The following is a 72,089-nucleotide window of genomic DNA, read 5'->3' as shown; positions in this document are numbered from 1 at the left end:
ATAGTTTTTACACTTTGGTAGAAAAAATGAAAGAGAATGTTGTATTTGGTGAAATGAAACTCAGTTTTAATATGAGTAGTAATAAATTTTGGCGTGCTTTTGCAGTAAGCAAATGGATCAGGGAAGATCTTCTCTTCATTCTATGTCAGTATTGGGATAATTCTTCAAAATGAGGCATAATTTTTACTCTGAAATGATTATAGCTGTGTATAACAGCTAAGTGAACAATTATCTCGATATTTCAAACTTTTCTGAAAAGTTTATCGAAATAGCCTAAAGTTTCCTGGAAATAGAAGACATATCTAGAAAAAATAATTTATTGCGATAACGTTTTCAGAAAAATGTACAGCTTTGCTGGAAAGTTTAAAATATTATCGTGATAATTATTGAGCATCTCGTGGCAGTTCCAAGCATTAACGTGAAATTTTGCGCTAAAACATTTTCAGAAAATAAATAAAAATATCTAGAAAATATTACTTATTGTTTAAATGTTTTCTGAAAAAAATGCACACATTTCCTGGAAAGTTTACAAATTACGCAATAGCTACCGAGCTATCTCGTTTCAGAAATATGCCAGCATAGTTTGACACTCCTTTTGTATCTTTACCAGGTAACCTGTAATTCTTGTAATTAACTATGAATTTTGTACACATGCTTAGAATCACCATAACATGTGAATATGTGTTTTTCCTGCATTGTACAGTCTGACAGCTGTAACAAGTTCCGGTTTAATAAAGGTATCTTCTATGTTCTGTTCTGTGCGTAATTTATTTCACGTCAGCTATATGCTGATACAACTTTCAGACTGGCTGTTTAAAACTGATGATGGGAATATTAAGGAAGACAAATACAAGTTAAAGAAATATCATCATCAGTTTAAAGTGAAATATCACCATCAGTTTAATGTGAAATATCATCATCAGTTTAATGTGAATGAGGAAGACATTTCTAAACTTTCAAAGCAAACGTGTAGAAAGAGATAGACCATCGACCTACTCAAAACAATATGTCGACTTACATGTGTAATGGCTCAAATGATTGAAGACAAAAGACAGGCGACACCTTGAAAAACTTATCTCATGCCAGTTTTATAATGTAGAATGGTAAAGCAGTGCGTGTATCTCAAAATCCCGCTGTACTATCGCTCATGATGAATTGTCTCATGAAGGTATTTATTAACTGGTACAGAATTTCCTATTTGCGTAGTTGTATGTATTATTCTTAAATCCTTAAAATGTTTCATTTTTTTTTTTTTGGCAAATATTCGTTGTCTTACCAGACAATTCGAATAGATTTTTAAAAAAAGTATTTGCAAAATCAGATATCTAGTTTTTCATCAGTAATATTCATTGTAGTTTATGGTGTATGCAAAGCATGTACATTGAATAACATAATTTTGTCATAATGTAGAGGGTATATACCAGGTACAAGATAATAGTACTAGTTGGAGGACACACATTTTTTATTTCTTTGCTCTACAGTACAAAACAGTTACCGTACCGTATTCCTTCGCTCTATGGTACAGTACAGTTACCGTACGGTACGGTACGGTACGATACGATACCATACCATACCATACCATACAATTCAATACAATTCAATACAATACAATACAATACAATACAATTTGAAAATGAACATATGCAGTAATAATTGATAAAGTTTGCATCGTGTCGAAAATGTTATGAATATAACACATATACTAAATCAGTTGGCATGTTGGATAGTTTGACATCAGAACAGATGTACTGTTCTTTTTACAAGTGTCTTTGCTCTGAGTTTTAAATGCAGCTACAGGTATTTATAACAAGTCCCTTGAAAAGCACTTGTCTTCTGCAGATCATAACTATGTTAACTCTTGTGTAATGTTTTAGTTCAATTGAAAGCATAAAGCTAGAAGCAAGTCTCTCGGTGATTACTGTACCGTAACGGATACTTTCAGAAAGTATCATGTTACGAACATGATTTTGTCAGATTAAACATCCCCATCCTGCTCCTGTTAATGAAATAAGAAATGGTTGGTGTTTTCAACATTTTACGGGTGCTCCTTTATATATCTGTATGGTTTTGTTCCATATCTTTATACGGACATGGTTTATCCCTAATATCATAAAGACAATATAGATATTTAAAGACTGTATACTAGAGTTTGTGTTAATAGAGTTTATTAGCTGTCATCAATAATCAAATATTGACATTAGCGACGAAGAGGCCGATAAAAATTTCTGTGTCAATGCTTAGTTGTGGGTAGGCGATCTTCAAATTTATGACAATTTTATCGCGTCAATACCTTCGTCAGTTAAAATAACATATGAGTCAGAATATTCATAACGCAAGATAAGACACTTATCCTGAACCATCTTTACTCAAGAGGGAAAAACCTGTTTATAGGATGTTTAGTGAACACCGTTTGTCAGTCCATTTTATTTCAATGCAATGACAAAGAAATCTTGTCTATGTTACCTGCAATGCAGGATAACACAGTCATGCATCTGAAAATCCTCAAATTTTCTTTTCTCTTCTTTGATTGTCTCATATTTCTAAATGTTTGTCGCATATTTTGACGCATATAGTTTCAGAGACATTTCTCTTTCGGTCCGTACCTTTATCAACATATTTTGTAACATTCTGTGGGCTTTAACTTTTAAAAGAATCATCTGTTTCTTAATAAATTTCACTACAGAAAAAGAAAATGTGACAATACTCCTAGGGCATTTCTTGATTTGATCTTTACATATTATTTTTTCTTTTCAAATCATTTATCAGTGACTAGTTAAGGCTGCACTCAAAATCCATCTTACTTTTGCCATGCTTAGAGGTAAAAAGTGCATAGTGTGTAAGAGATGTACCTAGTAACCTCAACCCACGATAAAAATTCAAATTGATTAAAGTTGCACGAACTTTCACTTCAGTACATATAATATTACAGCAAGAATTTCTGAAACTAAATGAAATTAGTGATATAACTGTCTGAAATCTTAGTTAAGCTTCCAGCTAATCAATGTTGATTTTCTTATTAACAAATATCACTGTATATTCTCATATTACTTGCATGTTATTGCAGGACACCTTTTTTTCATTTTCCGAATAAATGCGTGCTGAACGATGTTTTGTGTTATCCACAGAAAATTCTTGGAAACAATGAAAGTTATAGTACCTTAAAAGTCGCCTCGTTATATATGCAATTGTTTCCGAAGGAACCTTGTGCAATTCACAAAATTTCTGTGTTTAAAGATAAAGAACACAATCTCAGTCAACATTAAGTTAATTGTACATTATTTCAATATTTGATGCATTTTTTTGTAACATCTATCCATAATATGTTTTTGAAGTAGAACATTAACATTTGAAGGACAAATGTGGCACCCTAAAAATACTGTAAATTTTCATCTAACCTTGGTCATGATCAGACACCAGGGAATTGTCCAAATACTGTCTGGATACAAAACTTTGCAGGAGGATGTTCATTTTCCCATACGAGTTCTCCACACCACCAGGTACCTGCATCTCACATGTCTCATGTAATAACTTCTCTGATTCCTCCATCTCCTCATCTCGTACCTACAACATTAAGTATATATGAAATGTTAGACATGTATGTATCTATAGGAAACACAGTCAAGCAGCAGTTCCAGGTGGACAGAAAATTAGACAATTTTTTTTCAAGTTAAAATGGCATTTCAATACTTTATAATTATAGGTCTGTTTCTGTTTCTCACTTCATTGTGGATCTAAATCCGACTCTTTGGTGTAGTTCAGTTTGAGGTCAGATATGTTTCATAAAATGGCATAAGGATGAAAAGAAAATGATTGCAAGGTGATCCTTTATAGTATATACCAACAATTACCCCTATCTTATGTTATTAAATATCTCATTTCTATGGATGACCAGCCAACACACTGACAAAATTTGTTCTTAAAACAGAGTAAAATATTTATACATTTTCTATGAAAACTTGTGCATATGGATGCAGTGGTATTGTTTGTATCTGGAATATATCCATTCAGAGCACATAAATCATTATCTAGTCTTCGTCTTCGTCTTCCAGTAAATGGTCAGGAGTCGGGTTCGACTGTAATGTTGACCAGTGACTAGTACATCACTACAAAATGAACTGAGAAAATTTGTTCTTCAAACAAGGTGATACAACAAGTAAAATGGCTAGTGTTTCTGTAACTTTATAGTTAAATTGTCAGGAGTGTTATAGTTTAAAGATCTGGCTTACAAGGTAATTTGAAAACAAAGATACATTCAGTTGGCTCATGTACGACTGCCAAAGTCTAATACAAAAGACAAATCAAGTTTTATTTTAGTCTTTAACAGTCATCAGTCACAGCTATTTAAATATTTTGTTTCGCTGTTTTGAGCAAACCACTTGTAATTCATCGAAATACATTACATATTTACAAACTTAGTGCTGATTTACTTTTTCCAATTAAATATATGCTTCATTCTAACTAAATCAAGCTTTATATAATAGAAGGTCAGTATTAAAGAACTAAACTTGATAAATGCTGTTCTTAACATTTAGCCTGCTAAATTTCCAAAATGGACTGGTCCATCATTCAATTTGGGTAATATCATTTATTATTCGAAGGGGTGTTCACTGAAGATTTAATGACTGAATATCAAACAGTGCAGACCATGCTAGGCCTTCACATACATGCAGGCTGATCTTGGTCTGCACTAGTCGCAAAGGCAGAATCACTAGATCGTGGTCTGCACTGTTCGTTATTCTGTCAGTAAATTTTCAATGAACATCCCTTTGAATAATAAGTGGTACTGCCCTGTTTGTATGATGGACCAGTCCATTTTAGAAATATAGCAAGGTAATGGTTAAAGGTAGGTAACAACTGGCTATCAAAACCTGATTAAATGGTTGAGTTATCCTCCTGTTCAAACAGAAAGAGGAAGTAAAAAAGGAAAAACCATAACTAGTCATTTCAAACATCCGATCTGAAGAGGTTTTATTATAAAAATCAATTTGCTTATTTCAAACCAAACAAAGGTATGTAATTTCACACATTTAAAGTTATATTCACGGTGAATTAGTTTACAATTTTGTGGTTTCATTCAAAACAGTTATTTCACGTGGATTTGAGTATGTATTATTTCAAATAAATGGGAATCGTTTGAATAGGTACCAGCCACAAACTACATAAACTTTAAATCCGATCAATAGTTTAAAATACAGTTTAGTGATTTGTCTGAAATTATATATATTAGTATTACAATCAAACAACATAAGGGCACTGATCTTCAAGGCCAAATGGTTATTTTTAGCCCATCTGAGCATTAAGTTTTGTGCCTATCATCAGTCTATTGTCCATACTTTTCATCAGACGTCTCCTCCAAAAGTTTCTGTTACACCGTTACCATTGTCCAATTTTGAGATTTCCCTGTTCCCCCATTTTACAAAACAAGAGGGTCATGATGACCCTGGATCGCTCACCTGAGTAATATGAGCTACATGTTTCAAAGATCAAACTGATGATAAAATATTAAGAAAGTCAGTAGGTCACATTCATGGTCAATGAAATTCAGTTTTACGATGTGTGTGCAAAACTGTGTATGTCATCTAAATTTCAAAGCTGTATCTTAAAAATCAAGAAAGTAGGTCAAAGTCACAGTCAAGTGACATCATATTACTTGGGGTCATCAAGAAATTATAATTAAACAGTCTTGGAAATAGGATCAAATGATTTTTAAGTGTTTTTTTTTTCTATATAGCTCACATAGTAACTAAGTGACCCCAGGGCGGGGCCTCTTTTAACCCCAGGGGCATAATTTGAACAATTTTGGTAGAGGACTACTAGACAATGCATCATGCCAAATATCAAAAGCATAGTTCGTATGGTTTCAGACAGGAAGATTTTTAAAGTTTTTTCCTATATAAGTCTATATAAAACTTAGGACCCCCAGGGCAGGGCCTCTTTTCACCCCAGGGGTACAATTTGAATAATTTTGGTTTTGGACCATAAGACAATGCTACAAACCAAATATCAAAGGTATAGGTGTTGTGGTTTCAGACAAGAAGATTTTTAAACTTTTTTTCATAGATGTCTATGTAAAACTTGGGACCCCCGGGGCGGGGCCATATTTGACCCTAGAGCGATAATTTGAATAATTTTGGTAGAGGACCATAAGATGATGCTACATGATTTTATGTAACCAAATATTAAAGCCCTAGGCCGTGTGGTTTTGTACAAGAAGATTTTCAAAGTTTTCCCTATATAGGTCTATATAAACCATGTGGTCCCCGGGGATGGGCCATATTTGACCCTAGGGTGATAATTTGAATAATTTTGGTAGAGGACCACTAGATGATGCTACATACCAAATATCAAAGCCCTAGGCCATGTGGTTTTGTACAAGAAGATTTTCAAAGTTTTCCCTATATAAGTCTATATAAACCATGTGACCCCCCGGGGCGGGGCCATATCTAACCCAAGGGGCATAATTTGAACAATTTGGTAGAGGAACACTAGATGATGCTACACACCAGATATCAAAGCCCTAGGCCCTGTGGTTTTGGATAAGAAGATTTTTAAAGTTTTACATTTCGGTTGCCATGGCAACCAGAGTTCTGCATGGAATTCAATTCTTTGAATAATTTTGAAAGGAGGTCACCCAAGGATCATTCCTGTGAAGTTTGGTGTAATTCTCCCCAGTGGTTTTCAAGAAGAAGATTTTTTAGAAAATGTTGACGGACGCACGACGGACATTGACCGGCCACAATAGCTCACCATGAGCCTTTGGGTCAAGTGAGCTAAAAAAGAGTATAATCCAGTAACTGATCTATAATGGCAAAGAAATGTTTCTTCTGGGTGACAATCTTCAATTTTTCTAACTTGTGAAAAACAATGTAGCTGTGGGAGCTAATAATAGGATAATTAAAGTGCCATCTCCTAAAACACTTCCCGGTTGTTCAGCACCTTCTGACAAAAATTTAGGGCAATTTTAAACTTTAAACAAAATTAAGGGCTGAAATTAGGAGTTTGTTACAATCTTTTAGATACTTTCGGCTAAAATTAAGAATTTTAACTAAAATATTTAATATAGACCTTCAGAATTCAGGTCTCTGTTATCTAGTCATAGCCAATAACACACAGGGATCAGTCGTCTATAAACTGAATAAAACTGCTTGCATTGAGTAAGAAGATCTATAAAACTACATAAAAACATATTTAGCATGAAGTACTTCCCTTTATATTAAAAAAAAACAGCAACAAAAACAGAAATTGAGGGTGAAAAAGTAGAGCATTTTTTTTTTATTTCCCTTTGATTTTTAATTTTTTCCAGGAATTTAGCTAAATTGAAAAAAAAAGGAAAAAAGTAGGAATTTTAAGGACACTGGACAACCTGCCACTTCAGATTTTGAAATAATTCTGTATAAATATTCCCATCATGTTCCTCTTCCAAAAGTGTTTGATTTGTCAAAATACATGTTGCTGTGAGCGAGCTAGTTTTCCCAGTATTTTTCTACAGATAAGTAAGAAAATCTCTGAATCTTCAGCTCAGTTTCACAAGTAATTTGGTAGAAATGTTTCTTTGATCATGCTCTCACAAAATTATTACCTATTTCAGCTGTGAATCTCAGGCGAGAGATCTAGGGCTATCAGGGCCCTCTTGTAAATAAAATTCACATTTAATATCAAATTCTCTCAAAAATTGCACTTTCTTACCCGAAGGAATAACCTTCAAAGGCACATTAAGTATTGTCTAAAAGTTTCTATTAGATAAGCCAATGATTATAATATGTTATTCCAATGTTAAGGTAGTTCTGCAGGTTTTGATTAATCATAAGTGATGGTGTAATGTTATTTATTCTGGAAAAAAAATCGAGAATAATGCCTGGTAGCCTTTACACAGGTTGTATAAATATTACCAGGAATCTATGATATCCCATGTGTTAAGTGTTAAGCAATCAACACTACTTTCTTTTAAAAGTTAATTTTGACAATAGATAGAGAGTAAAATAATTCCAAATATAAACATAACATAACCAGCAATGTAATGACTCCCATTGATATTTGGCAAACTATGAAAAATTAAGTACACCAACCAATGCGTTTTATTTGGCCATAAGATTGAAAATAGGCAAGTCTACAACTTTGAAAAATTTCATCAAAATTAACACAGTGAAAATTTTTCTATGTATAGATGAAAATGTCATCTTATTGGCAATGCGATCTTTTCCCATAGAAGCCCATTGTGAAAGCAGGATAATCGAAGCAATATTTTCAAATCAGTCTAACACAAAATCAAGCACACAACCCTATCTTCCTTGTTGGACGAGTTTTCTTTTGGATACAATGATGCTTTGAAAAAGTATTGTTTAAAAAATCTACATTGTAGAAAAACATTAGTTTAAAAATGTGCATAACTACGTCGAAATTAATAGTACAACATATCAACTGAGTTCCAGTCAACACAACTGCTGTATTTATTTTTCAGAATGTTTCAAGCACCAGATTACATAGAGTCAGTGTCAGTAATACTGTCAGAAGTTCTTTCTGATATAGGAGTAGATGAGAGGATTGTACTTAAGAGAAGAAGAGCAGCTTTACTGGCAGAATCTATGGGCACAATAACATCACAACTACAGGATTTCAACTGTACAGGATACTTCTTCGGCAGCCAGTCAGAGGGCACAACAACACTGGCTCTTAATTCAGACAGTGACCAACTAGTGTGTCTCAATGACTGTAATGTGATACAAGATAGAAGTGACTGGAAACCTAATGTAGAAAATTATCTGATGATCCAGGATGATACTGTATCACCTGGCTATTGTCTTCTGCAACATCTGAAAAACGATATTCCACTTCCATATCATACTGTACATGATAAATATTTCAGTGAAAGAAAAGGAAAAATATTGATCAAGAATAAAGTCATGTCTGAAAGAGCAGCTGCTATCTATGGGAGAGGAATCAGACACGGTCCAGCACAAACATTACAAGAAAACCTGGGATGACTGATACAGACCTTGTTCCTGCTTACCACTGTAAATCCTGGCCTCTACAAGCAAGGCAGTGGCTAGACTGGCAAGGTGTAGGTCAGTGGCCTTCAGCTGACATGAGAAGATACTGTGGCAGTACTGGATGTTTCCTTGTTGCTGTTGGAAGCAAGGGCAGTGAACATGAGGAACTTGAATGGAGAATATCAACATCCCTAGCTGAAAGATGCTTAATGTTCAGTCTCAATATAACACAAATTCGATGTTACGTCTTGATGAAGATGATACTGAAAACCTTTATCAAGCCATACTTTGAAGATACCATTTCAAGTTTCGTGTGTAAAACAGTTATGTTTCACTGTATTGCAAATACACATTCAAACATCTGGAAAGAAAAAAAACGTACTTGGGTGTCTGTCATTGTCTTTATTTGTTCTACACAACTGTATTTTGAATGAATATTGTCCACACTTTATCATACCTGGAAACAATTTGATGAAAGGAAATATACCACACAAAGATAAACCTTACATTCTGCAAAAACTAGGTGATGTTGTAACTGGTAGGTGTATAGCATTACTGGGGATTGAGTGTGACTGTCTTGGTTTAAGGCTTCAGCTTAAAATACATAATATAGGCTCTGTCAAAACGAGTGTTTCAGAATACATATTAAGGTCACTTGCACTCAATTTTGATTTTGTCAAAAGGTCTTGTCTAACTTCTATCAGCACCAGCAACAGTAGTTATGAAGAAGCTGTACAAACACTGCGGAAGTATATTTCCAAATTAGATGATATCTCTAATCAGTGTGAAGGAGTGGACAAATCAGCATGCTGTCTTCTTGCACCACAGTTTTGTATATCCCTGGGAACTGCCCTAGCATCCCGCAGCATTCATTTGTACAATGCAGTATCAGAGGAAGCTCTTACCTGGATCTCCCTCGGCTTGAACTCAGATGTTTCATCTGGTAAACTGAAGCTAGCATCAGTCTATAACTGTACAGGGAATACTTGGAAAACGGAAATTACCCTTAGAAATATTGAAAGAAGCTATGACTTAAACACTGTTGAGCCTATTTGTTGTTGCCATTCTTACATCAAACTAACTCCAAGAAAAGGATTTTGTGCAATATCTAATGATCATAATGAAGAAGCTATTCAGCATATTACTGCATTCTGTGTTAGCTTTCTGCCATATGAAATAAAATGTGTTCCACATGAAATGCAGTATGAAATGTTTAGATCTCCGAAAGACGATCTAACTTTCAGACCCCTACAGGACTACTGGATAAAATGGGCTGTGGTTGATTCTCTGCCTTACCTCTACTTTCTACAATACAAGACCTACAGATGTCTTGGGAGACAAGATGAAAAGAAAAGAGCACTGTCTAACCTTCTCAGGACAACTGACCAAGAACCAAATCTTGGACACAGAGAAACAGCCTTAAATTTACTAGGACAATGCATGGAACAAGAGAACCGGGCTACAGATGCTTTGCGCTGCTATTTAATATCCTTAAATCTAAGGAAGAGATACAATGTTGCTATTTAATATCCTTAAATCTAAGGAAGAGATACAATGTTGCTATTTAATATCCTTAAATCTAAGGGAGAGATACAATGTTGCTATTTAATATCCTTAAATCTAAGGGAGAGATACAATGTTGCTATTTAATATCCTTAAATCTAAGGAAGAGATACAATACTGCAAAGATCCACATCTGTAGACTTTTATCAAGTTTACTAACTAACAAGTAGAGAGCAAGAAAAGCAGACCGGTTGGCGAAAGAAAAAATAGACACTAATTTGAATATTTTGTCAGTATTCTTCTCATCTGTGAAAATATTCTAGTTTTGCACATCAAATCAAATTTCACCTTTCGGGTAAACCACTTATACACTGTATTTAGAAACAGGACCTGTTTTTTCAAGGGGCCTTTAAAGAGGTAATCTGAAGATTGTCTTTTTGCATCAGGACAGTAGATAAAATTAGCAAATGATTTTTTCGTCGCAAAAATCGAAAGCATTGGAAAATATAACTTGCACTATTTTATAGAGATATGCTGTATTAGCAAGTTTACCAGTTTTACAAAGTGTGTTGATTACAGCTTGCAACCTAATACAAATCATGTGCACCAGTAATTTTCAGATATAACTGTAAATATTCCCACAAGTTAGAAAATAGGAGCCTCCATGGCCGAGTGATTAAGGCTGCTGACTTCCACTCATCGATGTGGGTTCGAGCCTCACTCGGGGCGTTGAATTCTTCATGTGAGAAAGCCATCCAGCTGGCATACAGAAGGTTCGTGGTTCTACCTGCGTGCCCGCTCATGATGAAATAATGCATGGAGGGGCACCTGGGGTCTTCCTCCACCATCAAAGCTGGAAAGTCACCATTTGACCTATAATTGTGTGGCTGCAATGTTAAACCCCCAAAAAATAATGAGTTAGAAAATAGGTACTGTGGAACTTCTGAATACAGGACCTTCCAAAAACCGTAAACTTATGAAAATCGGACAACTTTCTTGTCTCGATTTTTCTCCTATTTTCTATACAACACCGTATTTCTAAATACCAAAATTTGAAAATTCTGAACAACAGATGATAAAATTAGACTCATTTCAATACAATTTTACTTCCAACAAGAGCTGTCTGTTGACAGTGCGCTCAACTATTGAAAGAATTAATGCAAGTATGGGGTCAAGATATTACCACAAAATTTCAGACAGAAGAAGAAAAATAGATAAGAGAAACAATGTACCTGTATTTGTGGATCTGGATAAGTATATTGCACTATATGGCAATGTGTGACTATGATGATTAACAAGTGTTCAAAATTTCAAAGCCATACATCAAAGAGTTCAGACAAAATATGGAATGATATGCGATATATTTCTATGTCAAAAAGGGCCATAACTGAGCCAAAGTCCTAGTCCTAGTTATGTAATCTTGCCTACATAAAGTAGACTTTGTGGTCAAAGTTTCAAAGCCGAAAAGTTTAACTGTGATTTCCAAGTCAAAATGAGCCATAATTCAGCCAAAATAGTTGGCAGAGTTATGTACTCTTGCCTACAGTGAGATAGAGATCATGAAGAAACAGTTGTTTAAAGTTTCAAAGCCACATGTCAAATAGTTTTGACAAAACATATAGACCAATTTCCAAGTCCAAAAAGGGCTATAATTCAGCCAACATAGTTGACAGAGTTTTGTACTCTTGCCTACAGATAGAAAATTTTATAACGAACAAGTGATAAAAGTTTCAAAGCCATAATTATGTCGAACAGTACGTTTCCTCAAAATATGAACTGGTATGAAAAACCTAACCAAGATTTGTACGTTAACTCATTCTGCACGCGCGACGCATTAATGCGTCGGCCGATTGTTATCTGTATACCGCGTGCCGCTTCTAGGCGGTGTTGTTATCTACATCTGGAAACCGCACGCCGCATACATGCGTCTTTACAGTAGTAGCTCTGAATTCCGTGTGACGCTTTTAGTCGTCGCATTTCATTTGTCTTAAATAAAATATTTTAGTTCTTTCCAACAAATTGGACCAATCATTTTTTTTTGTTGCGTAACATTTTTAAAACATAAATAAAACCAGTTGTTGTGAAAAAATAAATGCTTTTGTTGAAGAAAGCTGTAAAAGCGAGCGTCGTTCGCGTTATAATTTGTGATTTCTCGAAGCCTGAAAATTACGGATGATTTTTATATGATCGAAACATAAAAAATATGTAAATAAATGAATAAATAAATAGATAGATACCAATGACGATTCTGTGAGAAATGACAGTTGAAATTATGCAACCCAAAAATACATGCGTTTTCCCTCGTCGCTATGCAGCAAATAATGTTATCTGCGGAATCAAAGAATTTTACGGCTAAATGAGTTTACTTTTGATTATTATCGTTCTTTCGTTTTATTACAATAAAATAATCATAAAACATTGTGCCAGAATTTCATTCAAATCCGTCAAAATTTAGCAGAGATTAAAAACCCAGCTATGGAGCTAGGAAAGGCGTTGAGTATATAAATAATGTCTAATAAAAAAACTCATAGAATTATTTTACATTTTCATACAGCGCGAACATTGTCACATCTTTACGCCGTGACATTGAAAAGAAAAGAACTTAAATATCTTCTTTTTCATGTATTCTCTAAGATTAAACTTTCTTCCACTCATGCACAATAGAACTTTCATTTTTACCTATGCGATACGACAATGCTCATGTATGTATGAAAAAGGTAAAATCATCTTGTGGGTATCTATTTATTTATTTATTCTGTTGTTCAACTTCGAAACTGTCTCTTGATCTATAGAATAAAGTATTAATAATACCTCAATTATTCCGACAGCTTGTGCGTGATACTTTGAAACTCTACAAAATTGTTTCAAAATTCAAATTAAAATTCATAAAGTACATGTTTTCTGAAAATTAGTCCAAAACTAGAGATGCTTTTGAGAAAAGCGCATGTCTCCCACAACTGCCCCTATAAAAAATGTCTAGTTTCTCTAGATGGTTTAGACGAGTGGATCCAGTTAGATGGTCTGGATGAGTGGATCCACTCAGTAATTCAAGGGCCATAAATCAAAAGTGCCTGGGCGGATTTGGCTAGTTATCGAACTTGACTAAGGTCTTATGGCCATACACATTTTGTTAAAGTTTAGTGAAGATCGGATGAGAAATGTTTGACTTAGAGAGCGGACAAGAGTAAAAAGGCGGATTTTTCAGTAATTCAAGGCCCGTAACTCCAAAATGCCTGGACCGATTTGGCTAGTTATCGAACTTGGCCGAGGTCTCATGGTCAAACACATTTTATTTAGGTTTGGTGAAGATCGGATGAGAAATGTTTGACTTAGAGTGCGGACAATACTAAAAGGCCAATATTTCGATAATTCAAGGGCTGTAACTCCAAAATGCCTAAACCGATTTGGCTAGTTATTGAACTTGGTCGAGGTCTTATGGTCATACACATTTTATTTAAGTTTGGTGAAGATTGGATAAGAAATGTTTGAATTAGAATGCAGACAAGAGTAAAAAGGCCGATTTTTCGATAATTCAAGGGCCGTAACTCCAAAATGCCTAAACCAATTTGGCTAGTTATCAAACTTAGCTGAGGTCTCTTGGTCAAACACATTTTCTTCAAGTTTGGTGAAGATTGGATGAGAATTGTTTGAATTAGAGCGCGGACAAGAGTAAAAAGGCCGATTTTTGGTAATTCAAGGGCCATAACTCCAAGATGCCTGGACCGATTTGGCTAGTTATCGAACTTGGCCGAGGTCTTATGGTCAAACAAATTTTTTCAAGTTTGGTGAAAATCGGATGAGAAATGTTCGACTTAGAGTGCGGACAAGCTTTGTGACAGACAGACACACACACACACACACACAGACTGGAGTAAATCAATATGTCTCCCACACCACTGTGTGGTGGGAGACATAATAATGTGATTTTCAGCACAATAGTTTCTGTCTACAATAGTTAAAATATTCACTTATTTTCATTTTATTACATCTTCATATTAAATACATACACTATTTTTCATGAAAAAATAACTTTATTCTGATGCGTTTTGATTGCCTAGATGCGTTTAACTGGGAAAAAATTAGAAAATGTTAGAAAATGGCAATAATATTTATCGAAAATCATTTTTAAGAATTGTTCTTCTTTGTTGTTTAAAGCTGTGAATGATAAAATGTAGCATTTTATAAATGTTGTTAGCCAAAACAAGAGAATATTAATATGGTCATTTGTTTTGTGTCTTCAATTCAACGGTTTGTTGAAATGACTGTATTACACAGCTGCATGAAATTAACTTTGTTGCGCAGCTACTTCAATTTACTTACAAAGCGTGCAAATTCCATATAGGACAAAATCAATATAATTTGCAAGTCTGAAGTTGCTCTAAATCACAGAGACGACTTATGGTATTTGTCCAAATCACGACAAATGTGACCAGTTCTAGATTTTAGATTATTTTTATTATGAAAATCATGAAAATAACATTGAGTCATTATTTCATCAAAGTGCCCATACCTTTCTACAGTTTATTACTTATATAGAAATAATTATAGCTGAACATATGTTCATTTGATTTGGTCTACTACTTCAAAAGATATTCTAAACAGAATTTGATGGTAATGATCTAATTAGTAAGTATTAATTAATATCGGAAACTGGTAAGCCAGTGGAGCTGAGAATTATGATAGACAAGTACTGGTCAAGTTTTAATGTATGCATGACTGTGTGATATAATTGTATGAAATAGGAAGTGGGCGTGAATGAATATGTGAGAGAGTTTGGAGGGAAAATTGAAAGAGAAAGTTACAGAGAAAGTCCCTAGATGAAATGTTGACCATGGTTGACCATGGTCTCCACGGTTTTTATGGCTGACCATGAACTAAAGTAGTCAACCATCAAATACCATGGTGAAAACGTGCATGGTGAGATAAGATTGGCCATGGTCAGCCATGGTCAGAAAAGACAATCAACAGTTTGACCATGGTCTACCGTGGTCAACTTTTTTCAACCACGTTTGACCATGGACATGGACATGGTCATGTTAGTAACTTTCACAATTATCAAGTTTTACAATGCATCAAAGATGCCTGACTGCATTTCTGCTCCTAAAGTTTTCCTAGATATAGATTAGTTTTCCTACATTTATTATACGAAGACACTGAATTCAAAGGTAAACTTTCATAGTCTGACTATAATTTGTTGTCATCTTAGCAATTTTATGACAAATAAATGACTGACTTGCAAAAATAGATATAGACTGAAATTGTCATGTATTTTCATGATCCTTTCAAATTTATATTTATACATTTAATTACTTATCTGTGTTGGTGAAATATTTTGATATATTTTAAACAAACCTTATAATTTGTAAAGTGCAAAACAATGTTTCAAATATACTGATTTTAAGATATAATATGGACGGATTACACCAAACCGGAAGTGTCTAGCTACTCAGTGTTACATGTGAAGTAATCCAAAATGTAGTTCCATGCTATGGATGAAATCTGGTATAATGAGTGACATGAGGAGGTGACAGTTATATTTTTGTCTTAGATTAATTACTTATTGTATTGAGAAAAGATCTAGACCATTTTCATTGTGAATTTCTTGGAATAAGTTTTATTCTTTGCGAAAAATGTCTACCTACGCGTAATTGCTAAACAGCTGTGTTCATGAGGGCATTTTTAGAGGGTGATGTTTCTCAGAACAGATTATTTTTCTTATATACAACCTAACATGTCAATATTTTTCTATTTTTGATGAGAAGACATGTCATATTAAATGACCATATATGGTTTTCATATCATTGAAATGCTCTAAAATGCTCAAAATGAGGTCTGAATATTTTATTGTAAATATGAAATAAAGAAGAAACTAACTGAATTGGTAGAATGTAACCTATATCAAAATAGTGTATTTTGATTTCTCGTTACAAAGTAATTTTTTCACATGATTTACCCAAATTTTCAGTATATTTGCCTAAGTAACTACTACCGAAGAAACAGTCTCTCAGAATTTTGAAATTTTCTCCAATATGATTTTATGGAACAGTCAGTTTCTTTTATCAAAATTTAGCCACCGACAATGTTCCATTATAAATTATAATATCATCAAACAAGATATCAACAATCCCTCCATATTGCATACTTCTTTAAAATGTAAAAAAAATTGCAAGTCGATAGATCAATAAATGAAAAAGGAATTAAATTTTAGTAGTCAGATATACACTTGATTTTATTTCTGTCCATTTTTAACCTCATGTGAGGACTGGTTCTCACCATGAGCATTTGAGCTTTTGTGTTTGCTCGTTGTCCGTCAGGTATCTGTCAAGACTGATCCCTGTGTATATGGACTACCATGGTAGTTCATGGTCATGACCATGGTCAACCACATTTTGACCATGGTCGACCATGTTTTGTTAAATGGCACCACAGTTTTTATAGTCAATAATCACCATGTTCGACCATGGTCGTGGACCATGGTTGACTGTGGTCCACAACCATGGTCAACCACGGTCGACCATGGTCCCCAACCACGGTCAACCATGGTGATTATTGACTATCAAAAACCATGGTGCCATTTAACAAAACGTGGTCGACCATGGTCAACCACTGTATTCATCAGAATTGATGAAACCTTGCATGAGTCTTTATCATGATATGAACTTGCGCATCTCCTATTTTTCATTTGGCTCCGCCCCCTATTTTCAGAGTTATGCCATAAACATGTCAAAAAGATCACTCTCTCCAGATGCAGAAGCATCAACACATAAAGCAAAAACAAAGTTACTGGTTCAATCTTTCATGGAATTCTGAATTTCCTTGGATTAATTAAAGTGCTGTAAGTAATAATCATGCATTCTTTACACAACTGTTGGCTCCACTTATCAATTCAATATAGAAAACTTGATGATTTTTTCATGAAAACGGTTATTTAGCGAGTAAAAATGAGCGAATATTAAAGTCTCCCTTATTTTTACCCAAATCTCCCTTAAAGAAAGCCCTGTTGAGGCAAATCTCCCTTACTGACCGTCTGAAAATATGGCATGTATGTTATGGCCCCTGAAATAGTCAACAAGAGGGCCATGATGGCCCTATATCGCTCACCTGTTATCACTGCACTTGAGGACAAGAAGGTCCTCAGAAAAAATATCTAAGTCCAAAGGACAGGAACAGCAAAAGGAAGAAATTTAACCAAAAAGAAAACAAAATTCTTACAAGGTACAGATATGTCAAAATACACCTAAAAATTGGAGGTACCATCCATGTTGTACCACAGAAAAGTGGTCTCGGTTTTTCCGTACAGCCAATAATGAAAAAGGTACTAAAAATAAGCTATTTATAGTAATGTAAAAGGGAAGTAATTAAAAAAAAATATTGTAAGTGAACAAAAGAAGGATCTGCCAAATAAATCTGTTGCCATAAATGAAATTTCAGATCAGTATCTTCATTAGTAATGGAGTTATACCCATTTTAATTTGAAAGAAAGGGAGGTAATTTGACATAAAATCAGTCCATAGTTATCTACCCTGATTGGCTCAGTCCAACTAATGACAATAATGAAATTTCAAATAAGTCCTATAAGTACTTACTGATATAAATCCATTTTGATTACAATCAGGGAAGGTAATCAGATATAAAATAACTCTGGAACCTATGATTGGATCTGATTTGTCATGGAATCCAAGATTTATTGTTGTTGAAGGCATTTTGGAAGTTTGTATCAAATAAAACCATAAATGAAGTCTCTATATGGCTGCAAAAGCCAAAATAGCCAATTTTGGACCTTTAAGGGGCCATAACTCTGGAACCCATGATGGAATCTGGCCAGTTCAAACAAGAGTGCCAGAATGTCACAATATACGCCTGTCAAAGCAAATTTCTTTACTCTAGCTGTATACGTTATACGTTATTTATAGTAACAACTAAGGGAAGTTAATCTTAAAAAAAAAAAAATAAAAAAAAAAAAAAAAAAAAAAAAATTGAAAGTCCACATAAAAATCTTTACCAGGTAGAGATTGGTCAATATACACCTCAAATTTGGATGTAGCATGCATGTTGTACTACAGAAAAGTGGTCTCGATTTTTCCCTTCGACTAGTAATGAAGAAGTTACAATATAAGCTATTTATAGTAACAACAAAGGGAAGTAATTCTAAAGAAAGGAACTGCGCATGACACTTCCTCTCATGATGGTGTATAATTGTGCCAAGTTACATCAAAATCCCTCCATGCATGAAGAAGAAATGCTTCGGACAAAGTCATTCTTGTATCTGACCTTTGGCCTCTACGTGTGACCTTGACCTTAGACCTAGGGACCTGATTCTTGTGCATGACACTTCGTCTCGTGGTGGTGAACATTTGTGCCAAGTTATTTCAAAATCCCTCTATGCATGAAGAAGAAATGCTCCGGACAACGTTTTCATTCTTGTATCCATTGACCTCTAAGTGTGACCTTGACCTTAGACCTAGGGACCTGGTTCTTGCGCATGACACTCCGGCTCATAGTGGTGAATATTTGTGCCATGTTACATCAAAATCCCTCAATGCATGAAGAAGAAATGCTCCGCACAAAGTCATTCATGTATCTGACCTTTTGTCTCTAAGTGTGACCTTGACATTAGACCTTGGGCAAGTTTGGTTAAAATAAAATCATAAATGAAACCACTATCGTACAGACAAGAAATTGTTAACACACAGACAGACGCACACACAGACTGACGACGGATTAAGGGTGATCACAAAAGCTTACCTTGTCACTATGTGTGACAGGTGAGCTAAGAGAACTATTATGGCCCTTAACATGCTCACCTGACCTTGATATTTGACTATATGTCATGACACTCTGCATCTTCAAATGCAATAATTTTATTTAGTCGAGAAATCATTCATCCCGAAATATGAAAGAAGACCATCCATGGATGCTACAGACCAACGTTAGTGAAAATCCATCAAACACCGGTTCATGAGAAGAAGTGCTTTGAAAGATTATCTATTTTTCGAAAAGATGGTTAAAAAGGGGCCAAACAGAACCATCTGAATAAGACTTGAGATAGGTCTGTACAAGGATGCTACAGACCAAATTTGCTGAAGACCATCAAATGGTTCTTGAGAAGCTATTTAAAGTTGCCAAATTTTTATTCTGGCATACATCTATATAAATTTTTATAAAACATTTATCCTTGTAAGAAACAAAAAAAAAATGTCAAAAAGTTATGACAATGTTGTTTCAAGACATTCTGATGACATTTACTGTGACTGAACTGGACTGGACTGGACTGTTAACCCTATTCAAGTAATTAACTTATGGTGAGGGGCAAAATGTTAACAGCCCTGGAAACACGATCATGGCAGAACACAGGAACCTGAAATTCTATCCATAAGCCAACACAAGTCTATATAAAACAAGAGGGCCAAGATGGCCCTAGGTCGCTCACCTGAGAAACACACCATAACAGTGTAAACATTTTTGACCTAGTGATTTCATGGAAAAAAATATTCTGACCAATTATTATTAAAATTGGAGCAAAAACAAGTATTTTCTTTGATTTGACCTAGAGACCTAGTTTTTGACCCCAGATGACCCATATTCAAACTTGGCCTAGATTTCATCAAGGCTATCATTCTGACCAAATTTCATGAAGATCAATTGAAAAATACTGCCTCTATCGCATACACAAAGTTTTCCTTTGATTTGACATAGAAACCTAGTTTTTGAACCCAGATGACCCATATTCGAACCTGACCTAGATTTCATGAAGGCAATCATTCTGACAAATTTCATGAAGATCAATTGAAAAATACTGCCTCTATCGCATACACAAGGTTTTTCTTTGATTTGACCTAGTGACCTAGTTTTGGACCCCAGATGACCCATATTCAAACTTGACCTAGATTTCATAAAGGCATTCATTCTGACTAAATTTCATGAAGATCAATTGAAAAATACAGCCTCTATTGCATACACAAAGTTTTTCTTTGATTTAACCTAGTGACCTACTTTTTGACCCCAGATGACCAATAATCAAACTCAACCTAGATTTTATCAAGGCAATCATTCAGACTTACTTTCAGGAAGATCAATTGAAAAAAAAACAGTCTTTATCGCATACACAAGGTTTTCCTTTGATTTGACCTAGAGACCTACTTTTTGATCGCAGATGACCCATATTCAAACTTGACCTAGATTTTATCAAGGCAATCATTCTGACCAAATTTCATGAAGATCAATAGAAAAATACAGCCTCTATTGCATACACAGGGTTTTTCTTTGATTTGACCTAGTGACCTACTTTTTGACCCCAGATGACCAATAATCAAACTCAACCTAGATTTTATCAAGGCAATCATTCTAACCAAATTTCATAAAGATCAATTGAAAAATACAGCCTCTATCGCATAACAAGGCTTTTCTTTGATTTGCCTAGTGACTTAATTTTTGACCCAAGATGACCCATATTCGAACTTGACCTAGATTTCATCAAAGCAATCATTCTGACCAAATTTCATGAAGATCAATTGAAAAATATAGCCTCTATTGATACACAAGGTTTTTCTTTGATTTGACCTAATGACCTACTTTTTGACCCCAGATGACCCATATTCGAGCTTGACATAGATTTCATCAAGGCAATCAATCTGACCAAAATTCATGAAAATTAATTGAAAAGTACTGCCTCTATCGCATACACAAGGTTTTTCTTTGATTTGACCTAGTGGCCTAGTTTTTGACCCCAGATGACCCATTTTCGAACTCGGCCTAGATTTCATCAAGGTTATCATTCTGACCAAAATTCATGAAGATTATTGAAAAATACAGCCTCTATCGCATACACAAGCTAAATGTTGACGGACAGACAGACAGACAGACGACAGAGATCGAGTGATCTTAAAAAAAATAACCTGTGAGCTAAAAACACTCCCCTCTATATATGTAGTGATAGTAAATTAATAATTGATAGGCCACTTCCAACAGCCTTGCTGTTGGGTTAACCCTTTAGCAACATGGTTAGTGTCCACCTACAGATCACTAGGTCTGGGTTCAAGCCCTTAGGGACCTTAGTATTTTCCCTCTCAGGGTTTACCTTTATGGCGACGAGGATGTGTGACCGAATCATGCAGTGAGCATAGAGGGTTATTCATGAGAGCTAATGAGCTCTGAAAAGTAAAGGAGGAGAAGTGTAGTGATAATAGGTTTATAGCCTTGCTGTTGGGTTAACCCTTTAGCGACGTGGTTAGTGTCCACCTTCGGATCACAAGGCCTGGGGTTTGAGCCCCAGTAATGACCTTGGTATTTTCTCTCCAAGGCTTTACATAATGGTGTCAGAAGAGTTTGACGGACTCATGCGGGCATGGAGAGTTATTTTGGAGAGCTGGTGAGCTCTGAAAAGTAAAAAGTGAGAAGGTTGATAGGCCACTTCAGCTGTTGGGTTAACCCTTTAACAACGTTGTTAGAGTGTCCACCTACGGATCTAGAGGTCCGGGGTTCAAGCCCCAGCCAGTGGTGACCTTGGTATTTTCTCTCTTGGAGTTTACTTTATATATACAGGGAGTTGTTTTTTTTATAAAGACTTGTAAAGGGTGTTTTTTTATATAGACTTGTGTTGGCTTATGGTTCCTGTGGTCAAATTCATAATGTGGTATTACAATTTAAAATGTCATTAATCGAAATATCTACTGGTTGCCGACCCAGATTCGGACAATTTCACAACCTTTTCATCTGTCATATTTTAATTTTTAATTCAAGATTCATGAAATGATACCTGAATCAAGTTCAGTTCTTTGTTGTTGCTAAACACAAATTTGTTTGTATATAAAAATAAACTGAACACGTCACTGAGGCCCGAAAGAGGGTACGTAAATTTTAACGTTTTCAGCGTGTTGCAGGACCCAGAAATCGGACAGTAGGAAAATACTAATTATCATCACTTCCGTTTGGCAGAATCACGTTTAGGTCGGTTTTAATGATAAAAAGACATTTTAAGTATTATTAACCTTGTTTACATTCAACTGTAAATGTTTGATGCTGCCGAGAGTTTGAAAAGTCCAGCTGGCCTACATACGACACAAAATTTTAGGTAAAACAATTTGGTTTAAACGAATTTAACTCATGGTATTAATGGGAACACACTGATACTATTTTATAACACGCAATTTTCTCGTCGGCATTTAGCAAATTGTAGATGAGTTACCCTTGAATAATGTTGGGGCATCTAAACATGTATGCGCATGCGCACTGAAAGCACATGCAGCTTCCCCCTGTGAGAGCTGTCACAACATTTCGTGAACAAATGTAAATATTCCATTTTTGAAAGTTTAACTTACTGATTGGCAATTATTGCAGATGATGTTGCACATAATGCAAACGTCTACGTACTTGTCAAGAAATGATCAAAATTACGCCAAAATAAGCGTTTACGCGACTGTTCGATTTTCTGGGTCGTCCGAAATTCTGGGTCGCCAACCAGTACTGGTTTCGAAGCAGTTTCCGTCATAAAATGAAGGTTTTTAAAATATCTTTTTTCTTGAACGTTTCAGTTCCGTAAAATGCTCCCAAAGAGAACACCTTAGCTCTTCTGCTTTACGAAAACATAAATATCAATAGTGTCTAGCGGACGTGATAACACACAGAGGGGCTCCAAAAGGGGTGAATAAATAGAGCTGAATCGGTTGACTACAGAAGCAGTTTCCGTCATCAATTTTTGTTTTAATAATTATGTACATTTTTACAGTGAATACGACTAGAAAAGCACCATCCGTGTTTTTTAAATCTTTCTGGTGAAATTACTTAATACAATTTTAAGAAGTTTGAAGGTTCAGGTGTTGAAATAGGCTTGTTGAAAATAGGAGGTAAATTAAGAAGAAGCAAAACCTGAGACACGAACTCGCGATCTCATGCTTGTGAAGCCGATGTTCTACCGATTGAGCTAATCGGCCAGTTGAAATCATAGCGACAATTTATATATCTTATATACACATATACTACGTAAGGGATACAACCGTCACTTTGTATAGCACATAGTATGTGACCAGTTACCCCCCCCCCTTGGATAAGAAAATCTGGCAGGGGTAACCTAATCATCTATATTTCATATTGGTTTTTGCTTTCTTAATTGTGAAAAAAAAATATTGCCGATGCACAAAGATGACTCATTTTTATCTTTATTATGTATTTTTGGTAAATCATCTGGTTTCGACTGCCAAAAGGAGTAACTTTTCAACTTAATTGGGGATTACGGAGTTATTCTTTGCGCATGCGCATTGGTTGCAGGTGAAATCCCCCATGTGCTGAATGTAAACAAAACAATTATGGAATGAACAATTCGAGTTTTCTTGCCAAGTTGGAAAGTTTTTACCCTTTGTTGCTGAAATTTCACAGAGCTCTGGATTGCAGGGTAGCGTTATGGAAACAATCTCGACTTCATTGTGAAGAACGTCACGAAACGTAAAATAACCCGTTGACGGATACTACTAGCCGACGGAAACTGTTCCGAAACCAGCACCAAATCTATCCAAATTATTTCCGGAAATTATTTTGACTAGCTGATAATGGGATCTTTTCAAATTTTCAAAATATCTTGAGTAGCTTTGAGTTCATAGTTAAAAACAATTTTTACGGGGTATTTTCTACTTATTTTCTATTGTAAAGGATTTCAGCCATTTTCGAAGGAAGTGTCTAGCCGTCCCGTAACCGGACGCCTAGCCTGCGTTTTAGCCGCCCGGTAATTAATTTCTTAATGAATAAGTGATGATTTTATATAGTTTTAACTGTTATTTACTTAAGATATCAATACTCATCTGTAAACAAAATATTGTGTGAATACATATCAAAGTATATCTTTTATCGAATTATGAACACTTGACTACTGTTTTTCTAAAAGTTTTGTACATCACACTGCCGCTATTGAAATTAAATGTCATTTAAAACAGTTATTCATTTAAAAAAAAATATTTGAATACTAAAATACGATATGTTAGTATTTCAAAACTGTTTTTATTTTGAAAATCCAGTGAAAAAGTTGTTAAAATTTAAAAATTCCGATCCCACAAAGACATTGTTTTGCCCGCCACCAGATGAACAGATTTTAATGAGTGACGTCACGGCGATCTCGCAATTTTTTATTTCGGCATCGCATGAATAATGCAGTGATTTATTCGAGATGATTAAAAGTAAATCTTTAGTATGTATTCATACAAAATTTTGTTTGCAGGTAAGTATCGATATCTTTAGTAAATAGCAGGTATCCATTAGAAAATCCATTAGGAAATCTATTAACGGACGGCTAGAAAATCCCGGTAACCGGACGGCTAGAACGCAGGCTAGGCATCCGGTTACCGGACGGCTAGACACTTTCATTTTTGAATCTACATTGTACTAAAATTTCAATTTTTACTTTATTTAGCAATGGATTGTTTTTCTTGCACTATTTGTGTCCATATGTACAATGGGAAAATACATTTTTGGTCATAAAATTGTATTTCAAAAAGATCCTACTACCAGCCCCGGCTTATCGTTTATATCTGGATCCGCAATTCATGGACAACCATAACTATTACAGAATAGGCGGATAAAGTAGTAAATAAACTAAATATTAATTAAATACATATCCGTGGCAAGATCGTCGCTCTTTTCGATCAAAATTTAAGTACAGAAACGAAACTTTCACAACTTGAATACTAGTACAACTTTGTTAGATAAATTTTGGTAATACAAAGTTTCTAAACTGTTTTTTTTTTTTTTTTTTTTTTTGTTTTTTTTTTTTTTTTTTTGTAGTCCTCTCTTTTAAATTACGGAATAAGAAATACAGAGGTTAAAAGTTACAACACAACTAAATCAAATTCTTCTTTGCTCAATACAATTTCAGATCTGGTTATCTTATCTTTTACAGAACATTACGTTTCGCATAATTTGTCTATCTGATAATTATCAAACTGCCAATGATAATGTCCTCCGCAAGTCATTGAATACCCATCTCTACCTACGTTATGACTATTGACCGGCACACCATTTAGTAAGTGTTTTACTACATGATTTGCTGTGTTATTTTTAAAATTTTGACTTATTAGCCCAGTAAATACAAGAATCTAGTAAAAAAACTAAAGCCTTCTCAAAAGGTTAGAAAAGACGCTTTACATCAAATCAAAGAGCTATAAAAATAAATATTTTATACTCTTTTGATCAAATTATTGAAATGTTCCTGCAACCAGATCAGTGACTGGCCCTTTCATATAGAGAAGCAAACGGGGGTATAAATGAAAGTATCATTAGGTTGTATTTGATACTGTTTGATATTAAAATTCATTATGTACAGATTTATTGGACGGTGTAATATTTAAAAAAAACCTGCAGTGATTTGATTGAGGCAATCATGGGCAATACACAGTGGAAGACCTTAGCACTGGAAGGCTTGTATGCCTTCAAACTAGAACTTGGTTCCTCACTTAATGATACGAAGGTAACTGGTTTATAACAAAACAGTTAGTAGCACCAACAACATTTTCTTTTTATATTCATGTATTTTTTTAAGTAGAGCCGAGAAAAGTGATGAATATCCAGTTATATTTTTTCTTTTGCTCACAGAAACTACATGGTCTTAGTTCCAGGGACGGCCATGGGAGTACAACACATAGGACTTCGTATGAGAACTCCGATTGAATTACGAATAGTATTTTAGTGGAGAAGCGGTGGATCTGAATCTGCGGCCCTGAGATTGACAGTCAGATGTGGTAATTACTTAAAGTTGGGCTACGTTTATTTATACCACGGTAAAAATACGCGTTAATTAAAATCGCTTTAATTCGAGAAACGGATTCCATTTTATCCAGTCAGTTGATTTAGGTAAAGCAGTGGTTCTAAATAAGAAATAGATATCATCGTTTTGACCTCAGTAGTTATCTTTGGTCAATAGACTGTGCTGTACAACACGAAGATCAACTTACAGGGCATTCTTGCAAGTAAATGAAAAATGGTAGATGTTAAAACGAGGACTTTGCAACTTTATGTGCTTATATTTCTCCATGAATCCGCATCGTCAGATGTGCACATCTATGTCAGTCCTCACGGATCAGATCAAAGTCATGGGTAAGAAAATTAGATTTAGCTTTTTTGTCTGTGTGATGAAAATATTAATCTGTGGAGAAATGATAACTTATGAACTTACTTCTATGGTATATCTTCACATTTGCACAAAAATACAATTTAAAATTAATTTTGACATATACAGTTTATCATTTTATTAATATTCCCTTATATTTTAATACAAGAACGAAGTTAAGCTGTTATCTCTTGAGTCAAAGTTGCTTCCCATGGAAGTACACTCTGTGTATCATTTAATTAAGGTTCGTGTGAATACACCTCATTTCTGTACTTGTGTCATGTGTAAATGTTGAGTTCTGCTCAACCCGGGGCTAGAGGGCGTGGACAGTAGTTTGCATTTTTACTACCGTCCGTGAACAGGCTCAATCAAACCGAATCAGCAACATTTTGATGTATGCCGTGTTCGGCGACCTGTGGTTTTCCGCTCTTTTTTCGATTGCAAGCCCATACCCTACGAGAGGTTAACAATACACAAGAAAATACAATTTCTATTAACTGATCAATATTTCATTGTAACACATGTTCGATTTGAGATTCCATACAGCTATAAATTATTCTGCAATGCTTAGACCAAGCTATGTTATTACTTAATTGGTCTAGTTTTTCCATTCATCCTTAAGATGAATTTTAATTCCTTTTATGGACTTTATAGTGCTCTCTTGTAATCATCAATTTAAGACTCCCCATATAACACAATCCACTGGACCTGCGTCTGGAATCTGTTATGAAATTAGCTTTTAGATAGTCCGATTCCATGCCTAGATGTATGTCAATATGCACTGTATTGACCGACCACCTTATTTGTAATTAAATGTTTTGGAAACATTATAGGCACATCTTTTGTCCAAAGGGTTAAAATCATTTAGAGTTCACTTTAGTTCCTTTATAGACTATTCGAATCTCAGTTTTGTCCCCATACGAGAGACCAGCCCATTCGAAAAAATACTGCAGCAAATAAATTACGATCATTGCCACCTTTCCTAATGTAGCATACTTGCCTACACCCACAAGTTCAACCTAATAGAACATTTCCTCAGTTTGCACAGTATTTTACTGAGTCTCCAGGATGTGCCCTTCATTTGTTTACTTGTGCAATGCTCAGCAGATGGACCTTGCATTATTTCCGTAAAACCATTAACAAATCCAAGAGAAACACCCAACTTGGCTGCTATAGATCTGTATAGTGGAGGATTCACTTTCGAGATAATAATTAAGAGCGGTGGACTAAGTAACAAGAGATGTTGCCGCTGTAGAAAGTTTTCAGAACGTTTCATGTATGCACCAACACTATTTTCATTGCATTGCCACCCATTTTGTATGACAAATATTTTGATTATAGCCAAAGGAAATGTTATATATGATGTCATTTACCACTTTTTATACTACAGTAACTTATAATGAATGATTAGTCTTCAAAAGCCCACTCACCTGTGACATTTGATTTAAGACATATTTTCGCCCGTACAGTTTTAAAATTTTCAATGTAAAGTGCATGTCTCGATAAGATATTGTAATAAAGAAAACAATGCAATGCACACATTTTGAAAATTACGTGCACGCCTCTCGGAAATTTAAAGTGTATACTGTCCATCATAAGTTCAACACCTCCTCTAGAAACTGATTCCTGCTGAAATTTTCAACTGCAATAATTATGATTGTTTACAAAATTTATTCATTTCGAATTATCATTCCTGCATAACTGCGGGCATGGTTTGGAATACGTCACCTGCTGCATTGTTCTACGCTTTACACAGATTAGTAATTCCGAAATAATATGAAATAAATCTGTTTAGAATTCCCTGTTTCATGATGTTTCAGTTGTTTAAGTGTCTTGCCTATTTCAAGATTTAAGATTTATTAAGACTGTACTTATTACGTATGAAAGTTACTTATGCCCCACTTACAACAGTTTGAAGCAATACCGTTTTCATAAATTCTTTAAGAATATTTGTAGAAGACGAAAGCGTGCTGAGCATCGCAGCGACTGGCAACCCAATCACTAACCTGCCTGAATAGTAACTTTTGCTCAATAAAATGTTAGGTTTTAGAAATATGTTCATTTTTTACTCAGACAGTCGACAAGTACTGCAATTAAAACTCTCAAGCGTGCTATGGACCTAGCAAATCAAACATCAAATCGCAGTTCAGGTAAGTCGAGTTAATTACAATTCAGGTAAGGCCGGTAATTTTTTTATTTTTTATTTTATTTTATTAGGTGGGACTTTTCGGAAATTATTTTTGTGTAAAAAATGAATACAAGTAAGGGTGTTATGCCTTTCGAGCATCAAATAAGTTGAATTCTAACACCACTGACCATGTTTAATGCATACAAAGTGCAGTTTTGCAACCTAAGTCACGTTTATCACATTTTAGGTTAGTAAAGCCTATCGCAGCATTCCAACTATTTAAAACAAAATTTATGGCTAAAACCGCCGAATAAGTAGTATAGATTAAAAATTATATTTTGTACTGCATTTGTACATAGTAGGTACATTAAAAGCGTGTTTTATTTCATATCTAGTCGTTTATATCGAGTTGATGCAAGGATACCACGATCTTGACCATACGCTGGTTGTTTCGAGGGACAAACTTGTGATCAGAGCATACAATGACCAGGAAGTGCATGTGGTAAAACTAATAAATTAATCAACAAAGATGCACCAGTGCTCCAAAAATAGCTTTATCATCAGGAACATTAACAATTTTAGACATCATTGTCCATAACTGATACATAAGCAAAACAAGGGATAAATACTTGTAAAAGATTACCTACTACTAGTCCAGACATATTCAAAGCGGGAACATTTTAATTTAGGTGTGTCGTATACATTGTATTGCTTTTCAAATAAATTTCTGAGAAGCGACAATTAACAAATCAGACGAAATATGTGACACTTCTCATATATTAAATAATTATCACTATAAATATTTTCTCTTTAGTAACTCTGTATTTCAGACTGGAGGTCAACGGGTCCCAAATGCTTTATTCAAAACAGTAACAGATCATGCCGTTCTGTCAAGACTTCCGGTAAAATCGCATGCTAACGTAAGTTCTGTTTAAATATTCAATATAGCTAAATATGTGTATATAAAATACTGTTAGGAAATCATCCGAAATCTATGTGAAAATATTATCATTTACATACGTCAAGTAAATCTTTATGACAGCACTTTTATCACTGCTATTCTACACCATATTGAAAATGTTTCTAATTGTGTACACTAGGTTCGTGTCGCACATCTTCCGGATATTGGTATATCTGACTATGGGAAAATGAGTACAAGAGGTGGATGGTCACGTGCTGCAATGCCCATGGAAGTTTCCTACAATGGAGAAATTCTACATATTGCTCAATGGCCTGACGAGGTAAAGACGATTGCTAATTGAAATGTCAATATTAGCACTGCATTGACGTGCCGAATCCTTTTGTAATATTTCAATACAATGCAAATAGGAGAGCAAACAGTTGTTCATATATTAATTATTTGTCCTGCATGTTCTTATGCTAGATGCACAATATACTTACTTACAATGTCCTTAGAAATAACAGATTATACTTTTAACCAGTTAATAATGTGATTAATACCGAACTGCTTTTTTTCATTTGGCATTGTATTCAACGTTAGTTTATAATACAATTCACTGCACCAATTGTGTATTTTAGGGATTTATCAATATTGTGAATGTTCCTGACGGTAAAGATGGGCTGCGATTTCGATACAATTCATCAATACCACAATCCTGGCACAATGAAACCGATCCTTGGGTTTATGGATACTGGAAAGTTTAATCTTTGGAAACAATTATATTCGTTGACTTAAACCTGATGAAGCAAGCAACATTTATTGTTGAATTTAAAAGGGGATCATGATATGCTAATATGGATTATTTAGTTCATTTCTAAGATCTTGTTCGACATAAATATTCATCAGAGGAAGCAAATTTTACAAGTTATGTTTCGAAATCAATATGAAGACAATTGGTCAATGACTTACATATGACTATCATAACAAGATAATTAACTTTTTTTTCAAACCAAAAAGACGATATGACCTCCCGTTGGTTGATAGTATGCATAGTATGGTTGACAATATATACCACAGTGATACACGGTCCCACACACTACATTATGTATACTCATATACAGCCTTCAAATGTAATGCTTTTCTTTCGAAAATTATGTAGGTTTTGGAGTTGGTCGGACAGTTTAGCAAAAGTTAAGTCTTTGAATACTACAAGTCAAACAGTTACACTGGCTGAAAGGATTAGTTATGGTCTCAAAATAGGTTAGTTTACAAGTTTTTGGTATTTACTTCTCTTCTTTAACGAATGACCTGAAATAATTATGGTGACATGTACAGACGTAATCAAACTGCTCACTGATAAACAAGACAGTTTTGTTAGCCCGTTTACCATCTATTTTGATTTCAGATTGCATCATAACCGTATTTCCCTTTTCTTTGTTTGTATTTATCAAAAGCGTCTGCGACTGAGCTGCTTTTTATAATTGTTTTCTGTTCTATTTCGTCTATCACTTAATGGTATATCTCTTGGTGCCTTGTCCTCTGGCATTGTGTGTATGTGTATACGTTTCGTCAGCTTTTCTTTCTATATACATTTACATAAGCATTTCTTCGTTTTAGATATCATCTCTTTAGTAACAATTTCGAGTGTAAAGGATTCGCTTGGCAGAGATAACTTTAACTCACACTGTCCTCCAACTTTGTAACAGGACGCAGTTTAAGAGCGAGATTATGTATGCAGTCGTCAGTTTAAACTTCCAAGTGGTGTTTTCCCACTGACCGTTCCAGGCGGTACCTCAGAGTTTATTTGTTTGATCTCAGTTCTCTGTGCCGTCTGTGCCTTACTTTATCTGTCTTTCAGGCATGTACACATCCGAACGTACACTGATTCCAAGTCAAGTTTTGGGGCGAAGGCGGGGACTACGTTCTTGGAAAGTGACTGCTGCTATTAGTCATAGTTTATTAATACCCTAAGTATCAAATGACTTCGGAACATGTGCTTGTGTAATTAAATGTAGTACTAACAACAACAACTTCAGTACATTGGATGATTTTGCATTTTAAACTTACAGGTCACTGGAATGATTTGCATGCAGACCAAGGTGGTTACTTTAGGTTCCTCAACATATTTTCTGCTTTGGATCAGCCGGTTAGTACAGGCATAAGTTTTGGCTAGTCCATTCGCCAAAAATGTTTCAAACAAATAATATATCTTGACATCATGCTATTTGTAGAAAAAAAATTACAGCTGATTTTATAGAAAGGCAAAACTTACAACTACCTATAGTGTTTCCTTCATTTTCTGGAATATGTCACCGTGTTAATTATAAAAACTAGAAACAGAAATGAACAACTGATATTCAGTTTTTCACAGAAATGAAATTTGCTTTCTTCAGTGATTGTTCTGACAAGTTTATAATGTATGGAAAAATAAGCAAGATAATGTCTTAAATAATTTCAAGGATACGAAATGCTTCCTTTTTACAGTGTGTGTGTTAAAAGTAACTATATATCGCGAACTTGCCATAATTTTAGGTTTTGCAAGATCAACGAAAAGAAAATCTTTTATATTATAGCTTTCCTATACGTATTTTGTAAGCATTCATATTGACAAAACTTTTTTTCTGCGTATGGTTTTAATATGAAATAAGGCACTGCCTCAATCGGGAATCGATCAGACTTCAACTCATCCCTTTAACATTTAAAAAAAACTGTCTACTAGGGTGTTTAATAACAGGCAAATTGTTGAGAAGCACAATGACAGACTTAAGGTGATCACAACAGCTCACACTGTGCTCAGGTGAGCTAAAAATCATACAAACTTAAAAGTTACTAGATTGCAACTCACTGTTTACAAGACTTAACAGACACACATTAACAATCTATTTGCACCACGGCAGGTTAAGAGCTCAGTCTAGGGATTAGCCTTCTTGTGCAGGCTTGGTTTTTTCTATTTGTGTTAATTGTAATTCTGAAATTACTCGTAAAACAAATCCTAATTTTGCTTTTATATAAACATCACAAAGACTTGCATTACACTTTATTTATTGATAAACTGTTCACATGTTTAAGTTTTATCTGTATACACATTTATAATGACTCACAGATCACATAATTTGTTTTATCCATACATGAAATATAGCTGAACTGTGAATAACAACTTTAATAACAGTACTGGATGCTTTTGTCAGGCTTTGAAATAAGTATTGTCAAAATAAGAAATGTGACTTGCTGTAATCTGTATTCTAAAATGTACAATTTCTCTTACAACAAGAACAAATAAACAAGAGGGCCATGATGGCCCTGTATCGTCTCACCTGGCATATTGACATAAAGATCATCAAGATCAACATTCTGACCAAGTTACATTAAGATATGATCATAAATGTAGCCTCTAAAGAGTTAACTAGCTTTTCCTTTGATCTGACTTGGTGACCTAGTTTTTGACCCCACATGACCCAGATTCAAACTTGACTGAAAGATCATCAAGATTAACATTCTGATTAAGTTTCATGAAGATGCAGTCATAAATGTGGCCTCTGGAGTGTTAACAAGCTGTTCCTTTGATTTGACCTAGCGACCTAGTCTTTAATCCCACCTGACCTAGATTTAACTTGGCCTATAGATCATCAAGATTAAAATTCTGACAAAGTTTCATTAAGATATGGTCATAAATGTGGCCACTACAGTGTTAACAAGCTTTTCCTTTGATTTGACCTTGTTACATGTACCTAGTTTTTGACCCTAGACGCCCCAATATCAAACTTGTCCAATATTTTATTGAGGGTAACATTTTGACCAAGTTTCATTAAGATTGGGCCAAAATTGTGACCTCTAGAGTGTTAACAAGCTTTTCCCCTGATTTGACCTGGTGACCTAGTTTTTGACCCCACTTGACCCAGATTTGAATCTGATCTATGGATCATTAATATTAACATTCTGACCAAGTTTCATGAAGATATAGTCTTAAATATGACCTCTACAGTGTTAACAAGCTTTTCCTTTGATCTGACTTGGTGACCTAGTTTTTGATTCAAGATGACCCAACATCAATTGTGTCCAAGATTTTATTGAGGGTAACATTCTGACCAAGTTTCATATAGATTAAGTCAAAATTGTGACCTATAGAGTGTTAACAGTCAAATTGTTGACGACAGACGGACACAGGGCGATCACAAAAGCTCACCTTGAGCACTTTGTGCTCAGATGAGCTTAATGCTAGAGTTGTCACAGGAGTGACGAATTATACCCCCACAATATGGCCTTATCAAAGAACTAAGCCAATAACAAAGCAGCATTTTCTTGAGCTATTACCTAATGACTTCAAATTCAATCTCCATAGTTTCATGATCCTCCGCCCAAGTGTTCTCAAGTTGTTGTATGGAAAAGGTTTTAAATGTTCTGGGTCATCCTGACCTTTGGAACTCTAATCAATACAGGTAATCTGCTGGTCAAGACCAACCTTGTACTAAATTTTGTGTTTTCTCATACCAAGCATCCTGAAGTTATTGTCCAAAAACCGTTTTAAAGAACCGTTATTTATTTTGTTGAATTTAACATCACAGCGACACAGGATAGGTCATATGGCGACTTTCCAGTTTTAATGGTGGAGGAAGACCCCAGGTGCCCCTCCGTGCATCATTTTAAAGAACCGGGTCAGTGTGACCTTGACCAGTGACCTAAACATCATTAGGGGTCACCTGCTGGTCATAATCAACCTCCCTAACAATTTTCATGATCCTAGGCTCAAGCATTCTCAAGTTATAATCTGAAAAACATTTCACTGTTTTGCCTTATTGTGACCTTGACCTACTGACCTCAAAGTAAAACTTGACCTGTTCTTCATGATGTGACACCTGTGTACCAAACTTTATCATCCTAGGCTCAAGGTCTCAAGTTATCGTTCGGAAACGGTTCAACTGTTCAAAATCACTGTGACCTTGACCTTTGATCTATTGACCTCAAATTCAAACAACCTGTATTTTATCATGTTACACCTGTGTTACAAAAGCTATGATCCCAGGCCAAAGCGTTTGCAAGTTATCTTGACCTTTGACCTACTGACCCCAAAGTCGAACTTGACCTGTAACTATGTACCAAAAAATATTTAAATCGGTCAAGCTTTTCATGAGTTATCATCTGGAAGCCATGAAAACCTACTGACTGAAAGACAGACAAGCTTACTACATGGGGGTATAACAGAACATTCTCTTTAAAATCTCATGAAAAATATGAGAACTAGATGCCCACCGGCAATATGTCAAGCCCACCAGCTGTCAAAAGGACTGGGAGTTGTGCATGAAACTCCTTGTCTCATTGAGGCAAACATTTATGCCAAATAAAAGAGATTGCAAAAAGTTACAATATAAGTTATTTACAGTAACAACAAAGGAACGTAAAATTATAAAAAAAAAATTTAAAAAAAATTCACACAAAAATCCGCACCATCAGAGATAGGTCAAAATACACCTGAAAACTGGATGTAACATGCATGTTGTACTACAGAAAAGTGGTCTTGATTTTTCCCTACGACCAGTAATAAACAAGTTACAAATGTAAGCTATTTATAGTAACAACAAAGGGAAGTAATTCTAGGATCTTATGCATAACACTCCGTCGCATGATGATGAACAATTGTGCCAAGTTACATCAAAATCCCTCTATGCATCAAAAAGAAATGCTCCAGACAAAGTCATTCTTGTATCTGACTTTTGACCTCTAAGTGTGACCTTGACCTTAGACCTGGTTCTTCCGCATGACACTCCGTCTCATGGTGGTGAACATTTGTGCCAAGTTACATCAAAGTCCCTCCATGCGTGAAGAAGAAATGCTCCAGACAAAGTTGTCATTCTTGTATCCTTTGACCTCTAAGTGTGACCTTGACCTTAGACCTAGGGACCTCGTTCTTGCGCATGACACTCCACCTCATGATGGTGAACAATTGTGCCAAGTTGCATCAAAATCCCTCCATGCATGAAGAAGAAATGCTCCGGACAAAGTCATTTTTGAATTTGACCTTTGACCTGTAAGTGCGATCTTGACCTTTGAGATAGGAACCTGGGGCTTGTGCATGACACTCTGTCTCACTGAGGTTAGCATTCATACCATATATAAACAAGATTGCTACATGCATGTCCAAATTATGGTCCGGACAAACAAATCCGGACGCACGCACGCACGCACATAACACCGAATAGACATTTGGACAACTATGTCTTCGCTTCCGCAAGCGGGCTCGACAATAACAAAACCAATGTGATAATCACATTATCTCTTAAAGTAACAGAGCTTAGTCAAACACTGCTGTTCTCAAAATATATTTAGTTTCTAAATAAATCCTGAATTCCTATCCTTAAAAGTTTTTTTTTTATTAAAGTTCCCTTGTTCTTCTGTCTTTTTATATTTTCTGGTGTTTCTTTCTTGCTTTCCAAGTATACTGGATTTGTTGACCTTCCATTTTGTAGCTGCCTTCTCTCAAGAAGTGAACCTGTAAAACAGAAATCAAATATTGTAAATTGATAAAAAGATCCCATGAAAAATGTGACCTGTAGAGTGGTCACAAGCAAAAGTTTACTGACGCACGAACGGACGACGGATGCCGCGCTATCACAAAAGCTCACCTTGTCACTTTGTGACAGGTGAGCTAAAAAATCAATATCTGAGAACCGCTTCCTGCGGTAACACTAAAATGTAAATAAAATTAAACCATTTGTTTATGTGATTTTTGGGAAATGTTACCTTGCATTTTGGGATGTTGGGAAAAAAATGCAGTATTTTTGGATTGGGAAGTGGCCGAATATAGGTCTCTGTCATATAAGGATGAAAAGCCATGCCGGCTAACAATTTCTGACAAGAAATCATTTTCAAAGTTTTTCTTTTCGGTGAGTTCTATATGGAATTAAATTCTTTGGGTAATTTTGAAAGAGGACCACCCCATGATCATTCTGTGAAGTTTGGTGTAAATCTGCCCAGTGGTTCTGGAGAAGATTTTTACAAATTGTTGGCACATGACGGACATCAACTCATGTTGTCACCATGTGACAGGTGATCGAGCTAATAATTGTTTAAATTTGCATACATGTATTAAATTTTATGGATTTGTCCAGAAATGCTTTATCATCAAGAAAATGAAATGGAGTCTTACTAAGGTCTAAAAAAAATTTTGTTTCTGGTAACATGCTAAAAAAAATTAGGGTTAGGTAGGTCGGAAAAACTTTTTCTTTTGGATTTTTTAAAATTATTTTTAGGGAGACTTTTTGGAAATTACTTTTGTGTCAAAAAATGAATACAAATAGGGGGGTTATGCCTCTAGAGCATCAGTAAGTTGATTTATAACATCACTGTCCATGTTTAAAGCATAAAAAGTGCAGTTTTGCAACTTTTTGTCAAAAAAGTTGAAAAAAATGTTCTCAAAGACAAAGGCAGACGGACCATCCATTTAGGGCCGGGCCAAAAATTTATGGTAGGTCAGGATACAGGAAACAGACAATTTTTTTTACGCCTAATGTTCCTTGGTATTTGGTTCTATGCACTGACTCAATCGCAAAAATCTGTTTACACAAATACTAATTTGTATACAGTATATCATGCCTTTTGAATGATTGAAACTGCTTCCCATGGTGCACAGCTGCAACTATATAATAAAGAAACTGAAAGATAGAAATACCTTATGAGCCTCAAGCAAGTGGTTTCAGTCTGTCAACAAGCACTTTGGAGCAGTACAACAATACTCTGTATAATAGACCAATATGCCTGAAAATAGTGAAAGGTGAGCAAATTAAGAAAACATGGACAACCAGCTGTTTTGAAATTTCAAAGGTCTAAGAGCTAACATTATTTTTGCAGTTTATCAATTTTCATGCCAATAAGATGACCCCAATTATATCATTGGCATGGCGGGAGAAATTTGTTAAATAAAACTTTTTTTAATGAAAATAAAACAGTAGCAAATTTTGTCAAAATGTATAATGAAACGAAGTAAATGCGGTTAAAAATTTCAGTTTTGAAAAAAGAAAAGTCACTGTATGAGTAGGTTTGTTTACACGACTGACCAGCCAGAACAGCCAAACATTCATAGCTGTCAAGGCTCCACAAAGTCCACGAGTGTGATCGGAGTTCGAAGGGAAGGTTTCCCTCGTGAGGGTCTGGAGGGCGATGATCCTTAAAAGCCGGAAACGCCCTCACATAGAAAATTTAGACTTTTAACACACAATAGATCTGGTTTTGAATAGTCTCCCTCCATGTTTACTTTTTGTGATGTTTAATCATGCGGTAGAAATAACATGTTGCACCGGTGAATGTAAAAGCTGTATTATACGGTATAAAAACACTGTGTCAACGTCACCTTGCATGTTTGATTCAATAATTTTCTACGAAAAAAACAATTGATTGCTTTATTTCTTTAACATGCGTGTGACCTTGAATAGTAGGCGTGTGAGCGTGATCTAAGGCCGAAATGCGTGTGGCACACGCACAATGCCTGTGGCACACGCACAATGCCTGTGTCTTGACAGGTATGAACATTACTTTAACCCAGTGAATTCCAGGTACCTTTTTGACTTGGTGGCCTATGACCTTCACTTTGCTCGGTATCATGAAAAGGCAAAAACAGACTGGTAAAGCAGCTAGAAGAATCTGTTCTGCCTTCCTCAGTTTAGTATGAACACAGGAGCCGACAAAATGCTACAATTGTTTATTGGTATCTGACGGTCATGATTCATAAACGTATAAATTTAAATGTATTTGAGTATGTGTGCAGTGTACAAAATTCTGATTTCAACTAACCATGCTGGCAACCAGATAGAAAATTTTCCAAGCCTGACACCAATTTCACATGCCCGAACTTAAAGCTGAATTTTGAACCATAAAACAACTGGTCTAGCTCATACCCTCAAAATACTTCATCATATTGTTTGGGACATGCTCGACTGGGGATTCCTAGGAGAACAGGAACTGAATGCATCGGACCAAAAAGTAATGTGAGCGGCTTCAGTTTGCATTTGCAGAGCTCAAATTTAACTTTTTTGACCAACGTACTGCAAATTTTAGCATGTAGCTTTTTTTTCTTGTTGCTTAATCTGAAATCTACTTGCAAATTTAGACTTTCAATTAAGAATGTTAGAATATCCTAAAAAATCATGCTAGAACATCAATATATTGTTTGCACGGTTTTCCTTGGTGTACAATTTTGTGCGTTATAACTCAAAATGACCTTCAAAGTAATTCGGAACGCATCATTGACTACTGGCTGAAACTACGGCAAGGCAAATTTTCGTACCTAATATTATAAATAGCGATTCAACTGTATACATGTACGAATATGTAAGATAGCCTGTGTTCTTGATATTATATAGATAGACCTCTACATTTCTTTATAATCAGTAATCCATTCAACAAAAAATGGCTAACCAAGAAAGATGTTGTGTTTTCTGTTATCCTCAAATGAAAGCAAATCTACAAACATTAACAAAAACCGCAACAATTTTGACTATTATTTGTATTTACAAAATAAATTGTGTGAAATTTTTATCTTAACTTGCATTCCATGAAATTGACTTGCATTTAGCGAGTCCAAAATTTGATTTGTGAAAGTAATTACATCTTCTGCATGAGTGTGGTTCTGACTAACTCTTAAACTCTTGCATTTATGGAACAGTTTGAATTCAATTCCTTCATAATTCTGACCAACTAATCGAGCATGCTTCAGAACTCCAGATAAGGGCTGTATTTTTGTAATTACGAACTTGTTAGGATCAGATATGACTTTATTTTAAAATATGGATGTATCAATACGAATTTATTTTAAAATGTGGTTGTATCAGTACGACATGTAAACAGTATTACATATTCCAAAGAAAGATCAAGCCGAATTGCATGTCTGCGCCAAGTTGCGCTTATCAACGCTATCTCGACTGTTGACAATTTGCATGGTGTCAAATGAGTGTGGAATATACGAAACAAACAAATAATGTAATGCATTAACACATAATTTTTTGGACTTCAAAAATTATGCGTCATAAAAATCTGAAAAGGGGAAATAATTCTACCAAAACTGAAGGCAACCAAGTTATTTTTTATTTTAATTTGTGTCATAACTCATATGAACAGATGAACCAAGTTTGAAAGAAATATCTTTACTATTTTTCAAAAAATGTTAGTTTTTATGTCGAAAGCCTGATCGGGCAATGTTACTGGGTCAGCCTGTTTAAAATCTATATTTTTTTCTATAAGCCGATCCGATTCCCTATAATGCTATATTTAGGTCGAGCACAGATTATCAGCAGAATCATAAGCTCAGCTTAATTCCTGTGTATACATGCAGTGGGGTGTCAGACGTTTCACCCCCAAGACTGTTCCTCCCAAGACTTTTCACCCCCAATTTGACGAAATGTCTAGGGGAGGAAAAGTCTTGGGGGTGAAACGTCTGGAATTCCATGCAGTGAGCCTTAGGAAATAATAATCTAAAAGGCCCATTTCAAATTGATGAATAAATAAAAACGTAAAAAATAAGGAATTTCTATGTTTTTTATGGGTGGGGTGTTTGTTTACATTATTATTATACAATGGAAAGTTAGTTACTCACGTTTCTAAAAATGTCAACAGGTCCAACCATGCACATGCTGTAATGGAGTGCCGTCCATATTCTATATAAAAGTAAAATAATTCCATTAATCAGTCATGCCTGCAAGTAAAATCACGGATTTCTTAATTTTAAAAATTCAATATAGGCTTAGTAACAAAGAAGTTCAAAGAAACTAAAGTACCGGAAAGGAATTAAATACGATCTGAAAAGCGACACAAAGGTGAATCTATTCTCTCATTCCCCGAGCTGAAAAACTCGTTGGAGAATGTTTTTGTTTCCTCAAATTTTCAAAATGTCGCCGCCAGTGTAACGTGTATCCACTCTCACTCTAAATATGAAAATGTTCAAAATGTCGCCGTTTAAAAATGCTACTCAGTATTGAATAAAGCATGTTTGTATCACAATCTATATCAGTGTAGTCACGTTACCGGCTGATTAGCTTCTGACGCAACAAAATTAACAGCTTACTTTGAATATTCTTTCGAGTCGCAGACATCTTATTGTGCGGATATTGCGTTTCGCCTACTGATCTGACGGACGCTTATTAACATTAACGAAGACCGTGATATCCCGAATTTCATCGGGGTCGTCGCACGCCCATGGTCTAAACCGGAACTCCATATTTTTTTATTTAGATAGTATGTGTTGTTTGGATACCCTCGTATGTTACCGTAGTGGGATTCGATCCCGATTTTCGTCGCTTCGCGACGAAAATCGGTAAGATCGATTCCCTATTAAACATGTTTCTTATGTGTACACTCCCATTTATACCTAATGTCATGTATAATTCAGGGAGAATATTACATAGACAGAGATCATGGAAACCTCTATGTTTGGTTGCCAAACGATGATGGGAACGCCAAAGTGTCAGATGTTATATATGTGTCAATGATTGACACTTGTATACAGTAGGGAGTTCTAACTATAGTTTATGTTTACTTCATTTATGAATACCAATGGTAAATTGTGTGTAAAAAGGCTGCTATTATATGATTTACTATAATTAGCAACAAATTTAAGTTGAAAATACACAAATATCACATAATTTGCTCAATGATATTGGCACAGTGTGGTAAATAACATATTACTGGAACACTTCCCGTCTCTCGTGTAAGACGTCGAAGTCGCATAGCAATATATATAATAGGTACGGCAATATATGGCTCGGTGTACCTTCTTTAGGATAATGACCATTATTGTGTCATTATGGCAGGACGACACACCAAAGCCGCACATTAACCTCTAATTAATGTGTTTTAACACTACTACTTTATCATAAGATCACCTTACTACACTTCCAATGAGGCTGTCCACAAAGGCAGATAATTTTATTCTATTTATATAAAATTCTTAGTGCTTCAACATGTCCAGAACAACCTCTGTACAGCAAACACATTCCAGTTTTCCTAGAGGTCATTTAAGCACTCAATATAGTCCCTATATGTTGATAAAACAAAGAAATTTAGAACGAAAGTTTGAAGGATATTATTTTAATATCCATTATTGCTGACTAGCATGGTTTTGGTGATGGGAGTAGTAATTTCAACACTAGATATTTGTAACACGCAATGTTACGTAAGATTGACTGGCAAATATTAACATTAAAAGGGTCACGAGAGTCCGAGATTGGTAAATTTGATGATGTCGTTGAATAACTATGAAAATGTTGTTCATTCATAATAAAACTAATCTTTCGCTGATTCTAATAAATCAGTTGATTGATTGATATACAACTTTATTTTGTAATCGGCAAGTCTGTACCTACTTTGATATTACATTAAAATGAATATTTAGGATAAATCGAGGCGTACGACAAGTAATCTTTGAAGGTTTCACGTTGGAAGCATGTAGAGGCTATGGAATCTTTGGAACAAACGTACACAATATCCAGTTAACAAAATTGGAAATAAGGAATACTGGTAAACGAACGTTTACTTTTTTAATTTTCAACAATTGTAGTAAAACTACTCGCAAGTTCAACTAAATTTCCACATTTTTAACTCCTCTAGTAAGTACACGCTATGCAGGTAGGGATTAAGGAGACCGCAAGTAAACCTTTCACAAGTACTGCTAATTCCTAAGGTGGGATCGCAAAAGGTCTACAACTGTTTCGTTCCATATAATTTAAATAATCGATCTAATTAGTTTTTCATGCGTAAAGATAGTTATATTCATGTTTATTTCGATGCGCATTAAAAGGTTATACACACTTGGTTTATTAAAGAAACATTAAGAATTGAGATATCAAGGATTTAACTTCAGAAGTCTTAACTAATGTCAACAGCACTGAAGTAACATACCATACTTTCTTCCATACGCTAGGCTCCGCAACTGTGACGTTATCTGGTGACTCCCGTGACTGCTCTGTTAGTCGGTGCCTCATACATGATACCAATGGTGGAGTGTTTATAAGCGGTTTGTAAACGTTAACCTTTAAAAATATTAACAATATCTTCCAGGAGATGGCAAGTGGGGGCAGGGGTATTCCGTAATTTGTAAACACACCCAGATACTCACATATTTCTATTTCTATGTAAGTTTCGGCACGTTATTACGGCACATGCCATACTCTTACATGAAAATAAGTTATGCATGTTTTCATGAAGTCAATCTTGACGAAGCAAAACCTGCAAAGCATAGTGTCTGTCATCCATAATGGTTTAGGAGAAAAGGCGGCATGAAATATACAAGCTACCCTTAAATGGCATTGACGGAAAAGTTTATAATGCAATGAAAAGTATGTACGAGCATACCACCTTATGTATCAGAATAAAACAATTAGTTAACAACTTGGTTCGATTGTAAGTCCGGCGTTGTTCAAGGAAATACTCTTTCGCCGACGCTCTTTGTCATATTTATTAACGATTTAGTGGGTGAAATAAACGATCTTGGTATTGGGATTGACATGAACGGTGCTTCTATTTCGATGTTGCTTTATGCGGATGACATTGTTTTAATAGCGAATTCAGAAAATGACTTACCACAAATGCTAGATAGGTTATAATGCAGTAATTCGGTCAAAAATGTGCTTCCGTGGTGTATCGAAAGAAGTCCGTAATAAATAGATCCTAATTTTTCCATTTTTCACGCATTTGCGCGTAAATCGGGGGTCAAATGGGCATTATTTCACTCGTGGAATGAATTTTACAAATAAAAAATTGGACACTTTTCATGCTAATATTCGCATGCTTTCGAGTTGTGTACTTGAAAACGAAAGTAGGGTGTTTATTCTGCGGACCGCTTTCTGAAATGCGGCAGTATGAGGGTACCTGACTTCAGTTGACTTGCATTTCACTGCATACTATTCAACACCCCTTTTTCTTTTCGTTTTCTTGAAGCAAATGTATGGAATCCTTGTGGAAAATAGGTCTACGACGGAGTGAAAATCTAGAAACTGTAACAAAATTGTTCTGAAGTAGCTGAATTTTATATGAAACAAAGAACAATTTCTTTTATTGGTATATAGCCATAAGCTGCACGAGTGGTGTAAGAAATGGCGCGTGTTAATCAATACAGACAAGACAAAGTGTATGCACTTCCGAAAAGGGCGCCAAATACACGTACAGAGTTTAACTATAGAATCGGTAACAATACGCTAGAAACTGTTTCTGAATATAAGTATTTGGGTGTGATCTTTCTATCATTTAACAGTCACTGTGAAACCTTTGGTAAAGGTGCTGGTAGAGCGCTAGGAGGCTTGATAAACAAAGTTCGAGGATTAACTGATTTCGGTTTTAAATCCTACGAGAAACTAGTATATAACTGTGTTGTTCCTGTAATGGATTACTGTTCTACGGTTTGGGGGTATAAACAATTTCAACAGACTGATAACGTTCAAAACAGGTCAATGAAATTCTTTTCAGGTGTACATAGATTTGCTCCAATAGCTGCATTAACAGGTGATCTAGGCTGGCTTCCAAGTCGATATAGACGATGGCTTAACATATTAAGGCATTGGAACAGCTAATTTCTTTTGATAATGATAGAATCACTAAACGTGCGCTCAAATATGACTATGAAAGGTGCAACAATAATTGCTGTGCAGTGAGATTAAGGCTATAATGACCTCTCTCGATCTCTCGAATGTTTGCAATAGCAAAGAAATAATTGACCTTCGAGTGGCAGAACAGAGACTGATTGATCTATATAGTCGTTAGTGGAAAAACACCGTCGAAAATACCCCCAAGTTGAGAACTTATAAACAGTTAAAAGATGTATTCAAAACTGAAGACTATGTTATGTTAAACCTGTCAAAATATGAACGATCAATTGTCGCACAATTCAGATGTGGAATACTCCCACTTCGTATTGAGACAGGAAGGACTTTGAAAATTTTGTTCAAGCAATAGTGTTGAAAATGAGATGCACTTTTTATTACACTGTTCAAAATACAATGACTTACGAACTCAACTATTTGGTGATGTACTACATGATTATGCTCTTAGAGACTTGTTAGACATTGAAAAGATGAATTTTCTGATAAAACACCACATGAGAAAGTTTACAAAATATCTTGTTCAAGCATACTTGCATAGACGTAAGTCTATTTATTTAAATGCATAAATGATCTCGTAGGGTTTTAATGTATGACTTTCCACTATATAATCTTAGATAAGTTTTTCAGATATCTATATTTGCTTACGTTATAGTTCATTTAAATTTACACTGTATTATTACTATTATATTTTGATAGTGACTTATAGGTCCATGAGGCCGGGTGATTCTTGTTTTGTTACTTATATGTTTTGCTATATATTGTATATATCACATGTCACTTTAACAAACATTTTTTTCTTCTTCTTCTTCTATACTATCGATCTGTAAAACACCGCTTATTCGTTCAAATCTACCTCCAGAATAATGACACCAAATTTATGCTACCATGCAGCCAAATATTCGCATCTGCCCTTTTAAGCTAAATGCACATATAAGTTTATTTCTTTTGAAACTTACTTTTCAATAGTCAAAATGATAATTGTAATGCACTTTGAATAAGGATATGCTAAATATTTAAAACAAACCGACCTTTGCAAGATATTTAAAACTGCGCCCATTTGTAGCGCCACACGCCTCTTCGAAGGTAGCATGGGTTAAAAAGTCAGCAGTCCTTTTTAACACACACACAGAGGTTTATTTACTAAATGAACTATACTAAAAAGATACATCAGCTTCTTAAACAGAATTTGTCCGACGATAATTTTTTTAACTAATTTATTCTCAGCCGAAAGTTTTATCTTACATTAACCTAATCACTCCAAACCATCCCAAATCTCCCATACTCCTTAACCTTCTAACATCAGTCTCTATTGTTCATTTATCCATCTCCCTTTCTGAAAAACATGTTCCTTTCCTCTGATTCGATCTCCTTGATTCGGTCTTTTCAAGCATCTCTTCTTGAGTATTTATATCACATCGCAATAACATGTTTACAAGTTATTTCAGAACATTCATGGCAATTTCAAAAACATGACAATCATATCGTCCACCATGTTCTCATATAACCGTAAACAACGAATGCAAAATCAATCACTATTTGGTATTTTCGTTAATAAATGACTGGAACTGAAAAAAAAAACACCAAAATGATTAAGGCTAAATCTAATTAACAAAACATCGTTAACAGCATCAATATGCTAATAAGGTAAACAAAGTATTTAACATTTCAGAACAATTAAAAAAAGTTCCATCGAAAACAATAACAAAAATATAAGAAAAACAAAAAAATAAGGTCAAGCAAATAAATTTCTGTTGAGAACTTGGCAAGATTTGACCGGTTATATTGGTAAATACAGTCATTTAGGCAAATCCTTGATGAATAAAACATTCCGCCGTTACGTAATTTGCTGGAGTAGTAAATGTCAACAATGACATAAACATGTAAACAAAATGATTAAGTGTCTTTAAGAAGTATTTAATTTTTCTACCTTGAACAATATCAGAAAAATAAACAAAATTATAAATTATCTGAAAGCTGATCTGCGCTATGACATTGTGTGATACCTGCAACGTTATGTGTTTATACGATCATTTTTAATCTTCATGCTATTTTATTTTAGAAAAAGATGTAATAAAAGACAGAAAACTTACAAAAATGTCTAGCACATTGCTTCCAAAGAGTCTACACATACCCTTTGTTTTTGTCTCCAGTTAAACCCTTATCATGCTGGACACGATTCATTCTGCCTTTGCGACCTGTGTAGATTATGATCAGCCTGCACATCCATGCAGTCTGATCATGATCTGCACTGTTCACCATTCAGTCAGTATATAAACAACCCTTTTTAACAGTTAATAGTACTGTACAAAATGAAAGATGAACAAGTTCATTATAGAAATTTAGCAGGATAAAGGTTAATATACAGTTTAGAATGGTGACCCATAATCTGATTTGAGTGTATTACAGTTTGTAGTGTATAACGCAATTACACAAACTACAAATTCTAATTAACAGCGGATCTTTGCTTAAAGCTAAATTATTATATTTTTAAATTTCCTTTACAGGCGGAAGTCGAAAGACCCTACAGTCTTCAGGAAACACCATAGAAAACAATGAAATATTCCGGTATGCCCGTGTTGGGGCCCAGGGCAATCACGGCGTTAGTGTTAATGGCGTTGGTCATGTGGTTCGGTATAACCACATTTACTTTGGGCAGTATACTGCAGTGATGTACCACGTAAAGTTTTATGTTGTTGTTGTTGTTGTTTGGATTTAAGTCAAACCTATACAATTTATGCTTTATGGCGAGTATTCTGTCCAGAATTTAATGATCGAGGACGACCGGCAGATGACCCACGTGGCATAATTTCACAAACGGTTGGGAAACTTGGTGTACTGTAGAAACACCAATTTTCCACTAGTTGGATACCTTCCTCGCATGAAAGAAAAGTACCTCTAATAAAGGATTCCAAACCAACACTGAGTTGGTCAAGTGACTAAGTCAGCACACTTAACCTTGACGGTCACGGAGACACCGTGCACGGGCACAGAGATCCTTAACACAGGCACTGAGACCACTGTTTCTCGAATGGTACATTTTACCTAAACAAAACAATACAGTTATTGGATGATATAATATGGAAGTAGATAATGAGAAATGACAAAATCTATGAAAGAAATACTCAAATTAACTCGTGCTGTACGAACCAGAAACCATATAAGTAGCGGGACATAAAAACAACATGAGTATAATAGATGCATTTATATTTCATTTGGTTTCAAACTTAAAAATTTAAGATGAATAAACTTGCAAGAAAACAATGTGTGTTGGTTAAATTTCATGTCATGTCCACACTCACATTTAAAACATCTTTTTTGACTAGGGCAATGATATCGTGATGGAGTATAACCTGTTACACCATAACTGTGCCAACGCTTCTGATTGTGGAGCTTTCCATACCGGCCGCGACTGGACTACTGTAAGTTTATAAGTGTATCTGTCCAATGGTCTTTTCTGTGTTTTGAATAAATTTGGCACTGATTGTATTTATTTAAGAAAGGGATTTGTCCTAATTTATCACTCACAAACAATACTTAAGTAGTCTCAGTTCCTTCACCGTCGTGGCATTTATAGTAAACACGATCCATTTGAGTTTTAATTTTTGTCTCTCGTGTAAAAATATGAACTGGTCAATTACTTTCCACCTTAGCAACTAACCTTTATGTTTCCCAAAGCGAGGCAACATTATACGTTATAACATTGTCCACCATACTTTGAGGCTGGTTCCTGGAGCAGATGCGCGCGGAGTAATGTTGGATGACCAGTCTTCAAGCACCAGTATAACAAACAATGTGTTTTATGACGTAAGTATTAATGACGTTTAAATGTAATAAATGTAAAACAAGCAGCAGTTATTCGTTCGACATTTTGTCATCGATGTTTTAAATCACTGAGCTAAGGAAACATATAAAACACAAATAACACAAGAAAGTCGTGATACTCTGTATCACAATGGCCCATGAATAGAGCCTGCATGGAAATGCTTTGAAAGAACTGGTGCAAATGAAGGAAAAAGTTTTTTAGACTTTAGCTTTTATACAAATAGACAGGTCCTGATGGAGGGAAATTTGTTCTCCAGTCATTTAACTTTCGATAGCAAGTATTAAACCTCAGAGCCCAATACCAATAATTAAACCATTAGACCTCGGGTTACGACATTTGTATCTTTGAAGGGACAAAACTCACAGCCTCCCGCCTTTGTTATAATAGCGGTCTACCAAGGCCCCAGTATTGTTATATTTTCTGGAGTTAAATCAATATGTATGTAATAGAATTCCACTTAAGCCGGTGCTAGTGAGCGTGAGTGGATCAGACTCAATCAAACTCAGTCTGCTGTTACTTTGCAAGATTGCATTCTTTTCTTCCAAAGGATCTTCTCATAGATGTTATTAACCATAAATATAATTGCAGAGCAACCGCATAAACCAAGTTGTTGCTAAAATCAACAAACAAATCTGAGTCAAAAATGTGATCCTTTATTTTTTTATTGAAAAATAAAAGAAATAATGTGTTGTTGCTGTTGTTTTTGCTTGATATATCTCATAGAATAACGTACACGCTAACATCGGAGGCGGACGTTATAACGTGATAGCCAACAATGTGATGTACAACGCAACAAGATACAGTATACAAGTAGATAGCAGAGGGACATCCCATCACAATGACAAAACACTCATCGCGAGGCTTCATGTACGTATATTTCTTTTTATCATCATTGTAAAGTTTCATGCAATGCTTTTTGGTCAAAAGAAAAACCATCACTTAACATATTAAATACATCAATGTCACATGTGCAATCTGATGACACCGGCCCCGACATTATTATTTTAAATATGCAGCCTGAAAGTAAGCATGTGTACGAAATTAGAAAAAACACTCGCGAAAGCTGTTTGTTTCGTAAGTATTTTAAGCAGCCGATTTTGATAATGTTGGTTGCTAGGGGGTTCGTTTTGAGGAGGCTGCGCTTTTGGTGCGTGGCACTCCCTGTTTGATATTTTTCTTTGGTTTTAAGATTTTGGGCGGACGATTCGGGGCATTTTCTTTATTTTGTTCCTTACTTTCAGAAATTCTACTCTTACCTTTAATTATTAGTATTTTGTATAAAAATGCTAATTTGTATTTTGAGATTGTTTTACATATTTGGAGGAATAGAAATATTTATGACGGACATTGGTACATGAAATACCTTTTAGATGGAACTGTTTATACTGGACTGAATGTAAACAATGTTCTAACGAATGAGTCTGCCATAACTGACATTTAAAAAAAAATCCACCTTCAAAGGCTTAATGCATCCTCTCATCAGTTACAGATTATTCACTAACAGTCTATAGTTTCTTTGAAAGTAGAAACACAAGCTGTGAAATTTTATATTTGTCATATGACACAAAAGGAAATGTCATATATATGTTCTTATTTCAAAGGCTGTGCCTTACAATAGCTCTTTGTGGACGTTACGCTATCCAGAACTGAAATATCTTACACTACCAAATGCCAGTCTGCCAGAAGGTAAGAATACGAAATGCGAACCTGTAAATTCAGAAAGCTTAATGCCTCATTTAAGAACAAACGATTCTTTCATTGTCAGAACCTCAGTCTGTGCCCGAACGAAACAAAATTTGTTTCATGAAAAAGTGTACTAGTATGTGTACTGACATCCAAATTACTGTAAATGCGAAACAGTTTTCATTTTGTTTGTCATGTCTATTAACTATTACGCCTAAGCAAATATTCCTGTATTTTTTTCGTTTACAATCTTTTGCTGCAGTTTCAAACTATTTATGACATTTTAACCCTCTTAGAGTCATTAAAGTTTCATTTCTTTTGTTACAGGAAATCAAATCGTAAAGAATTTGGTGTTCAACACTCCACACAAAGAATACATACATATAAGCCAGAATTTCAACAAGCCCAGGTTCTTTAATATCTCGGAAACAGGATATGTAAGTGGCCGTAATAGAGCATGGACAAAGAACTAACGCTAGCTTGTGCTCTCCGATAGTAATCATTACTGCCGATAAATATCTTCTTTAACCTTTAGCTGCTGGCTGCAAGTGATTCTGTCTTTGTGACCAGTTTAGACCAAGATTAATCTGCACATCCGTGCAGACACTGTTCGCTATTCAGACAGTATCTTTTTCATAAGCACCCCAACAGTTAATGGTACTGTCCTAATTGAAAGACGGACAAGTCCATTTCAGAAATTTAGCAGGAATACCACAAAAGCAGATATGTTTTGTTACGTGTGCCGTGGGCAACATTACAAATCTAGTTATAAAAAATAATGTATTTCAATCACTTTTTATGTAAGCCAATGGTAGTTACTCTAAAATCAATAGTTATAAACAAGGACCACTGTGACTGCACTTCACCATTTGGGATATTAGCAACAACATTACTGTCGAGAAGTAACTCTGACAGACACCACCTTAGGGGTCATGGACGCAACTGTCTTAAGTCTTTTGCTGTATAGTCGTGTTTTAACATTTATTTTCACTTCTTATTGATATTACCTCAATGCTCATAAGAATGGACTCTATAATAAATTAAAGCGACGAGCTCCTACTACTGGAAGATGACATGGTTGAGCAATAATCACATGGGAGAAGAAAATAGTGATCGCATTTTAATGTCATATAAATTGACAATTCTGCAATATTAATAGTTTTAATGATCTGGATGTAAGCAGATTTAAATAGGTCATCCTCGGAATACAAATTATGCTACCGGAAATACTTAAAATTTCAAGACGTTGAGACCAAAAATAACTTGCTCTTTAATATATCAAACTTTGGAAGATAGTAAGTTTGCTGAAAATATTTATTACGACAGAAGTTTTGATGGTACACTATTCTTCCACTCAAATCAACTTTCCAATCAGAATCAAAGAGCCTGGCCGTCTGACAGACATCAGAAAACTTTTCCTTGGTACAGGGACTTTTCCTGCTAAAATCAATGCAGCAGCAACGGCAAATGCAGTGATTAGAAAAATGTAGAACTATTAATTGTCTTTTTTTCTCTAGATAAGAATCAAGTGTTAGTTATGCCCGCGACCTTTTAAGGAAAAATCAAACCACATTACTACAACACAGTCGAAATAATTAAGAAAATAAATTATCTAACCAACTCTAAAGTAATCCATAGCTCTTTAATAGAATTAAATGTTGTACACAGATTTCCAGACAATTATGTCGTTAGCGTTTTGCAAAATTCGCAAATGTACGTCTTTATAAAAATTACATAAAAATGTAAATATAACTACTAACTAAGTATTCAATACGACGGAAAAACGCATAAGAAAGAAAAAGATGATTATTTACTTGTTTATTTACTGAAGTCGTTTATAATTCTTTCAACAGTCTCTAGGCATGACTGATCACTATAATATTGCGAATGGTGACTACAGGCTGAAGTGTTATGCAGCCGAGTGGGCTAATAATGTCAATTTCAAACAAGTTCCTTCGCCGAACGATGTCGGTCCAAGAGCTGCAGTCGGACCAATTTACCTCCATAGAGGTAAGTATACAATGAATCTCTTGCCGTTTCAGTGTTAGGTATCTTCAGGTAACAACACATAAATCTGAGACTACCGTTTAATTGGAATACTAAATCATAAGAGTTTGTAGTTTTAATAAACGTTTTCCAGGGTTCTATACTAATAAAAGTGTCATTTAAATTGCGTCAGGAAATCAAATACTATCAAAAAATATTGAGGATCTTCTGGAATCAAAGAACGCCAACTACTTTTTCTCTTCTTGCTGTTTTTAGGTCCGTCACACTTAGTTAACCTTAAAGATTCGTCTGCTGCATGTACTACACATGCTCCAGTAACAGATACACCAGTTTCAGCTTATCTGCCAGATGGTTCACGTAAAAACGATATTTATAATGTATCAAACGAAGGTAATGTCAAATCTTGTTTTCTTTTTCGGTTGCACGTCTGTAAGAATTAGTAGGTTTTTTTTTCAATCTTACTTTGGTTTTAAGTTATAATTCGAGCAGTCGTGCATTGTAGTTCAATACAAAAATTATAAACCTTTTTTTTTTTGAAAAGAAAACAGAACGGCGAGATAGAATATCAACCAAATATGTTAGGCATACATCAAAGCAGGATTTAGTGGTGACTGATAATTGTATTTTAAACCACTACGCATAATAATATTTGAAAGTTTTGAAGTGCGTCATGTCACTATTTTTCTTAATATATATATATGTATATTGTATTTTGCATGCAAAGCGAATTTTCGACTTGTAGTCGGTTCATCATTTATACTTCCTTTTAAGGCTGTTGGTTAAGTGTATCTGGCTGCAAGGATCATCCAAATACTGGAACATACAGAGATACATATGGTGAACAACATGAACATGCTGCCGACAACGAAACAATGTGCTTTCGTCGAGCTGTAGCGCAGTGGCATTATTGTGGATCCCATAAAGATGAACAAGTAGCAGCAATATATGGACCTTCAGGTAACGAAGCATTCTATAATACGATAACCAGTTTGATAAAAACGGTTGTTTGTGCAATATGATGCATTGCCACTAAATAAACAAACGACTGGAGAGAATTAGGCACCTCGTAACGAAAACTTCCAATGGATAAAGGTATTTTAAGAAACTTTTATGAATCACATAATACAAGAAATGAGACCTACATACGACGTGTATTATGTGAGTAAGCACGTGTTTTCACAAAGACCCTTTAATGAATCGGAGTGAGTCAGTGAGTGGGTTGGGTTTTACGGCGAATCGACACAAAATGGTCACACATCGCCGAGTTAATGGATCGAAGGTCTTTTGGTATTAGACCGAGGCCGAAGGCAGATCAACCATCTATTACCGGATCATTATTGACAATTTTATAACACGATCACTTTTGATTGTCTAAATCTAAAGAGTAAACGTCAATAAAATAATTTCACAAATATCAGACTTTGCTTTTTATCATATAAGGGTAACACTGTATAATTACACGATATGCTATATGGACTCGTCGTTACAAGGTTTGTAATGCCTTGACATATCAAATTTGTCAAGTAATGTCCATCCTGGTATAATAATGCACGGGTTTAAAGTGCCTGTATTATTGCCTTGTCTTTGTAATCACGTAATAGCTATTAATAAACTTTGATAATGTGGCAGTTGACCTCAATACAATCGACACTGTTTATTTTCCAATACAGGTAAATCCAATATTTGCTTTACAATTGAGATTATGACGGATTATCTTTGAGCACCCCTGGACTTATTGGACTCAGCTGCCACATTATCAAAGTTTATTAGTACATTTTGTAGACATAACCATTGTAAACAATTCAAGACAACGCATAAATTGAAATTGTCTTAAATCAGGTGAGGTTAATACAACTTGTTCTAAACAGTATATTTGATGTAAAGGGGAGTGGGTGGGTTAGGGTTTGAGTTGAAGGACGTGCCCTTTTTCCGCTGATAGGGGCAACAAGACTTGCGGGAGATGGCTGTTTTATGGCATTATATGGTTGTCCAAAACATGGTGGACCAGCAGATGGATATGTACTTCACACTGGGAAAATAACCAGGGATTCTTGGGCGGAAGAGCATCAGAATGCAGCACATGATGAGGAGAAATGTTTATCCCGAGCAGTCGCCCAGTGGAGGTATTGTGGATCTCACAGGAACCATCCAATCACTTCTATATACAGACCTACAGGTACCAGATTATCTCAAAAATTAATACTCATTCAATTTAAAAAAATGAAGAGTAGCTGAATGTCTTTTTCAATACATACGACATAATATAAGAAAAGTGAACGTAGCTTGACAGCAAGTGTGCACTTTTTTTGTAAGGTACAAATGAGTTTTTTCGTCTCATAAATACAGTGGAGTGTTTAGTAAGACATTTTATTTTGCACAAATTGGTACGGTCAAATTGAACGCACTTTAGTATGTAATAATATATGAGGCAAAACACCCCTGAAGCTGTTATACAATTTTACCTGTTTTAACCTTAGGATTGTTTTTAAACTAATCAATTCTTTCCCGTTACCATGTTATGCTTTGTTGGTATAAGATAGTGTAAAATAAATTTAACAATGGTTCTCAAAGGTGCAATTCGTACAGCTGGTGCCGGATGTTGGATTCATGTTCAGTATTGTCCTAAAGTGCCAGACACAAAATCAATGTTTTACGATGCCTGGGGTGCTGCAAATTACCGTACAGGTAATATTAATCAACAATACCATAAGTACCATAGATACCGCGGTTAGAAAAACACTAAAATACTACATTTTCGCGTTTTAAAATGTTTGTGCGTGGTGCTGTAACGTCATTTGTAGACACATGTCAATTAAGGGGTACAGTTAATAACCAGTTATTTTTTGTTTGACACTCTCTTTTAAAGTAAACAAGAGCCATGTCAGACATGGCTAATCCCCCCACCGGGCATATCATAATTGAAGGATGTGGTCCGCATCAGGGGTTTTAAGATGTGGAAGAAAGAATAAGTCAGTAGTGAGGTGGTTTACTGCTAAATTTTACTAATTTTCATGAAGAGTATAACTATGATGTTTTTCTATATGGCTACTGTAAAAAGAAGGAATGGAAAGCTAACAGGGAACAAGAGTGCCAGAATGTCACAATATATGCCCGTCAAAGCAAATTTCTTTACTCCAGCAGCTGTATTTGCAAATGGAATGTTAATTTTGTGGTTGTTTAGTAATCATTGTAAGTCTTTTGTTTTTTAAAGTCCACAAAAAAACTCCTTACTAGGTAGAGATACCTTATATATAATAAAATTAATAAAATACACCTAAAACTGGAGAGTAACATCTATGCTGTACCACAGAAAAGTGGTCTTGTTTTTTCCCTAGGGTCAATTATAAAAATGTTACAATATAAGTTATTTATAGTAACAACTAAGGGAAGTTAATCTTTAAAAAAAAAAAAAAAAAAAAAAAAAAAAATTGCAAGTCCACACAAAAATCTTTATCAGGAAGAGACTGGTCAAAATACACCTCAAAATTGGATTTAGCATGTTTGTTGTATTACAGAAAAGTGGTCTCGATTTTTCCCTACGACTAGTAATGAAAAAGTTACAATAAAAGCTATTTAAAGCAACAACAAAGGGAAGTAATTCTAAAGAAGGGAACTGCGCATGACACTTCGTCTCATGATGGTGTATAATTGTGCCAAGTTACATCAAAATCCCTCCATGCATGAAGAAGAAATGCTTCGGACAAAGTCATTCTTGTATCTGACCTTTGGCCTCTAAGTGTGACCTTGACCTTAGGCCTAGTGACCTGGATCTTGCGCATGACACTCCGTCTCGTGGTGGTAAACATTTGTGCCAAGTTATATCAAAATCCCTCAATGCATGAAGAAGAAATGCTCCGGACAAGGTTTTTATTCTTGTATCCTTTGACCTCTAAGTGTGACATTGACCTTAGACCTAGGGACCTAGTTCTTGCGTATGACACTCCGCATCGTGGTGGTAAACATTTGTGCCAAGATATATCAAAATCCCTCCATGCATGAAGAAGATATGCTCCGGACAAATTTCTTTAAGAAAATATGATAAAGGGGAATAACTCAAAAATAGGCAAGGTAGAGTTATTGTTCTTGCACACTGCACTTCCTCCCAATGTGTTCTATCAGTGTATGAAGTTTGAAGAAAATCCCTCCAGTACTTTTGGGGTTATGCTCCGGACAAAATGTTTTAAGAAAATATGATAAAGGGGAATAACTCAAAAATAGGCAAGGTAGAGTTATTGTTCTTGCACACTGCACTTCCTACCAATGTGTTCTATCAGTGTATGAAGTTTGAAGAAAATCCCTCCAGTACTTTTGGAGTTATGCTCCGGACAAATTTTTTAAGAAAATAAGATAAAGGGGAATAACTCAAAAAATAGGCAAGGTAGAGTTATTGTTCTTGTACACTGCACTTCCTCCCAATGTGTTCTATCAGTGTATGAAGTTTGAAGAAAATCCCTCAAGGACTTTTGGAGTTATGCTCCGGACAAATATCGTTGCGGACGCACGGACGGACGGACGGACAGACGGACGCACGGACGGAGAGCATTTCTAATATCCCCTTCACCTTTGGTGGGGGGATGCACTTCCTCCCAATGTGTTCTATCAGTGTATGAAGTTTGAAGAAAATCCCTCCAGTACTTTTGGGGTTATGCTCCGGACAAAATGTTTTAAGAAAATATGATAAAGGGGAATAACTCAAAAAATAGGCAAGGTAGAGTTATTGTTCTTGTACACTGCACTTCCTCCCAATGTGTTCTATCAGTGTATGAAGTTTGAAGAAAATCCCTCAAGGACTTTTGGAGTTATGCTCCGGACAAATATCGTTGCGGACGCACGGACGGACGGACGGACGGACGGACAGACGGACGCACGGACGGAGAGCATTTCTAATATCCCCTTCACCTTTGGTGGGGGGATGCACTTCCTCCCAATGTGTTCTATCAGTGTATGAAGTTTGAAGAAAATCCCTCCAGTACTTTTGGGGTTATGCTCCGGACAAAATGTTTTAAGAAAATATGATAAAGGGGAATAACTCAAAAAATAGGCAAGGTAGAGTTATTGTTCTTGCACACTGCACTTCCTACCAATGTGTTCTATCAGTGTATGAAGTTTGAAGAAAATCCCTCCAGTACTTTTGGAGTTATGCTCCGGACAAATTTTTTTAAGAAAATAAGATAAAGGGGAATAACTCAAAAAATAGGCAAGGTAGAGTTATTGTTCTTGCACACTGCACTTCCTCCCAACGTGTTCTATCAGTGTATGAAGTTTGAAGAAAATCCCTCAAGTACTTTTGGAGTTATGCTCCGGACAAATATCGTTGCGGACGCACGGACGGACGGACGGACGGACGGACAGACGGACGCACGGACGGAGAGCATTTCTAATATCCCCTTCACCTTTGGTGGGGGGATAAATGAATTATGTACTGATGCTAGTTAACCTTCTAAAGAATTTCTTGCCAGTTCATATCTGATCTCTATATCTGACAATTTTCCAACATGTAAGGGAGGTGTAGAATGAATAATCTCAGACAGACTGTCATAACGTTGATAACTGCGGAGAACTAGGGCCGCTCCAGGAATTCGAACTTATGACATCCTAATCAGAAAAATTTGTGCTCTACATATTTTACAAAAGAAGATTTATTTTTCATAAACGCATTCCTATGGTATATAGGTATATAGTTATCAATTGAGGTATGTTTAAATGTTCTTACCATGCCATAATGATATAACAAATAAAGGTTATTAGATATGTATCGAGAAATATGGACGAGTTCTGTAGCGGAAATATTGCGCTACCTCTAGGAGCATAGTACGAGTGCATATTTGCTAATAAGGACTTCTTTTTATATTTACATTCGTATTTACACTTACTCTTCTAGCTTAGTATCGCCATTAATGTGCTTCCTAATGTGGCGATACCCATATTATGTTATAACGTTCTTACTTAATGGAGTTTAAAAATGAGTATGTGAAAAAGGAACATTACAACAAACTTCGCTGAAAGTTTTCATTCCTTTATATTTATACAGACGATGTGGAATACACTTGCTTCCACCAAGCAGAATATTATTGGACAAAATGTGGATCTGATGTCAGATATCCAGTAACTGCCTTTTATCGACCTTCAGCAGCAAGCAAAACCTTCCCATAAAATTCTGTGTAATGTTTGTTAATTGAAAGTAATACAAACGTAAACGCTGAGTCTGTATTAGTTATAAGCAAACAGTGTTGACTCGAGCCTATAAATCGGAAAGTTTCAAAAGTAGGAGACATTAGCTTAAACTAACCATGGCTGGGCCAGGCTCGTATAGGGTTTAAAATGATTCAAAACAGTGACATGAATTAAGTAGCAATGTTAGGGCTCAAGCTGATGTTTGTTGAATTGTGAAAAAATAAGCACACGTATCAGTGCATTTTATTTGACCATATGACATATGATTGGCCATATGATTCAAACAAAGGTAAATCAACAGCTATGAGAAATTTAACTAAAATCTTCATTACTGAACTTTTAATATACGCGAAAATATAATTGAAAGAGTTTTTTTTTTCAAATAGAAGCCCGTTGTGAAAATTGACCGGAAGACCGGTCTGACCCAAAATTAAGCACATGACCCTATCTTTTTATTGGCTGAATTTTCTTCTGATATGATGCTTCTTGAAAAAATAATAGTTTAAAACATTCTACATTGTAGAACGATATTTGTTCCTCCATTTATAAAGAACCACCTTAATATAATTTTGACTTTATTTAAGACTTACAGATAAAATAGAAGTTACATAATAAAGCAATACTCAATTTGTAATAAATTGTACAAATGTAAAAAGAATGGCACATTGTGTTATAAATTCATATAAATAATGAACAGGTAATAATATGAATTACATTGGGTAATGATAATTAAAACAATTGTGAAACTGCATGTGAATATATCATCTGAAATCACTGATGAACACTGGTTGTTATGACAACATTCTTGAACAAAAATAAAATATAAAGGGATAACGAAACTTTCGAATTGCTTTTAAGGTCATGCATCCGATGTCTTAAAGTTTGGACTGTTTCTTGGAAGGTTTGTGACTTGTATATTTCGTGGAGAACTTTGTCTGGATGAATCGCTTTCACTGTCTTTGGTTTCAAATATTTGGGCCATCTTTAGCACGCCTTTTACTCCATCAACTTTTTGGTAGTCTTTGGTATCAACATTATCACTTTTCACTGCATTACTATCATCACCGACCTTTTGTGAGTGTGTTGCTATAGAATTAAGTCCCTTAGCGTTACTTTTGCTCACATCGTCGTGTGTGTTCTTGGTTTGTTTTTTCTGTTGCGTTTTGTCTTTCAACTCCTTATTCAACATGCTTGTAGTGGATATCGGTGTATTTGACTTATTTTTGTGTTCCGTCAGGTCAGAGCTTACACCTGGTGAAGATATTGCACGTGTTCGGCTTGTGACTGGCTCGAGGTATCCATTGGTATCTAGTGGAACTTCTGTTGCACTTTTGTGTTTTCGTACACTTGCTGATCTAGGATCTTTATCAACATCTTCATATATTGATCCAGACGTGTATGTATGCGCTTCATCTGCTAGTTCATCATCACTGACGTCAGCATAGTCATACAACTCCTGTTTTTCTAAAATTTTGTACGAATGTTCAGATGATACGTCAGAAACGTCCGAAGTATGTGGACTTACACTTCGTGGTCTTACGTGTGTCCCAGCAGCATAATCGTAGTTTGATGCGTCATCGGGACTTGTATGACCTGGTGAAAGGAAATTTGGGGATTTTGATCGTGTATCGTTTTTTACATTCAGTACTGGACGAGCTTGTTTCGGACTTGACTTTGGAGTTGGTGTTTTGTCACTCTTAGCGGCTGTTCTAGGCGAAGGGGGAGGTCGGTTTGGTGGAGCAGGTCTTGCGTTTTCATTGTCTTTTGGACTCTTAACGAGGTCTGGGTGGTTTTCATCTACGGTGCCGAATTGAAACTCTATATAAGAGTCCCCAACGTGGAAAGCATTTATTTCTTCTGTAGGAACTTTCGGATGCTTTTCTATTTTAGGAGACGCTTTAGTTTTCTTGGTGTGTATATCCTTGTCATTTTGTTTAATAGCTACTTGTCGTTTAACTGACTCGTCATTTGTGTGGGAATATATGTGCATGGGCTCCTCGCAAGGCGGTGTAACTTCAACATGAACTTCCGAATTTGCCGACGCTGGTCTCAAATGATCATACGTTCCAGCGGAGTTTTCTCTTCCTCGTTTCTGCACTTGTGGAATATCATTTTCAGTCTGATTTTTAAAGAACGAAATCAATCTATCCGTATGAGATTTCAGTTTTCCTAGTGGCCATTTCGATGTTTTTGATTGTTTCCCTTCTTCTTTACTTGTTTCCCCAACGTTCTGATACGTGTGTCCATTTAATTCTTGAGTTGTCTTTTTATTCTTTGGCTCGTACACAGGATCGTAATTTGGTTCTGTGCTAGGTACATCAGGCACAAAACCAATCTCTGCATACTCACTGTTCTCGACTGAATTCTCGATTTCTGGCCTTTCTGTATACTTGTTTGGTGTTGCATGTTTCTGCTTCTTCCTACATAAATATCCACGTCTGGAACGAGAGGAAAGATAATGTGCATTGAAAATGTTGCATCGTCAGTACTTTTTAAAACAATTAAAAACGATGATTTGATTTGATTTTACTGGTCATTACGGCGAATTATTTTTGGTTGATTTTGCTTTGCGTGAAAAGAAGAATTCCAGTAGACTTAAAACGTGTAAAATTCTCTGTCGAATCAATCCAATCATGTGTCAATTTATAATGAACATTAGTATGAGGTAATTTTACTGTGGTTGAAGGTACAACACGTATATAAATTTAATACTTTATCAGGTCTAATTACCTTTTCCGTACAAGGAAAGCAACGACAACTCCAACAACTGCAAGCAGGATGACTGGTACAAGTATTCCTGCAACAATAGCTCCGATGTTTGAATCTTCATCACCAGTCAGCGATGCTGAAAGAGTTTACGAGAATTTTTTTAAATACGGATGTATGTACAATGTAAAAACACCTTTGTGTATGCGGTGTATTATACTTTAGATTTCATGTTTATTTTTCAAAATGATTTGCTTCCCCTTATTCAGATATGAAACACTTTTTCTAAAAACTGAAATAATATGATGTTGAAAGAAATTTTATCCTCAAAGAATGGTCAAAACAAGATTAAAGACTTTCTATGAATGAAAAGATGTGGAATAGAATGGTCTTACTTTGTGGATCTGTTGTGTTGGTTGGCTCGCTTGTGTCACCTTTTGATGTAGTGTCACCTTTTGATGTAGTATGAGGAGGAAGAAGTGTTGTGTAATCTGCATGCTTGAAACACTGTACGTTCACATTGTTTTGATCATCAGCTGAAAGGGGAAATGTAGGGGCTAAGAAAGGGTTTCATATGTAGTAACACCTCCATATCTACCACTATGGTTCAGCGCAAAAAAGAAGGTAGCTTAAAGAATTTGGTTAATTATACTATTATTAATTTATTATTATTATTATTATTATTATCATTATGTCAGATTTAACATTCGCTAGCACTGTTAGAGTCCATGCAAGTTATCTTATTACATTTTGGTATATAACAATAGCGAATATTTATTTGTTGTTCATCATACAAAATGTCAAGCATAACAATTAGCTCGTAGTTTATAATAATAAAACGTACCATATACACTAAGCCAGATGAATTTAGGCGCATCAGCATTTCCACTTCTATACAAATTAAGAAGTTTAACCTCTATCAATGTATTAGCTTCAGCAAGAATGTTATAGACAAAGTTTTCTTCTTCGTTCCAGCCGTTGCTACACTGAGTGTTTATATTATCATCAGGTACGGTTGTTAGCGTCGCCATAGAGCAGTCACTTCCTTGACCGTCGGTCTCCGTTTTTATCATTCTGACATCTACGTAGTCTAAATAAATGGTACTATTTGACGTAATGAAGCACGAGCAATTTGTAGGGCTGGAAAACATATCTACCGAGCTGCTGAACATCACGTTGATGTGTGTATCCTGTAAGTTGTCGTAATTATCAACTCGGCAAAGACTCACTATACTTTCATCTGAAATTTCCAAAACACTAAACACATTAGTAAGCATTAGTAAAATGAATAAAAGGCACTGGTACAAATGTTCCGAGTGTTTCAAGATTGTCACCGTAAGCTTAAGAATACGATCTAAATGCGACCTTCAGTAGGGTTGTTCATGACAATTACAGAAACTAGATCTATCACCAAATGTTATTCATACCCCCACTAAAAGCCCTGTTAGTAAAAATCATATTAGTAACAAATATTACCCACTTCCTCACACTGCATATTTTATGTTCATTCTGTAAAATTTTATCTATGTTCAAGAAAGACTTAAGTTATTGTGCTTTTCGGTTTATTGCCTTACAATTATTGAAAAAAAAGTACAAAAGAGCAGATAACGTTATCATTATCCAGGACAGATTTATGGTAAATGTGTCTTTTAATTCCTCTTAATGACATGTATTGCTGTATTAAAGTGTATCTAAATCCATTCAGTAGAAGTAATGCCATTTTCTTCAATAGTGAAAATGAGATAAATTAGATACAATTGTAAAAAGGAATGCGAATTGTTATGTTGATTTATCTTACTCAGTGTTAAGTCATATTAAAATTCCTTCAGAAAAATCAAAAATATTTCTTATCTTTTTTTAAAGTTTCAAAAGGGGAGATGACTTTTTCATTGTTCAGGGCACAGTTATCGTTATTGTGTCAACAATGTTTCATTTAAAGGGACATGTAGCACTTTCAGGACATTTTCAAAGAGTAAAAAGGGAAGTAACTTTTCAAAATTAAAATCAGAATTATGAAACCTTGTACATGAACTTGCCGAAAATTTCTTACAACCTGTTTTGTAGTTCAATGCAATACTCTCGTCAGCTTCAGAGAATTTTTCAAGAAATCAACAGTTTTGCTATATTTTTTAAGCATACAGGGGGAATGATTTTGCCGAAATAAAAGACAGAATTGTAAAAGTTGATATGTAAATAAAGAATATGTTCTTAAAAATTTGTTCGAAGTTTCCATCAAATGCATGGATATGTATGAGGAATAATTCTGTCATAACATAAGTAAAGAGTCCTGGGACCTGATATGTGAACTTGAGTTTTCAAATTCCAATGCAATACTTCCATCTGTTTCAGAGATGTTCAGAGAAAACATCATTTTTTGTCAAATTTTCTTTGTCAGTAGTTATCTTAGTGTGTAAACTTACATTATGATCTCAAATGTTTGTGTGAAATTTCAATCAAATGTGTGAAGAGGTTTCAGAAATATTGAAAGAAATGTCAATTTTTGGGGATTTTTCTAAGTAAATAGGGCAGACAATTTTGTCAGAACAGAAGTCCGAGTTTTTGGACCTGACATGTGAACTTGTCTTGTGATCCTACAAATATACTGTACAGCTTCTCTAGGGACGGACGGGACAAAGTGATACCTATATACCCCCTTCCCGTCCCAAACAATGGGATATAAAATTATAAAATAGCAACACCTCTCATGCTTAATAGTGCAATGGAACTTTGTTATAAATATACTTTGAATGGACGCCATTACTAGTATCCCAAATGCCGAGACATAATGACAATACTGAGTCAACAGAGAAACATTTTTTAGAAGTCAATGTGTGTTTCTGCTGTTACAAAAAAGTGACAACCATTTCCTTAATTAAACATCGCCTCTGAATAAGCCGACAAGATATTTTGAAACATACCTGGTATACATTCATATGTCACATATGCGTAAGTAGACGTCCTGCCATCACATGAACTAAGGATATTGACTGGAACAGGCATTGGGCCACATTTCTGTTTGCCGGAGCATTCCTTGTGGAGATTGTAGGCATGGAGGTCATTATAGTAGTCCATACAATCCTCCGTGCTGTAGGCACAGCAACCGTTTCTGTTGGATCTGAAATTTGAATAGTCCAGATTCGTCACGTGGCCGCATACGAATGCATGATACTATATATATTTTTGTGAGCGTCAGAATTTTTATTTCAAAAGACCACAAAGAAACATGTTCCTTGGGATCTATTTCTTGAAGGTTTAGTATTTTATATGTCTGTGTGTAAGGAGACAGTTCTTATTTCAGCAGGCGCTTATCATAACGAATAGTGTTTTTTTTTCGAATCGTGCGTATTGGAACTGTAACTCTCTTGGTAGGTAAGAAAAAACACTTATATATAAATAATATATAATTGTCTCTTTTTAGCTGTTGCATTAAAGCATACATAAAAGTAAGCAAGCAAACATGGAGAATCGTACTTCAAACATCGGTTTTCTCTGCTATTACAGTTGTTGTCTTTGACGCCATACTTCATTGACAAGAGGCGTATTCTGGATCCTGGCTCGCACTCTAGGGTTATGAAATTACATGTTGTACTACTGGTACCATGGCACGCGCTGACTGACTTCACTTCGGCTTTCGTGAAATGGGTGCAGTACAAAAATACTGAAAAGAAATGAAACATGTGTTTATATCAATTAAGATCGGCTTACACAGTCAGACTACCAGTACATTCCGTTGTTCGTGACTTTAGTAAAATAAAATTATCTGTATTTAGGTTTATCAGTACTAAAAGAACCAGTGCGGTGCCATCTGGTCTAATTGTGTAATGGCGGACACGTTATTGAACACTAATTTTTCACTTGTAGTGGCCTAAGAGATCTAAATTGAAGCTAACTTTTGTTTAATTTCATTGTGGTTTGGTTTTTAAAATTTCATATTTTGGTAGAAAAAAAGGAAATGACAATGAATAAAACTCAGTTTTAGTATGAGTAGTAATAACTGGTCAAAGCAGTGTAATATTTGGCTTGCTTTTGCAGTAAGCAAAATTAATGTAACTGGGAAAAAAAATCTCTTAGAAGATAGTTGACCCCTAAATTTCTCTTCCTTTTATGTCAGTATTGGGATAATTCTTCAAGATGAGGTATTCTGAAATGATTCTAGCTATGTTTGCCAGCACTGTGAACACTGAAATTTTGTAAAAGCGGTTACGAATCTTTTGACACAGATATAGCCTTTTTATAACGCTTTTTAATTTCTCTTTTCATTTAGAATTCATGTTTCAAAAAACAAATATTTCCACAATTTATAATCAACATTCTACATGTGCATTATTTAAAGATATTATATATTTGAATTAAATACTGTTTGTCCCTCCTTTTGTATCTTTACTAATTAACTTGTAATTACTATGTATTTTGTACATATGAGTGTATGCTTACAATCACCATGACATGTGAATACGTATTTTTTCCTGCATTGTACAGTCTGACAACTGTAACAAGTTCCGGTTTAATAAAGTATATTTTATGTTCTGTTCTGTGCGTATCTTATTGGTATGTATTTATTAAATTTGCGAATGCGTACAACTATCAGACTAGCTGTTTAAAACTGATGATGTTAATGTGAATGAGGAAGACATTTCTAAACGTTCAAAAGAGATAGACCATCGACCACCTCAAAACGGTATGTCAGCTGACATGTGTGATTGCTCAAAGGACTGAAGTGTTATTTGGACACATGGACAAACCAACAGGTGACAGCTTAAAACACTTGAGTCATGCCAGTTTTATAATATAGTTTAGCTATAAGAGAATGGTAAAGCAGTACGTGTTAAAATCCCACTGAACTATCGCTCATAATGAATTGTGGTTTCTCATGAATGTATTTATAATTGGTATAGAATTTCCTATTTGCGTAGTGGTATGTATTGTTCTTAAATCCTTAAAATGTTTCATTGTTTTGCAAATATTCATTGTCTTACCAAACAATTCGAATACTAGTAGATCTTATTAAAAATTATTTGCAAAATCAAATATATAGTATTTCCTCAGTAATATTCATTGTGGTTTATGGTGTATGTAAAGGATGTACATTGAATAAGATGTACATTGAATAACATAATCTTGTTACAATGTAGAGAGGTTTTGACGTGCTATAAATCGTCTGGATACGAAAACAGTTTATAATACTACTAGTTAGAGGACACAAAAATTCTATTCTATATGGATACGGTCTATCCCTTGATATCATAAAGACAATATAGATATTTAAAGACTGTATACTAGAGTTTGTGTAAACGGAAATTATTAGATGTCATCAATAATCAAATATTTGTCTTAGCGTTGAAGAGGCCGATAAGAAATCGAGTAATGCATTTCTGTGTCAATGCCTAGTTGTGGGTAGGCGATCTTCATATTTATGATAATTTTATCGCGTCAATACCTTCGTCAGTAAGTAATACGTAATTCTCAAATGAGTCAGAAAAAAAGTATTACGAAAGACAGGAAATTTTTACGGTGCCCCTAAAGTGACATGTTACGCACTTTTTTTCCACTTAGGTAATGTGAGACTTTTTTTATTTCGTTTAAACGAAATAACTAATTCGTTTAAACGAAATAACTATTTCGTTTTAACGAAATAACTAATTCGTTTAAACGAAATGATTTCGTTTAAACGAAATAACATTTCGTTTTTACGAAATAACTAATTCGTTTAAACGAAATGATTTCGTTTAAACGAAATAACATTTCGTAAAAACAAAATCATTTCGTTTAAACGAAATAACTCGTTTTAACGAAATAACTATTTCGTTTAAACGAAATCATTTCGTTTAAACGAATTAGTTATTTCGTTTAAACGAATTAGTTATTTCGTTTAAACGAAATAACAAATTCGTTAAAACGAAATTATTTCGTTTAAACGAAATGATTTCGTTTAAACGAAATAAAAAAAGTCTCACATTACCTAAGTGGAAAAAAAGTGCGTAACATGTCACTTTAGGGGCACCGTAAATTTTTACGCAAGGGAAAAAGTATGTTTATAGAATGCTTCAGTCTTTGTCAATATTAACCCCTTTCCATGTTATTTCAATACAATGAAACAGTAATCTTTCTATTTTACCTGCAATGCAGGATAACACAGTAATGCATCTAACGGTCTCCAAAGGATTTACTTCGATTGTTTTCTCATAGTTTTAGATATATATCACATACTTTGACGCATATAGTTTCTGCGATTTTTTTTCTCTGTCACTAGCTTTATCAACATATTTAGTAACATTCTGTGGGTTTTAACTTTAAAAGAAAAACGTTTGTTTCTTAATAAATTCCACTACAGAAAATATCACAATTTCTCAAGGGCAATTCTTGATTTGATCTTTACATTTTTTTTCCTTTTCAAATCACTGATCACTGACAAGTTAAGACCCTACTCAAAATCCATCTGCAGTAATTTGATGCCGAAAGGTAAAGAGTGCAATTGTGCAGGAGATGAAATATACGTAGTATCATCAGCCTGCAATAAAATTTTAGCGGATTTTCTTCCATTTTTCCCACCATATTTTACCAAGGCTCATTTTGTTCGGTTCAAATAATGTCTTGTCCTTTACGTTTTCAGTTTGTAAAGTGTGATGCAGTTAACTACAGGTATGTAAAATAAATAATGCCTACTTAAAGTTTGTATTTTAGTTTACAATGTCTACAAAAAGAGACTGTAAAAAGCCCTTTCCTTACAGATATTCTACTGCGTAGACGAAATGACCATGAATTAAAATGAGACTCCTCACCTGAATAATGCAATGCGTCATTTATGTATCTGTATTTCACTAAACATATACAAGTAGAGTTATATTAACCACGTGCCTAAAATAGTATCATAAATGATTTCGAAATTTTGATAAAACATATTGCAAAGTATATTTTGGGCCAAACATGCATAAAAAAAGTTGTGGTACATGACTTCCGAAAATAAAACGTGACTTGAGTAATGCACAAAAACTATACCAAACAAACACGCAAGAGGTATCTGTAACATAACACCAGTAAGTGAAACTTGAAATATACCACAAACACCTTTCAAAAGGTCAAATAAGATACATTTTTGATTTTTTTTTGTGTGTGTGTGTTTGTTTGGATTTTTGTTAGGTCTTTTTGCGAGCACAGAAAAGACCCACAGTGACAATATTTAAGGCGCGACGGGCTAATACCTGGGTAGAAACTTCATCCTTTCGCAGCTTCCTAGTGCACAAGGAAGAAATCATTCACCTTAAAAACATTCGGCGACAGAAGCCCCGTTGTTAAAAGTTATGGCTTCTTCACATAAGTATCCAGTCGTATTTGAGTTGGAAGACTGGAATCATATGTTTCCTAGATAAACTAGATGTATCATTTGGAATACCGGGGTTAATCTATTCAATTTCTCACAACTTCGTGCATACTATATCATGGTAATTTGAAAAAAAAGTTTCTCTTTCGTATTTTCACATTGTGTCCTTATCTTATTTTAATGCACCACCCTAAACGGTATCAGTTTTCACAAATCTCGTAAGATTTTACACGACAGCGATCAGAGCCCGTTGAAAGGTACAGTATCAAAGTCTTCCATAACAATATTGAAAGTGACCCGTCTCTTCTTAAAGCTTAAGGTCACACAGGGTTTAAAGTTTGCTATGTTATTGAGCTATAAATCTTTTCTCTAGTATCGATATCTGAACTGGGTAAATAAAGTTAAGTGTGGACTGGCGACGTAGACCGAAAATCTTACGAAATACATACATGTATATTGATACCATTCTGAATGAAATCTGCATAAAATTCAAGATTTTGTCCATATTTCTTGCATTCATTAAACTTGTATCTATCTATCTATCTATCTATCTATCTATCGATAATCTATCTATCTATCTGTCTTTCTGTCTGTCCGTCCGTCCGTCTATCTATCTATCGATCTAACCTAAAGGGAAGAAAGATAATATTTTGCCTATACATTTGTATTTTCTGCACCATAACTGGTAATTTTTAAAAGCAACCACTAAAAGAACACGTTTAGTTCTTTAATAAAATCCCTTAATCCCTTAGTCGCTTTCGTTGAAATATCACTATTTCTTCATTGGCCTCTTTATGTGACTCATATCCAGTTGGCTTGAAATTGTCTATTAATTGCACATTTATTGACAATATAATTTTCGGGTGGCTGGTTATTTAAAGATCTTGTTAGAGTTACAGCATGGGTGGAAACTTTTCTAAACATATAATGGACTCGTTAATTGACTTCATCTTTGTATGTTTTCCTGCTCGAAGTAAGTACCCAAAATGACGCTATTGAACTCATTTGGACAAACACTGCAGTATGCCAAATACCTTAATGAAAGTACATTCTACGTCCGAAAACAGAAGTCTTCAATTTTAAAGAAAGCTGCATTAGACAATCTGAATATTTTGCAATTTTATATGTTAATCAGAACGTTAACTGGATCCATGTAATTAATAATTACAATATACGTGGGATTTATGTATTAGTTTTATTATTGTGGAATATTGTGTAAGTTTGAGATGAAAAAAGACCATGATCAACAATTAGAGTTTGTTATATTTAGCCAGTTGAATAGATGTGATGATGATTTTCACTAAGTACAAGAAACGAAGACAACGACATTATTAATACGTTGAAATTCACCGCATTATACGACGTTTTGTTTCGTTTTGAACTCTTAGATTGGTGTTCGTTATAATTTATAGCGTTCATCTCGATAAACAAGGAAAGATAATAGAATCGATTTTTGCCCAATTCTTCAGTATGAGGCGTTGTGAAATGATCATTGTCTTTTACAAAATTCATTTACTTTCGAAAAAAGCGGTAAAAAGGCATCATGAAGGTGCATAAATATGGTACCCAGCATAAATATGGTACCCAGCATAAACATGGTAGATCTTCTTGACTAAAATGTAAACGAACCTCATGAAATGATCATATTAAAAAGTACACTATTTATTTCCTGAAAGCATTCATCTTTTGTTTTGTTTGGTGTCATGTATAAAATAACGCGCCACAAGACAGATCTAATTAGATGTATAAATTTTCCTGCATCTCTACAATTAGTAACAAATGTTGATAATCGTTATATTTGTGTTATTCAACGTTGATTAAGTGTTTATATCATGAATCTGTTTTAGTTTAGTGCGTTTTTAGTTATATATAACTCGCACTCGTGAAATGATCTTCCGTATTTTATATTTCTATATAACACCACCAGCGAGCCCTTGTTCAATATTTGCAGCTATTAATATGTAAATAAATTAAATTAGATGTCTATACCAATAATGTAGCGTGTTTTTGCTTGATATGCATGACATATCTCATTGATAATGATCATAATATATGCATTTTAAAACATACTGTAAAATGAATTTAAACCAAGTATTTGCATAATTTAAGAAATACACTTGTTTTTTGTTGTTGTTTTTTTTCACGTGACTCTAGATCTCGTTTAAACCTGTCTTTTTAGGTCGAAAAGAAACGTAATGGATAACTATACACACAGAAAAAATAACACATTTTACAAAGGATCAGATCATTTTAGCATTAATAACAAAACGTCTTAACAAAAGATTAACTGATTTAAAAGACGAAACTAGTCAAAAGTTTAATGACAAAAAGGAAGCCTTACCTATAATATGTTTTAGAAAATATCCAATTTTCTTGTAATCTAACATCATTGGTTACGCAGTATTCGGTGATCTATTAATGACTTATCCATTCCATACACTGTTATTTACTATTCTAGTATATATCGGGTAGTTTTATTACAACCGGGTATTTATCCACGCCTCAGCGATTGGCCTAGTTTTTTTATTGACTTTACGATGCCCACATGATCCATACGCGCTAACAATTATTCAGTGTGATTTGATACAAAACTTATCCTATATGTCAAACATAAGTATATATTATGACATTAACTTATTAAGCGGACGTACGAGATGAATCAGCCACTAATCCGTTTGTGTGTGTATGAATACAATTGTTACGATAAAGAAAAGTGCACATGAATACAAAGAAGCGACAGTAATTTGATATTTTATCAATGTTGAAAAAATGTCTGTGCGTGCGAAAAAGGCAATTAGTAATAAACAAGTATCCAAAAATAATCTGTTAGGGAGTAGCACAATGAAGTTTTGACGACTCAAATTACTGTGTAAAAATCTAGTCACCATATACGACCAATAATCAAAAAGCGTTCAAAATGCAACGATATAATATAAGCACCGCATCGGATTTTTATCAAAATTTGTATTCAAAGTTATATTATGGCCATAATTTCTTGTTATAATGTGGCTGTGGCGTTTGTATGTTATTTTTCTTTGTGAAGAACATAAAGTATATGAATTTCTTGTTATTTCTTACTTTCGGCTATTGTTATCTCATATATAGTTTTGCCGTAGTACAATGTATGATTGAATTCACTCTTTTTCATTACCTCCCTTTATTGTTATGACGGTATAAGTTCATGTTCAACGTGAAACCGCTTAACGTTCGCTGCGTATAACGTTCCACAGCTTGCCGACAAACGTTTGGCACTCGATGAGTCGATCGTGATCAACATTTTTTTTTACAAATGCATGTACAATATCATCATCGTGTTGGTCGTCGTAAATAGTATCATCATCATCATCATTATCACCATTTTCTTTCACGCTTATAATATCATCATAAATGTTATCATATAAAGTCACCTTGTCCGGTTTGACACCATTGAAAGTGACCCACCAGAGATCATTTTTCTACATTAACATTTACCGGAGTCATATTTGTATAAAATTCTGCTCCTATATATTTTCAACGTTCAAAATAGTTTCAACAGATGAAAAAATAAGAAAAGAAGAATTTGATGATGATGATTTTGATGATGATTATCAACATGATTTTTGTTATAAGTAATGATAATTAATATCATTATTCATTGTCATTTTCATTATTATTATTATTATTATTGTTATTATTATTATTATTATTATTATTATGTCTTAAGCGTATAATTATAATTATTAGTTTCATTGACGTCTTGTTTTATTCATGCTGATCAAATATACATAATTTTATACTCCCCGGGAGGCGTTGTTCAGATGGAAGCGTTACGTGGTGCTACAACTGACGTTTAAAGTGTTGTTCGGATGGGAGCGATATTTGATACCACACCCATGTGCAAAGCTTCACGGTAACGTTATTCGAATGGAAGCGTTATGAGGTGCTACAACCGTCGAATGACAGCTCCCCCATAAGCCTTGATCGGATAAGAGCGTTTTGTGGATACACAAGTAACATAATGTGGTGATATAAACGACGTATATAGAACTCCCCGGGAGTGTTGTGGTGCTACAACTGACTTATAAAGCTCCTTAGGGAGCGTTGTTCGGAGGGACCATTGTATGGTGTTACAACCGACGTATATAAAACTTCCTGGAGCGTTGTTCGGAATGGGGTGTTATTTGGTGCTACGACCGACATATAAAGGTCTCAGGAGC

At 34.9% G+C, this 72,089-nt stretch overlaps 3 protein-coding genes and 1 long non-coding RNA gene across 5 annotated transcripts; 2 read left to right on the top strand and 2 right to left on the bottom strand.

Annotated features, from left to right (window-relative positions):
- The first annotated feature begins 4,882 nt into the window (after positions 1–4,882).
- On the top strand, positions 4,883–11,099 carry LOC123551028 (uncharacterized). 2 transcript variants are annotated; one of them, XM_045339637.2, is made up of 2 exons: positions 4,883–5,009; positions 8,459–11,099. In XM_045339637.2, exon 2 carries the CDS (start codon positions 9,459–9,461, stop codon positions 10,512–10,514), a length of 1,056 nt encoding a protein of 351 aa, XP_045195572.2. In that variant the 5' UTR covers positions 4,883–5,009; positions 8,459–9,458; the 3' UTR covers positions 10,515–11,099. Both variants share the same exon structure in this region, with proteins under 2 accessions (XP_045195572.2, XP_053396448.1).
- Positions 11,100–26,424: 15,325 nt separating this feature from the next.
- LOC123552669 (uncharacterized) lies at positions 26,425–57,898 on the top strand. Its single transcript, XM_053540050.1, has 23 exons — positions 26,425–26,564; positions 28,651–28,727; positions 29,101–29,207; positions 29,536–29,625; positions 29,806–29,946; positions 30,245–30,364; positions 30,677–30,866; positions 31,676–31,752; positions 40,978–41,093; positions 41,980–42,104; positions 42,508–42,600; positions 46,687–46,859; positions 47,506–47,601; positions 47,858–47,986; positions 48,729–48,872; positions 49,607–49,691; positions 50,016–50,125; positions 51,542–51,698; positions 51,951–52,085; positions 52,467–52,652; positions 53,635–53,871; positions 54,267–54,380; positions 57,727–57,898. Exons 1-23 carry the CDS (start codon positions 26,449–26,451, stop codon positions 57,846–57,848), a joined length of 2,940 nt encoding a protein of 979 aa, XP_053396025.1. The 5' UTR covers positions 26,425–26,448; the 3' UTR covers positions 57,849–57,898.
- LOC128556210 (uncharacterized) lies at positions 34,533–40,602 on the bottom strand. The gene is made up of 3 exons (XR_008370497.1): positions 40,186–40,602; positions 37,270–37,355; positions 34,533–36,090 (listed from the first exon to the last, which is right to left on the bottom strand). It is a non-coding gene; the product is annotated as an uncharacterized LOC128556210 (long non-coding RNA).
- A 533-nt stretch (positions 57,899–58,431) lies between the features above and the next one.
- LOC123551029 (uncharacterized) lies at positions 58,432–71,043 on the bottom strand. The gene is made up of 7 exons (XM_053540471.1): positions 70,235–71,043; positions 64,047–64,233; positions 63,494–63,690; positions 61,420–61,815; positions 60,971–61,111; positions 60,600–60,714; positions 58,432–60,307 (listed from the first exon to the last, which is right to left on the bottom strand). Exons 1-7 carry the CDS (start codon positions 70,281–70,283, stop codon positions 58,729–58,731), a joined length of 2,664 nt encoding a protein of 887 aa, XP_053396446.1. The 5' UTR covers positions 70,284–71,043; the 3' UTR covers positions 58,432–58,728.
- Between the last annotated feature and the right edge of the window lie 1,046 nt (positions 71,044–72,089).

The sequence above is a fragment of the Mercenaria mercenaria genome, chromosome 4 (genome assembly GCF_021730395.1).
Source record: "Mercenaria mercenaria strain notata chromosome 4, MADL_Memer_1, whole genome shotgun sequence".
NCBI lineage: Eukaryota > Metazoa > Mollusca > Bivalvia > Venerida > Veneridae > Mercenaria > Mercenaria mercenaria.
The sequence above is the reverse complement of the archived record's forward strand: the minus strand, read 5'-3'. Positions and strand labels throughout refer to the sequence as shown.

Coding starts and splice junctions, on each gene's coding strand:
- LOC123551028 (XM_045339637.2), top strand. CDS start 9,459: ATGAAAGGAAATATACCACACAAAGATAAACCTTACATTCTGCAAAAA.
- LOC123552669 (XM_053540050.1), top strand. CDS start 26,449: ATGGTAGATGTTAAAACGAGGACTTTGCAACTTTATGTGCTTATATTT. Junction 26,565..28,650: donor GGATCAGATCAAAGTCATGG/GTAAGAAAATTA, acceptor TTTTTTACTCAG/ACAGTCGACAAGTACTGCAA. Junction 54,381..57,726: donor TGCTGCAAATTACCGTACAG/GTAATATTAATC, acceptor ATATTTATACAG/ACGATGTGGAATACACTTGC.
- LOC123551029 (XM_053540471.1), bottom strand. CDS start 70,283: ATGATGTTAGATTACAAGAAAATTGGATATTTTCTAAAACATATTATA. Junction 64,234..70,234: donor TTTTCTAAAACATATTATAG/GTAAGGCTTCCT, acceptor ATTTCTTTTCAG/TATTTTTGTACTGCACCCAT. Junction 61,816..63,493: donor GACATATGAATGTATACCAG/GTATGTTTCAAA, acceptor TGGAAATTTCAG/ATGAAAGTATAGTGAGTCTT.